The sequence below is a fragment of the Ceratotherium simum genome, chromosome 6 (assembly GCF_057802395.1).
Source record: "Ceratotherium simum simum isolate JZ-2026a chromosome 6, ASM5780239v1, whole genome shotgun sequence".
NCBI lineage: Eukaryota > Metazoa > Chordata > Mammalia > Perissodactyla > Rhinocerotidae > Ceratotherium > Ceratotherium simum.
This window is the reverse complement of record NC_141905.1, coordinates 20252268-20323571: the sequence shown is the minus strand read 5'-3', so window position 1 is coordinate 20323571 and position 71304 is coordinate 20252268. Positions and strand designations below refer to the sequence as shown.

At 46.0% G+C, this 71304-nt stretch overlaps 1 protein-coding gene across 3 annotated transcripts; it reads left to right on the top strand.

The window, feature by feature from the left end:
* Positions 1–12358: 12358 nt before the first annotated feature.
* Positions 12359–65344, top strand: TRIM67 (tripartite motif containing 67). 3 transcript variants are annotated; one of them, XM_087432949.1, is made up of 12 exons: positions 12374–12501; positions 12622–13126; positions 13190–13417; positions 50364–50459; positions 52102–52224; positions 53212–53322; positions 54415–54574; positions 56659–56804; positions 59197–59335; positions 60761–61064; positions 63828–63990; positions 65218–65344. In XM_087432949.1, the coding sequence occupies exons 1-12, from the start codon at positions 12374–12376 to the stop codon at positions 65281–65283; spliced, it is 2169 nt and encodes a 722-aa protein (XP_087289075.1). In that variant the 3' UTR covers positions 65284–65344. The 3 variants fall into 3 exon arrangements, with proteins under 3 accessions (XP_087289076.1, XP_087289075.1, XP_087289074.1); XM_087432950.1 differs by having other exon boundaries at positions 12359–13417; positions 54415–54568; XM_087432948.1 differs by having other exon boundaries at positions 12374–13417.
* The last annotated feature ends 5960 nt before the right edge of the window (positions 65345–71304 follow it).

The following is a 71304-nucleotide window of genomic DNA, read 5'->3' as shown; positions in this document are numbered from 1 at the left end:
TTTATTGTGTATGATGCAAGGTAATGGTAAGGGTTTGTTTTTTGCATATGAATATCCAATTGTTCCAGAACCACTTAGTAAAAGAGTATCCTTTCTCCATTGAATTGCCTTTGTATCTTTGTAAAAAATCACTTGACCACATATGTGTGAGTCTATTCTGTTCCATTTATCTATATATCTATTTTTAACCTATATTCTTTGTCTTTTTTACCGTAGTTTTATAAGTCCTGAAATTATGTAGTGTGAGTTTTTCAAAATTTTGTTCTTTTTCAAAATCCTTTTGGCTATTCTAAATCTTTTGCATTTCCATATTAATTTTAGAATCAGCTTGTCAATTTCTATGAAAAAAACCTCCAGAGGTTTTGACTGGGATTGCGCTGAACCTATAGACTAATTTGGGGAGAAATGATATCTTAATATTTAGTTTTCTAATCCATGAACACGGTGTATCTCTCCATTTATTTACGTCTTCTTTAATTTCTACCAATGTTTTATAGTTTTCAGTGTATAGGTCTTCCACATATTTTGCTAATATTTTCCCTAAATATTTAATTTGTTGATGCTTATATAATAGTATTTAAATTTATGTCCAATTATTCATTGTTAACATATAGAAATACAATTAATTTTTTTATCTTGACCTTTGCAACATTGCTAAACCCACTTATTAGTTCTAATAGCTTTTCAGTAGATTCCCTGGAATTTTCTATGTCAATGATCATTCACGTGCAAATAAAGAAAGTTTTACTTTTTCTTTTTAATCTGCAGTCCTTTAATTTCTTTTTCCTGTCTTATTGCACTGACTGGGACCACAAGTAAAATATTGAATGGAAGTGGTAAAAGATATTCCTTCCCTAGCTCTTGAGCTTAAGGGGAAAGCATTTAGTTTTTCACCATTAAGTATCCTGTTAGCTGTAGATTTTCCATAAATGCACCTTATCAGGTTAAGGAAGTTCCTGCTATTCTTCATTTGCTGAGAGCTTTTAATCATGTGTGGATCTTAAATTTTGTCTAATTTATTTATGTCTAGTTTATGTGTTTTAAGAAATTTATCCATTTCATCTAAGTGATAAAATTTATTGGCATAACATTTTTCATGATAATCTCTTATTATTTTTTTTTAATAAGTAGGGAACTATAGTGATGTCCCCTCTCTAATTCCTGATTTTGGTAATTTGTTTCTTCTCTCTTTTGCTGATCAGTCTTGCCAGGAGTTTATCAGTTTTATTGATCTTAACCAACTTTTGAATTTAGCAATTTCCTCTGTTATTTTTCTGTTTTCTATTTGTCTGACTTCTGCTTTGATCTTCATTATTTTCTTTTTTCTGCTTACTTAGGGTATAATTTGCTCTTCTATTTCTAGTTTCTTAAGGTGGAAGCTTAGGTCATTGATTAAGATATTTCTTCTTTGCTGATACAGCCATTTGGTGCTATAAATTTTCCTCTAATCACTGCTTTCTCTCTAAGTTGCATCCCACAGTTTTGATATGTTGTATTTTTATTTCCATTCAGTTCAAAATACTTACAAATTTCCCTTTTGATTTTTCTCTGAGCCCATGGAATTTTTATAAGTGTGTTATTTAGTTTCCAAGTGTTTGGGAATTTTCCAGAGATCTTTCTATTATTGATTTCTAAATTAATTTGATTGTGGTCAGAGAACAGTTTTTATGATGACAATTCTTTTAAATTTATTGAGTTTTTTTGTAGCCCAGAATATGGACTATTTTGGCAAACTTTTGTGGGTTTTTTTGGTGAGGACAATTGACCCTGAGCTAACATCTGTTGCCAATTTTCCTCTTTTTGCTTGAGGAAGACTGTCCCTGAGCTGACATCCGTGCCAATATTCCTCTACTTTTTCTATGTGGGATGCCACCACAGGATGGCTTGATGAGTGGTGCATAGGTCTGTGCCCGGGATCCGAAACCATGAACCCCAGGCCACTGAAGCAGAGCCTGCAAACTTAACACTATGCCACTGAGCTGGCCCCTTTTGGCAAATTTTTTATGTGCACTTGAAAAGAACGTATTCTGCTGATGTTGGAGGGAGTGTTTTATAAATGTCAATTAGATCAAGTTGGTTAATAGTGGTGTTCAAGTCATCTATATCCTTACTGATTTTTTGTCTACTTGCTTTATCTATTGGGAGGAAGTGTTGAAGTTTCCAATTACAACTGTAGATTTGACTATTTCTTTTTCAATTCTTTCCATTTTTTTTTAACTTTGTGGGTGGGGTTTTTTTTTTTTTTTTGAAGGAAGACTGTCCCTGAGCTAACATCTGTTGCCAATCTTCCTCCTTTTTTCCCTTTTTCTCCCCAAAGCCCCAGTAGATATTTGTATGTCATAGTTGTACATCCTTCTAGCTGCTCTATGTGGGACGCCGCCTCAGCATGGCTTGATGAGTGGTACACAGGTCTGCGCCCAGGATCCAAAATGGTGAACCCCAGGCTGCCGAAATGGAACATGCAAACTTAACCGCTATGCCACCAGGCCAGCCCCAATTCTTTCCATTTTTTTCTTCATTTATTTTGAAGCTTGGTTGATACATTCTGTCTACACATTTAGAATTGCTATGTTTTCTTGAATTTACCTCTTTCTAATCAAATAATATTTCTCTTTATTTCTGCTAATGTTTCTCTCTCCGAATGTACTTGGTCTGTAGCTTTCTTTTGATTAGCATTTACATAGTATATCTTTTTACGTACTTATACATTTCACCTCATTGTATGTTGTTAAATTTAAAGTAGCTTTCTTGCTTTATTTAATCCAGTCTTTGCCTTTTAATTGAAGTGATTAGAACACTGTGTTCATGTAACTGTTAGTATGATTGAGGTTAAATCTTCCAGCTTGCTATTTGTCCCATCTGCTCTTTGATCTTTTTACCTCTTTTCCTGTCTTCTTTTGAATTGAGAATTTTTAAAAGGATTCCATTTACCTCCACTATTGACTTAGCTATTCCACTTTATTTTATTTTTAGTGATTGCCCTAGTGTTTATAACATACACCTTTAAGTTAGCACAGTCTGTCCTGTTCTCTCTGTTTTCCTCCTGCAACTCCAATTACATGTATGTTAGATCATTTGACTTTGTCCCACAGCTCTTATAGCCATGTCACCCACTTCTAGACTCTTTGGTAAGCTGGACCACTTGTTCACGTGAAGATGGAGTGAATGAGAATGAGAGGAGCAGGGTTGCAGGATTTGACCCATTTTGGCAGGACAGAAGTTCAGAGTAGAAGTTCAGCCACACCAGCAAAGCACAGGTTCAAAGGACTCAACTCTTGAGTCAAACTATTAGCTCATAGTTGGAGAGAGAGTGGAGCGGGCATTTAGGAAACTCAAGAAGAGCTGGGTGTCATGTTCAATTTGACATGGATAAAGAACAGAAATGACTTGTGTTGTAGCAGATGGCCATAGTCAGAGATGACATTGAGAATGTCAGCACACTGTGAGTTCTTACAAACTCTATAAAGCAATTTGGGCTTTCAAAACATGTAGAATCACCAATTTGAGCCAAAATATTTAGATTTCAAGGGGCAAGAATGACCCAGCTGATATGTGTTATACATTTTAAATTGCTGTCTCCTCTACTTGACCTGGAAGTTCTATGAAGATAGGAATCATATCTGTCTTCTTCACTAAGGATGCCTGACAAATGGCCAGTGAGCAAACATTTTCAAATGAATGATGATAGGAAATCAGAAAATGTGGGTTAAATTTCAGTCCCACCACTTCATGGCCAAGCACACTTGAGCAGTTACTTAACGTTTCCCATCCCTTACATTCTCAGAATTTCAATAAGAGTATCTTGAGATACGGAAAAATGATTGAAAATAAAAATTTGTTGAAAGAAGTATATTATTATATATTATGTCAAAATACTATCTAGTTACATATATATATAAGATGTACAAGTATTATTTGGTCATAATTTCTTTATTTAGCATTTTTTTAATAATTTTTTATTTTTATTTTTTTGTGTGTGAGGAAGATCAGCTCCTAGCTAACATCCAGTGCCAATCCTCCTCTTTTTGCTGAGGAAGATTGGCCCTAGGCTAACATCTGTGCCCATCTTCCTCTACTTTTTATGGGATGCCACTACAGCATGGCTTGACAAGCGGCGCATCGGTGCGTGCCCGTGGTCCAAACCAGCGAACCCCAGGCCACCCCAGAGGAGTGCGCGCACTTAACCGCTGTGCCACCAGGCTGGCCCCTAGCATTGTTTTACTAAAAGCTTTAAAATCAATTCTCTTAACCCTTAATCTGTGCATAGTGTAAAGATTTAAAAGTCTCTCTTTGTTTCCTTTGTTTTTAAAAACTCTTGTTCTCTATTTTTAGCAAGTTCATTACTTCTATGTTTTCTTTGCTCTCACTATATCTGTCTTAGATATTAAGCTCCTTTGGAGCAGAAATTGTATTTTTCCTAGGTGCCACACCCATTTCCTGATAGGTTGGTTCTGATAGTTCTCCCATCTTCTCTTATCACTCACGCAAGATAAATGGCTCACTTTCCCCACTAAACTCAAATGAAGTCCAATATTTCAGCAAAAATAGTCTACTTGCAGTTTACTAATTTACTAATATCTTTTTAGAGTCAACCATATGGCATGTGTTGGGGGGGCAGAAAAATGAATGAGCAGTAATACCTACTGTTCAGTGAGCACTACATACCACCTACTTTTCTAAGTGTTTTGTATATGTTATTTCACCAAGTTGTCCCAAGTCTTTGAGGTGTATACTGCTATTATCTCTGCTTTATAGCTGAGGAATCTGAGTTTCTGAGAGGTTAAGCATCTTGCCAAGATTTTCCCAGCTGGATCCAGGAGTCCACCCCATGCAGTCCAGGTCCAAAGCCCACCTTCCTACCCTCCTTCTGCCTTAGAACCCAGGAGGTTTGTCAAATTTCTACCAAAACCTGAGGGATCCTCACCTAGAAATATGTCAAATATGATGGATGTTAAGAAACTAGAGCCCACTTAGTGTGTAGTGACTTCCGTATCATAGAATGGGTTTAGTATCAAATCTCAGATGAAGCAAATTGATTCCAATTTATAAGACTCTTTATATCCCAGGGTATCTATATAATGCATGGAAACTAATATTATTACCACAAAAGCAATTTGCACTTCAAATACTTCCCCATGGTTACAAATTTACCTACCATGTGAACATAGTATAGTTACAAGAAGAGTCTCGTGAACATGGTAAGTTACAAAAGAACCTACCATGTGAATTGGATAGTGACATGGTTTTGAGCACTTTGCCATAGAGAAGATGCCCTACCTGGTGGCCTATGTGTTCTTTCCCCTTGGTGGTATATCCTTGCAGGGGAGATGGGCAAATAAAACTATCAGAGTTTGGAAGCACCTCCACACAATATTCCACAACCTTTTCTCTGATCTCTCTTATTCCCACCAAGTAACAAACTTGTTATCTCATGTATAGCACTTTACATTTTACAAACCTTGAGGGTTTGTTTTAATATGGGAGGCTGTTGGACTTATAGGCACTACCAAGTACATTATTACATCCCGTTGATTTCCAGTCTAAGAGAATATTGAGCGGAGAGAATAAGAACATCATGGAGCCATGGCTTCTGCTGCAGTCAAGGAGAGGAAACATGGAGTCCAACAAAGGAAAGTCAATGGCCCATAAGAGGTGGTGGTTAGGATGAGCGTAAAGAGGAAGGTGAAGCTTAACAGACTGAAAAGATCAAGCTATGGGTAGAAAACAGCATTCAGGAATGAAAAGAGCAAAACTAACGAACAGTCAAGGCCAGAAACCAATAGAAACAGGTTGAGAGCAGAAAAATTTCAGCATCCAGAAAGAGAGGATAAAGTATCTAACTAAACAAGGGCATTACCTTAATTATTTGAATAGGCAGGTGGGTCAACCCAATCTTTTCTTCCTGAACTCCTTTCTGAATGCTTATCTTTTCTGAAAGGAAAATAAGGGTATCATAATATCATAAGGGTAGAGGGGTGTTTTATGGAACCCAAGGGCAGGAGTGTAGTTGAATCTCAGAAACATGCAAGGTTGTGGGACCCTCAAAAGGCCCTCTCTCTTCTCTGTCTCTGCATTTCCGCTTTATTCTTCACTCTCCATTTCTTTTGCTTTTTCTAGGACCAAGACAGTTCCCTAACTTTGGTGATAGAGGCCCATCCAGATTCTTTCTCTGGATTCCAATTCTACATTTCAGGAAGAAATTCTGATTGGCTTAGCCTGGTCAGGTGCCCACCTTTAGACTAAATAATTGTGCCTAGGTTTGGGATCAAGTTGTACCAGCATGGCTCATGAGAACCTACTATGTGGATCGGGGCCAGTCCTTCACTTTCACCATCTCCCAGTCTAGTCTGTGTTGCTGTCAGGATCACATTAGGTAATATATATACGAAAGGGTGCCATAAAAATGTAAAGAACTATTAAAATGCTCATGGCTGAAGTTTGTAACCACGGGGAAGTATTTGAAGCCCAAATTGCTTTTGTGGTAATAATATTAGTTTCCATGCATTATAAAGATACCCTGAGATATAAAGCGTCTTATAAATTGGAATCGATTTGCTTCTTCTGAGATTTGATTCTAAACCCTATTACTTGCAAAGGATGCAGTGAGAGAAGGGCAGGCTTTCCAAGCAGGTCTCCCAATCTGTGGAGAAGAAGAGTCTCAGAATTAGAGGGGACCAGTCATTATTTGGTATTCAAAAAGTTAAAACAGAAGATTGTTAAGCACCCATCAAGGCTGTTTGAAGGGGAAAGTGGCTGGATTTTAAGATTCCTTTATAGAATCTGTCTCCTGGAAAAGAAGCCAATTGTATATTCTGGAGAGGATGCTTTATGTTGCTAGTGATAATTATTCCTCATTAGCTTTGTCACAAAGAAGGCTCGGTGCACTGTGCATAGAGGTGGATGTGGTCACTTTCTTCTAGTTTAATGTAAACTACTTTAGACCATATGGTTTCTGGGCTGTAGATTTTTATTAAATTTCCTGAATCCTCCAACACTGTGAAAAACAAACAAACAAAAAAGTAACTTCAAAGGAAAATATCATAAGCTTTCATTAAAAAATTTGATTCAGAGATTCTTGTGCTTGAGATTATAGCACCTATTTTTAGCTGATAAAGCTTAAATTCCATTCTACTTCATACTTGAAATTCAAAGGACAAAGCAGATTGATTGTTTTACTTGTAATTTGCTGTGTTAGCTGGAGTAAATTATTTAGCTTATTTGTGCTCTTTTGGGAGGAGAGGTAACATTATCCTGCCTCTTGAGTGTCTCTGAGACACTTAAGCATAAAAACCATTCTAGAGCACAAAGTAACTCATGACAGAGTGTTTTTCTCTGCCTTGATGACAGTGCATTGTGGAGTTTTAATTACTGATGTACTGTTCAGATGTGTCCACATGCTTCTCCTTTAAAAGAAAAAGGGCCATGGAAAACGGAGTAACTAGGATGACACTAGAGGGACTTATATTCATGACCAGAAATTAAATATGAGGCCATCTTTCTGAGATTCATAAGTAGTTTAGAATAGAGATGGAGAGGACCGAGAGAGAGAACCAAGCAGAAATAATAAGGTTAAGCACTAAGAAGATCAAGAGTAAGTAAAGGATGTTATGAGAAGATGCATGTATGCGTGCGCACGCACACACACACACCACAAAGAACAAAACAAAATAATCTATTTGAACTTGAGAATTAAAAAGAGAAAATTTCCATGTGCAAATTGATGTCTTCTGCAGGAAAAAAAATTATTTCCACCAGAGCTATGCTTTTCAGGGCAGGCTATGGGGATGGATCATCTTGAACCTACAGCCAGTTAGTTGGTCCACAATGATGGATAACTTAGTAGGATCCAGGCAATGGTGGAGGAAACACAACATGGGGAACAAGACAGATGTGATTCCAATCTTTGAGGAGCATCTTGTCTAGAGGAGAGAGATACATAAACAAAAATGACAGACAATGATAGGGCTACAGAGGAATAACACAGGGTGCTTCCAGGAAATACATTAGAAGTGCACCCAACCGAGAAGGTGGAGGTAGCCTGAGAAAGCAGAGAGAATTGCATGTTCAACAGCCCTGGGTGAGGACAGAGAGCTGGCAAGTGTGCTTTCCTGAGCTCGCCTCTACTGTCCAGCAGTAACTCAAAGCTGGGAGTGAAGTTCCCATTGGCAACTGTGGCTTAAAGGAAAATGTTTTGAACTCAAATTCAGACCAGTTCTAGGTTCCCCACTACAAATTGCAAGACCTTGAGTTTTCTCATCTTAGTTTCCTTGTCTGTAAAATGAAAATAGTAAAATGTTTCCATGATTCTAAGTGATTGTAAAATGCACCATAGATTTAATATGAAATTTTCAAGGTAAGGGTGGGGAGAGGAGAAGTATCTGTCAATTGTAGTCTACTTCCTGATTTCAGCAACATTAAAATGTAAAAATATGTATATCAAAAGATTGAGGAAATGTGGTGGTGTGTACCTCCCAGGGTCATTGTGAGGATTAAATGAGATTATATGTGAGAATATAATTTCACACTGTGCTATGGACTGAATGTTTTATGTCCCCTCCCCCAACTCATATATTGAAATCCTAACCCTCAATGTAGTAGTTTTAGGAGAGGGCACCCTTAGGATGTAATTAGGTCATGAGGACGGAGCCCTCATGAGTGGGATTAGACCCTTATAAGACGAGACATAAGAGCTTGCTCTTCTCTCCCGCTCTCCACACAAGGATACAATGAGAAGGCAGCCATCTGCAAAGGAGGAAGGGTGCCCTCACCAGACCCTAGATCTGCCGGTGCCTTGATCATAGACTTCCCAGCCTCTAGAACTGTAAGAAGTAAATTCTGTTGTTTAAGCCACCCAGTCTATGATATTTTTGTTATAGCAGCCCAAACAGACTAGGACACACTGTCAAGTTCTACAATGCAAATATTATTACTTGCCTCACTCTCTGCATGGCCCAGCCTTTAATAATATACTAGTGACTTGAAAAGAATGAAAATTTCATTTAATCTTGGGATCGAATTTCTTCGTGAGAGTCATTTTTATTAAGTGGGATATGTCATCTGTAACAACTGATATGCAGAGCCTTTTAGAACCAAAAGAAAAGCTGAAGTTCAATGAATTCTATCCTTAAATTTTACAATAGAAAAAACCTGAAGATCAAAGAAATAAAATGACTTTTTTATATACATATGGTTCATGGCACAGTTGGGACAGAAAGAGGGCTTTTTATAGATGATGTTGACAATTGTTAGTAATTATGGTTATATACAACAAAGTATTGAAGCTGACTATGTAACCTCAGCTTATAGAAAGCAGCTGTAGGATGCCAATCCCCCAAACGAGCAATGATTTAGCAGCAGTGCAGCACAAGGCTAAGCTGATTTAGGTCATGGGATTGGGGTGGTGGGGATGGAGGGCATGGGAGAAATGCATAAGTGTAGAATTCTGATGTGTTAGATGAGCTTCCTCCCCATGGGAAACAAAATCATGCTCAGCCTGAGTGACAGAGTTGCTGGAATCGTAGGTCCTTCTGTATAGGGAAAGATCTACATACTCCTCCAGGACACCCCCCCATCCCCACCCCAAGCAACTTGCTCTGAAAATCACAAAACAGAGTGGATCTCAGGCATATGACCACCGGTCGTGGGCAAGCCTGTTCACGGTAGAACCATAAGAGGTTATTACTCTCCTTGTCACCAGGAGGCTGGCCTGGGCTGGGGTGAATGACGACACTGCTAGAATCACAAGAAATGCATCTTTAAGTGCATTCAGTCACAGACCTACCTATAACCATGCCCCAGGATTTCTGATATGGCAGTGTAGCAATACTGTAGTCACTTTCCTGAAGGCTTATCAAAGCATTGCAGGCAGGATCCAGCTCATTGTGGCTTTATCTGTAGAAGGCAGATTAGGACTGGGTTGTCACCATCTCCCACCTGGGGATACTGATGCTTGGTTAAATAATTGCTCTAAGCTCCCTGTAGCTGAGAAGTAGAGTCAGGTCTCCTAACTCTGTGTGGTGCTCTATCTGGCCCTAGGTCGGCCTGCTCTTGAACCTTACACAAACTGGAAGCAGGCTACTCAACAGTGGGCAAAACTGAACTGAGGAGTCATGGGATTTTAAAGCAGGAAGTGGGATTTGCTATCTGTATTTACTTCATTTAGTTCTCACACGTGAGTATTATTGTGATACTCCTTTGACAGAAGCAGGATCGGAGACTGGCAAAGCATAAGCAAGCTGCTTAGGGTGCGGCGACTGGTTAGCAAAGGAGCCGAGATTCCCACCCGGGAGCCCTGACCTCCAGGGTTCTGGGCGGTCCTAACTACTGTCAGGAGTGCACGGCCACGCCCCTCCCCCAGCGGTCCCCTTGCAGGCGGTCCTGTCCCTTAGGCACCACACCATAACCAGGGCTGCCGCTTTCTCCTGCCGTGACCCGCCAGCCGGCGCCGCTCCCTCACCGGTGACTGACAGACGCTGGGGCTCCACGCCTTGCGCGGCGGCGCCTCTTGTCTTTGTTTGGAGTATGAACTGGGGAACCTGAGAACAGAGGGAGGCGCGACTTCAATATTCATGTCGTTTTTAAAGGAACGATTTCCTAATTTGTATCTATTTCATGCCAGCGTGAAACTTCCGTAGGCAGAGCCCTTCCTCTGCCCATCCCCTCCCACCCACCGTGCCCTCGCCTCCCGCCGCTGTCCTTCCCTCGGCGGCGGACAGAGAAGAGCCGAGCAGACGAAACAGCCGGGGCAGCGGGTGGGAGGCTGTTCCCGCAGCTCGCGGCTGGTGTTGCAGAATGTGGAGATTTTCCCATTCATAAAACTAACATCCCTGCTCGCTGACTTCCTGCCCGCCCCGCACTGCCCATCCGCAGCAGGGTAGGGCTGGGTCCCGGGTGCTCGGTTCCGAGGGCCACGGGGCCCAAAGTGCCACATTCTCGCTTTCGCCAGGGAGTCCCATTTTATAAATCCCATCTCGTGTCCTCACTCAGTCTGCACAGACGACTGACGTCGACCGCGGATGAGCGCTCTTGGTTGAAAAGAAGAGACAAAATGGCTTGTGGTTCAATCCATAAATAAAACCTCAACCTTTGACTTCAGGCTATCCGACATTTTGTGACTTGCGTTTTTCGCTCTATCATAGATTTAGAAAGTGACTGTCAAACCATGCTACCTATCCATTTGTAAACAACCGGCTTTTAGGTCCCTGTTTTCATCCTTTTATGGTGGTGGGTGGGGGCAGGGAGTGGGCATAGGAGATGATGGCAGGGGCGGGGTGGGGCACGGCATTGTACTAATTCAAGACGCAATCTCCATCGAAATAATAGATTGTTATTAACAATGATCCTCTCTGCGAAACCCTTTAAATTGCCCCTTGACTCCGCTAGCAGTAAGAGACGAGCCGTTATTCGCTGAGCTGACGCCTCCTCTTCCCCCGCCCTCAACTACTCTCTGCTCTGGAAATTACAACTCTTCAGCTCGCCGCGCAGGGAGGAGGCGGCGGCGGCGGGAAGGAGGCGGGGAGGGGATTCCCGAGCCAGCCGGGAGCTCACCCTCCGCCTGCCGGCTGCAGCGTCGCGCGGCCAAGGTCAGAGACGCCGCAGGAGCAGCAGCTGCGAACTACAGAAGCAGGTCAATCGTGGCAGCGGACAGAAAGCCCCAGGGCGCATTCGGCCCGCAGCAGCAGCCGCCAGGGAAGGAGACGAGCGAAGGTCTCCGGGCCGGCCGGGCCCCGCCGAGATAGTCACCGGCGCAGTGACCCGGCAGGTGGCGGCCTCTCGGTCCCCGCGCAAGGAGCTCGGGCTCCACCCTCGGCTCCCGGGCGCTGTCCGCCGCCTCGTGGTGCTGAACCCAGACCCTCGGCCAAACGGCCTGCTCACCTGCCTTCTCACCTACCGATTGTCCCGATTGGGGGCGGGGCAGAAGCAAAAGGGGGCCCTTGGGCAGCTGCCCGCTGGAGCCCAGGGATTGAAACAGGAGAGCTAGAGAACCGCAGCCCGGCCGCTGGTCCTGATGTGGAGAGGAGACGCGCGCTGCAGCCGGCGGCGGCGCTAGTGCTGATTCATTACCTAGAGCGCTTCGCAGGCCACCGCGAGGGCAGCGGATCGGCTCCGGACTCTTGCCGCAGTGAAGCCACTAGTGCTGGAGCCTCGCAGGCAGGAGGTGAGGACCCCCTCTCTTCTCTTGCCCCCAATCGTCTTAAGGGCGGTGGCCCCAGGACAGAGAGAGGGGCGTGCCCCCGGGGTGTGAAGTAGTCATGCTTGTGTGATGCCCCCGCCTCCAGTCTCACCGGTGCTAACCAAGCTTGTTCTCCGCCGGTCTCCGGAGCTTGGGCCATTCCACTCCCTGCCCTGAGCATCTCGATCTGCCCGCGCCACGATGGAGGAGGAGCTGAAGTGCCCCGTGTGCGGCTCTCTCTTTCGGGAGCCCATCATCTTGCCCTGTTCCCACAACGTCTGCCTGCCTTGCGCTCGTACCATAGCGGTGCAGACCCCGGACGGTGAGCAGCACCTGCCTCAGCCGCTCCTGCACTCCCGGGGCTCGGGGCTGCCCGCGGGTGCCGCCGCCGCGCCCCCTCTGGACCATGATGGGGCGGCTGGCCCGGCCTGCAGCGGCGGGGGCGCGAGCACAGCTGGCGGCCTGGGCGGCGGTGCGGGAGGTGGTGGAGACCACGCGGACAAGCTGAGCTTATACAGTGAGACAGACAGCGGTTATGGCTCCTACACCCCGAGCCTCAAGTCCCCCAACGGAGTTCGCGTGCTGCCCATGGTGCCCGCGCCGCCCGGCTCCTCGGCTGCTGCGGCCCGGGGTGCCGCCTGCTCTTCGTTGTCCTCGTCCTCCTCAAGCTCCATCACGTGCCCGCAGTGCCACCGCAGCGCCTCCCTGGACCACCGCGGGCTGCGCGGCTTCCAGCGCAACCGGCTGCTCGAAGCCATCGTGCAGCGGTACCAGCAGGGCCGCGGGGCTGTGCAGGGGGCGTCCGCAGCTGTGGCAGTGGCCATCTGCCAGTTGTGCGACCGCACTCCGCCCGAGCCGGCCGCCACGCTCTGCGAGCAGTGCGACGTGCTCTACTGCACTGCCTGCCAGCTCAAGTGCCATCCATCCCGAGGACCCTTCGCTAAGCATCGCCTGGTGCAGCCGCCGCCGCCGCCCGCGCCCGCCGAGGCCTCCTCTGCGTCCCCAGGCGCTGCCCAGGGCGCCTCCAGCGGAGGCGGCAGCTGCAAGAGCCCGGGGGGCACCGGGGCCAGAGCGGCTGGGGGCAGCGCGGCCCGCAAGTATCCTACGTGCCCTGAGCACGAAATGGAGAATTACAGCATGTACTGCGTGACCTGCCGAACCCCGGTGTGCTATCTGTGCCTGGAGGAGGGCCGGCACGGCAAGCACGAGGTGAAGCCGCTGGGGGCCATGTGGAAACAGCACAAGGTGAGCGCCCGCTGGGCAGGGCGCAGGGGCACGGGTGCAAGGAAGAGGGTGCGAGGAGAAGGGTTCTTGACCTCTTCCCTGGAGACCTGGCAGAGGGCGGGCCAGAGTATCAAGCAGGAATTACCTCATTCATTCATTCATTCATGAGTCATTTGACAAACACTTAAATGAATTCCAGGTACTCTGAGCTGGGTGTTGGGGATGGGAAGGGTATGGTAAGACGACATAGGAGGTCCCCTCCCCTCTGAGATTTTATGATTCTACACTAACGGCACCTAGAATGCAGAAGCAGGGCTCTTTCACTCCCAAAGTTAACTAATACATTACCTTGAAGGCTCCTCCAGATTTATGGCATCCATGGTCCGCTTCCTCCCTCTAAAAAGATTTTTTTTAAGTGCAAGCATTACACCTACCTGCCTGCAGGAAAATGTCTGATGGCTTCCCACATTTCATTAATCTTCTCTGAAGGCAGAAGGATTCTATCCCAGCCCTCAGTGAAGGGATACACTATTTCCTCCAGAGCAGAACTCCTATCAGCTTCCAGAGAAAAAATTTTCCTACTCTCTCAACTAGTCTCCAGCCTTTCTACCCCTAGAATGCCTCTCAGCCTAGAGTGAAGATATGGACCTCATAGACCTTATTTGAGAATTTGGGTGTGTGCCCTTTTAAGAACAGAGCATCATTTCCCCCCAGAGACCTTCTCTTACTGGGACTCTGCCACTGTAGCAGTGGGAGTGTGGTGGGATTGCAGAGTAAGCTCTTAGTAAGACCACCAGGCACAATTTTATCTGGAGACTGCCACAAGCCTTCTTCCCTAGGGATTTGCCTGGGGGTGCCACCTCCCAAGTGGAAATGGAACAGCCTCTAAAGGCAACTGGCATGAATTTGCAGCTGCCAGTGTGTCCTAGGAGAAAGAAAGAAGTCCCCAAAATTGAGTCAGGCCCTTGATCAGGCCCCAACGCAAAAGTGGGGTCAGTTCTAACAAACATTCACCATAATTTTCTACCCAAAGTCCAAGCTGAGCAACTGGACACACTGGCGCCCTAAGTCAATGAGTCAGGCCTGACACAGTTAGAGTCCCTTGTTCAAGGACCCCAAGTGCATCTGCAAATTTAGACACCTGTCAGTCAGTGTCCTCTTTCCAATACACTCTCGCTCTGCAAAGAGGCACGAGGTCTCCAAATCACCCAAAAGGAAATATGTATTCTGATTGAGGAGGAAAGACACAGGAAAATAAAACAATTTGCTGTGGTTATCTTGTGTCATCTAGCTGGAGATGCACAAAAAGGGGAGCATAGATGAGAGGAGAAGAAAGGACCAACCATTCCATTATAGGTTTATTATATATAGTTACTATATAATTTCATCTGCTACAATGCGCATGTTATTATTGTAATTTAAGATTTACAAATAAAGAATTATAAAAGAAAACAAATGGGGAACACTTTAGAAATCCACCTTGGAGAGGGAAATTTGCATAATAGGTCAGATGAAGGGTGACCTGGAGTCAAATCTCTAATTCTAGAGCAGTGGTTCTCATTTGGGGACAATTTTTGCTCCCCCTCCAAGACATTTGGCAATGTCTGGAGATATTTTTGGTTGTCATGCCTAAGGAGTACTACTGGCATCTAGTGAGTAGAGGCCAAGGAGGCTGCTAAAGCGCACAAGACAACTCCCCAAAACAATTATCCAGCCCCAAATATCAATAGTGCCTCTGTACAGAAACCCTGCTGTACAGTTACACAGTCCTGGGTCCAAATTTCAGGGCTTGTAATTCACTCACTGTAAGCGTTGAGGCACAACTGTGAACCCACTGAACAGTAACATGTAACTCAGATAATTATTGTTAGGAGTAAGTATAATACTGTATGTTTAGCCTCTAGCTCAGTACCAGTATATGTTATTTATTGTTTTTATATTCCTGATACTTAAAACCACAAGACTTGCAGAAAGCTACAGGGCAGCAGCAAAGAGTGCTTATTTGACCTCAGTGACTTGGTTATCTGGAGGAAACATGAGCTGGTAACTTTTCCTATTGTTTATGTTGAGTCCTAAAATAGCTTTGAGCTAAATGGGAATGTCTGCCTTGAGTTAGTTATCAGTCACATGATATTTTGTGGCATGTTGCTGCACAGTAATTGTAGCTGCCTTGCTAATTTCATCTTTCAACGGAAGCGATATCATTTTACAAATAAAGAAATCTTTTGTACAGAGACTGTGATCAGTTACCAAGACAAGAGGTATTGATTCACATTCAGAGTTCATGAGCTGTTAAATTTCACAGCTAGAACGCTAGATCTAATTCTGAGTGTTGCCACCTAAATCTTTAGACTTAATGAAAAGACACAATGAGTTGAGATGAGAGTTTGTAATCTTAAAAGAGATTAGGCGTCTTAGCAGGAAAAGTGAGTTGGATAATGAGCTGTGGTTCCAAGAACTGAGATCATACTGGGAAAATGGTTGGTCATCTTTGACTTGGTGTCCATTGCAGTTTTATAACACATCTATCCTCAACCAACAATGCAAAGTTATGCTCAATATAGTAGGACAGTTATCTGTGGGAAACACAACTATGCATAATTGAGTGTCTCAATTTTATATTTAGTGCTGCTTCAGGGAACTAAGGTGTCTTCCTAAATTCAGAAGGAATGCTTTGAGATACTCTTGTGAAAACCTGTTTTCAAGAAGGAATAAAAGTTCTGCTGTTCTCTTTCAGCAGGTGCTATTTTTCTACAGAAAGGGAAATTATTGAGTGCTTATTATGAGCATTTCAATTAGGGGCTGAAGATCAAAAGAAAAGATAAGAGAGGGAGCCCTGGTCCAGCGTTGGCCTATCTTTGTGGGCAGGCTCCTAGACTATCATTGTGAGCTGTGAGGGTGGCTACTTTTGAAAGATAAACTAGAACACTCAATTTCACACTCCCATCATGGCAGTTAAGTTCTTTAGTAAAACTTAAAGTTTTTGGATTTTTTTGTTGTTATCGTCTAAGAATCCCAGAAGACATAAGGTAGCCTTGTGGCACTACCAGAACTAGCATTGGGATGGGAGCGTTTCCCTCACATTCCTGTGACTGGAGAAGCCTTCATCAAAGCCTTGCTTTAATTCCTCTCTCCAGTGACCCGAGCTTGCCATCTAATTAGTGATTCTTAGGTAAAGAGACATATAAGTGACACTGAACTCTATTTTAAAACAAGATTCATTATCACCTTTTAAAAACAGTGTAAAAATGGGGCCGGCCCCATGGCTTAGTGGTTAAGTGCTCGCGCTCCGCTACTGGTGGCCCGGGTTCGGATCCTGGGTGTGCACCGACGCACCGCTTCTCCAGCCATGCTGAGGCCACGTCCCACATACAGCAACTAAAAGGATGTGCAACTATGACATACAACTATCTAGTGGGGCTTTGGGGAAAAAAAGGAGGAGGATTGGCAGTGGATGTTAGGTTAGAGCCGGTCTTCTTCAGCAAAAAGAGGAGGATTAGCATGGATGTTAGCTCAGGGCTGATCTTCCTCACACACACACACACAAAAAAAAACAGTGTAAAAACTTTAGGTCTTGGCTAAACACACTTTTAGATGATTCTCCTGGAAGAGGATTAATTATTTCAAAGAACTTCTGATGTGAGGAAACTAAGTGTTGTGTAAGATAGGGCAGGGAAGGGAAGATTTCCACAAGAGCTTTTGTCTTTTTGCCTATTGATTATGGAATTCTAATTTTCCTGAAGCCAGGGAAACGGTGACTATGGGCTGTATCTCTTCCCTAGTGTGACATGTCACAGAATGTCAACAACGTCTGTAACTCCTGTTGGGTGCAGATAGTCGACCCTGAATTAAAATGGGTAGAAGTTGATTCCTGAACTGAGGTGTGGAATGCTGGAGAGGCCCTTCTTCAGAAGTCTTTTGAGAACCCTGGAAAATAGAAGAATATTAAAACAAAATCTCCTTGATACCCCAGGATTACTGTTTACAATGAGTCAGCACTTCAGAAGAGCAAAGGAGACGGTGAGACCTGGAAATCTCTGGAGAAATGGGACTTCGGGTTACTCCTTCGTCTAGAGGCTCTGCTAAAGGGCACTTAACTTCTTGGCACCCCGGTCCTACCTTATTTTGTAAAAGAGATAAGGAAGGACTTCTAGCCTTTAAAGGCTCAGAAGAAAGACTCTCTCCATTAAAAGAGATAACACATAAATGACAAAGGCAGAATGCATAATCATACCTGTACTAGGGTCATAAGTATACTTATTTGAATATTTGTATTACTTTATAACACAGGTAATAAATGCTCATTGTTAAGAATTGGAATTACAGATGTAGAAATTAAATATCATCCCCAAATTCCAATTTGCAGAGAAAAGGATTTCTAACATTTTAGAGTTTTTTCTTCTAGATTTCTATTGTATGTTTGTTTTGTGACTGTCTTTTTTCCTTTAATAATACAATATACATATCTTTCCTGCCAATTAATGTACATAATTTTTGATGGCTGCATGCCATTCCATCATAAGGATTTACTATTTTATTTGATCAATGCCTAATGCTGGATTGTAGGCTGTTTTCAGTCTTTTGCTGTTGTAAACATTTTTCTAGTTAAATCTATGCCTATACTCTTAATTATTTCCTTAGGTTAAATTTCTAAATATGGAGTTGCTATATCAGAGGACATCTGGCTTTAAGAAATCTCATAAATGTTGCCAAATTGCCTTCCACAAAGTTTATACCTATTTTTTCTCCCAACAGCAAAATTATGTAATTAATAAAAAATTCATGTAGGGGGCCAGCCCTGTGGCATAGTGGTTAAGTTTGTTTGCTCCACTTGGGCAGCCGGTGTTCTCAGGTTTGAATCCTTGGCGCAGACCTATGCGCACCACTCATCAAGCCATGCTGTGGCAGCATCCCATATACAAAATAGAGGCAGATGGGCACGGATGATAGCTCAGGGCTAATCTTCCTCAGCAAAAGAGGAAGATTGGGAAAGGATGTTAGCTCAGGGCTGATCTTCCTTACAAAAAAAAAAAAATTCAGGTAGACAGGGTCCGTGGGAGGAAACAATAGGTGGGTTGTCTTGTTTCTATTAATTATTGTTTGTTATTTTCATTACATTGTTGTTAGAACTATTTTTAAAAAGAGGATCACAAGTATCTCAATTTTTATGTATTTTAGCTACTAGTTAGGGATCTGCCTTCCGTTAATAATTGGTTTGATCTGCACAGTTATTGCCCAAGTATCCCCTCTTGATTTTAAGGCCCATTAAAAGACTAAGCCTTTGGGCCCATCTAAAGCACTTTTGGGTGTGTTTGGGTGGGGAAAAACAGTTAGGCAGAGAGACATGCTTGGCAGAAATCTTCTGGGAAGTCTGAAGTCTACAACCGTCTGGCTGATTGCTGCATACTAGCTGCTAATTCTAAGCCGAGTTTACTGAACTGAATTCTGCCAGGGCCCTCAGAGCACATGGCATGGGAATATGCACAATCTGAGTGAAAGCCTGGAGTTTTGAGAAGTCTTTCACCAACTCTGAAGTTCTGGAAAATGAAGTGCGTAGGCTGGCTTCTGTTCCATCTGCCCCAGGCTGGCTAGGAACCAATGGCTAATCTGCTTAGACCCCTGGGTACATGAGCTGACTCTCATCATTAGAGGCTGCATGTCTAATGTCACCACTGTCTTCAAAGCCACCTGGGCTGTAGCCCTACCTCATGCTTGGATTTAATTCCAAGCAGGTCAGTAATTCCAGAACAACCTTTGGAAAGAACTCGTATGTTATAACCTTTGAAATACATGCTTCCTTCATCACTCCACACCTCTGGAAAACAAAAAGTGGGTTTGAGCGAAGAAGGTAAGAATCCATAAACTTGAATTGCTTTTATCTTCTCTTTGAAGACTATTTGTAGAAATATAGGGGTTTTGAATTGAGGAAGACCTTAAAGATTATGAAAGGACAACCCCCCTTGTTACTATTGATGAATATATTTCATACTGTATGCTGTGGGGGTCTCTCCATGGCTAAGGATTATATTTTTAGCCTGCAGTGGGAGGGCCTTTATGTGGGTAGACATTCATGGTGATGGGACCCTACCTGTGGATGTCAACAACATAAAGTGTTCTAGAGGAGATGAATCTCCTAATCTCTGACACAGACTGGGGAAAGGATCTACAAACTGTGGCCCACCACCTGTTTCTGTAAATGAAGTTTTACTGAAACACAGCCATGCTCATTTGTTAGCATATGACCTATGGCTGCTTTTGGGTACAGTTGCTTTTGGAAGAATTGAGTAGTTGCAACAGAGATCTGTGGCCTGCAAAGCACAAAATATTTACCATCTGGTCGTTTATGAAAAAAATGTGCTAACCTCTAGACTAGGACCTTGTGACTCAAAGTGTGGTCTGCTGACCAGAAGCAGCAGCTCCTGGGAGCTTGTCAGAAATGCAGAATCTTGAGACCCTCCACAGTTTTACTGTCTCAGGGTTTGAATTGTAGCAAGATTCCTTCATTGATTTGTATGTACATTAAAGTTCCAGAAACTCTGATGGGAATGCTTTTTGGGGTCCAGGGCACTGGGCTCGTCATTCTAACTGTGCAAGTCATCTGAGAAGTAGTGGCCCCTCTGGCCCAAAGCTGATAATCGTAAGTGGACTCTAGGGGGCCTGAGAGGTTTGAACCAGACAGTCTTACTTAATCACTCTGTGCACCAAACAGAATCTTTAAGTTCAGCAAATTCTGGGTGCTGGGAGACAATATGGTGCTCAAAGACTGTTTGGGCCAGAGACAGGCAGGAATTGCTGAGGGGTGGAGGTATGTGCAAAGCTGTCTGAGCCCTCCTGGGCTAGAGCAAGTGTCTCAGGAGAAGGGAATTCCAGACAAATGCTCTTTGCTGCTTTCCTGGAATTGAACAGCAGTATTTACTGTTTGTATCAGTGGATTTCCTTTTGGTTTGTGTCTTAGTTGTTCTGTAAAGAAGCAAAGAGAGTGCTTTACTCACTCTTCAGCCGGTTTTGAAGGGCCTGCCCAGGGAGTGGTGGAGATTGGAACTATCCAAACTGTGAAACCTAAAGGAGCAGGAGAGAATATAGACAGGCACCAGGAGGGAGCTCTTGGGACTTCACTCGTTCCTGCTTAGAATTTCCTCTTGCACAGCAAAAACTGTGCGAGATTTTTTTATTTTTCCTTCCCAGGGCAGGCTGTTTCCTAACAGAGATCATAAATTCCAGCCTCCTCATTTTGCAGATGAGGAACTAGAAGTGAAGGAGCTTGCTACAGGCACACAGCAAGTTATGAAATGATTTTGTAAAAAGATGATCCTTTAAATATCCTCATTGTACATTTTGATTAACTATACAATTGTAACAGAATCCTATGGGTGTATCTGAACAAAAACAGATGCATACGGCATCATCTAAAGAGTCATTATGAATGGAAGAAATAAAGGTTAGCTGACACCTACTCTAAAAAGTAGGAACAGAGTAGGGGCACAATCCCACTTTCATCCAACTGCAACAGGGCAGCAGAAAATAGAAATAAAAGGGTGAGGAGGAGATAAAGCATCCTGTTGAGAACAAATAGGATAAAAGAGTTTGAGGGCTGGAGGGAATCTAAGATATCAAGTAGCACTGCTTCTTTATTTTCCACGTGGCTACAGAGGGGAGAAGAGGTTTGGCGGGAAGAGAGAGAAGGGAAGGATCCACAAGGGACAGAGATAGGTGAGGTGGGACTATGAGCTCAGGAGTTTGGAGGGGTCTAAATGACAGATATGTCAGACAGGAATATTGATACCTTCCAGAAGGGGCTGGGCCTTGATCACATGTCACTTGAAAAATCTGACCAGACATTGCATAGTTTACAAAAATTAGGTCAAGATTGGGTTAGGAAGTTTAGGCAATAATTGTACTTATCTAATCTCCTGATCCTTGTTTATAGTTGGATTCTGGGTGATATCTACAAAACCAGGAAACTAATAAAATATGAATGATCAGAAATGACAGGCCTCTTCAAATGGAGAACTGTGGCTTAGCGTCACTCCATAAAATATGTGTTGCCATATGGTTGGCTTACCTAGCAGATGAGCTGTGTACCCACATAACTATAAGTAATCTCTAGTACTTACCATGGATAACTTAAAAGCTGATGATGCGTCTTGACCATTAAGTCCTTTTTCTGAGCTTGTGCCTCTAATGAATATTTATTCTTCAATTCACCTAGTTACTTATTCAATCAACAAGTAAATCTTGAAAGTCTATATCATACAGGCACCATTCTAAGCACTGAGGCCACAGAAGGACGTATTCTCTTCCCTCCTGGGAGAGCATAAATCTACTCACAAAAGAAAGAAAATCAACAAGTGCACAAAACAATAATTAATTGGATAATTTCTGATAGTTATAAGTACTAAGATGGAAGTAAAATAATATCATAAAAAGTACTTGGGCAGACTTCTTTGGGGGGAAGATTGAAAAGCAAGACTTGAAGACTGGATGAGAAATAACCAGCTCTGCACTGTTCTGAAGGCAGCTTGTTTCATGAGGAAAGCAAGAACCAAGAACCAGAGATGGAAGACGCCCAACATGTATGAAGAACAGAAATGGGCCAACATATTTGGAGTGTAATGAAAAAGATGAATAAATGGCAGGAGCAGAGACATAGGCAGGTTCTGGAGAACACAAGGCTTGGCAGGCAGGGAATAGGTTGGATTTTATTGTAAATGCAGTGGGAGATGGCTAGAGGGCTTTAAACTGGGGAGCGATGTTTATCTTTTGAAAGATCATTCTTACTGCTGTTTGGAAAATATGTGGTAAGGGGTCAAGAGTGGAGGCGAGAAGACCAATTAGAGGCTACTGGAGTCATTTGCGTTATAAATATGGGGACTTGAATTAGAAGAGAGGTAGGAGAAATGGAAAGAAGTTTATACATTCGTATCCTGCTTGGGGTTCTCTGAGCATCTTGGACTTGGGGTTTGATATCTTTTATTATTTTTGGAAAAGTTTCATCTATTATTTCTTCAGATAATTCATTTGCTCTTTTCTCTCTCTCTCGTCCTTCTGGGATTCCAATTACACATATGTTAGATTGTTTGATATTGTCTCACAGTTCTTGGGTGCTCTGTTCTTTTTTGTTTAATCATTCTTCTTGTCTCTTTATGTTATAGTATCTGTAATTTCTATTGACCTCTCTTCAAGTTCATTGATTCTTTCCTAGGCTATGTTGGGTCAACTGACAAGTCCCTTTCCAGCTTTCCTCTGCATCTTCTCAGTTGTCCTGCTCCCTCCCCAGCAGTAGGAAGCCTCAAATGGTCTGGACCCATGACTGTTTTCTGCATCTCCCCTAGGAAGATAGGGTTTTTTTCTTTTTCCGTTCCTTCAGCCATGTGGGGTTGCTTGGGGTGGTGGTGGAGAGGGACAGGATTTACTGCTCATCCCTAGTGGCTTAAGGTTTTTGTCCTGGAGAGGAGAAGGGTCCCAGTGGGCTTTGTGCTTTCCTGCAGTGGCTGTCATGTCCCTTCTTCAAACCAACTTCTGGGTTGCAAAGGTTTCCCTTTTTTAATCTAATAGACACTTTAGATTGTGTAACTGGTCGGGTTTCACTTTTCTCTTTGGCTGCTAAAATGCTTAGAGCCAAATATTTGGTGCATCTGTATTAGATGTAATTGTTATAAGTTTTGAGCCTTATTTCTGGCTCCATTTTATGTCCCCATCCTTGTTTTTCTTTCTTTTAAGTTATGCACTCTTGAATTCTATAGACCCTTGCAACCCTTTTGAAATAAGTAGATTAATAAATAAGCAAACAAGTGGCCTGCTTGAATAAAACCGTAGAGAACAAGAAAGCTCTGGAAAATTGCATGAAGATAGTCCCCTACTTCTGAGCGGTGCTCAGTCACTGATATAAAAACTGAATGCTGCTTGAAAATGTTCAGATCAAGGAACAGGGACCTTCCCAGTCACTGGAACATGTGACTGCTCCCTTTCAGTCTCAGACAATAAAGAGACTCCAAAATGACTATGCCTGCTCTAGACAGCAGGATCATTCATCCTATTTCACGTCCTTCGTGGGAACATCGCCACATACCATCAGCTTGTTTGGAGGGCATGATTATTCCCTCTCAAACTGGTTTCCTTGGCAAGTAATTGCAGCTTATCACTGATGTATGTTTGTCCTCTACATAGCTCTGCCTATCCAGCAGGGTTCCACATCTATAGCTTATCGGGAATAGGAAGATCCACAGAGGGGGAAGTCAGGGCACACTAAAGGCCAGAAGACTCTGCTGGGGGTGTCAGGAACCATGAGAGGTTTGAGATTTTAGCCTATATATAAGATAGAAAATTCACCTGCCACAGTTTCATGGATGTGTGCAGAAGACCTGAGACTCCCGGGTCAGAGATGAAGAACACTGCATTACTCACAGCAATAGCAGTAGTCAGAGTGTCAGCATATTTGTGCCAGTTCCCTGAGCTCCAATTCCCATAGGGCGACATGAAGGGCAGATGACACCTGCACACACTGCAGGTTGCATTACAGGAGAGGAACCCTGAGCTTAGGGAACACAAATCTTTTACAAAGGGCAGTTAGCTTGGGGCAATTTGCTCCAGAGAGAGACAGCATCTCTAGCTTCCAAGGTTGTTGTCTATACAAACATCCTTGGAAAGATAGTCCAGAACAAAGAGCAATCAATCAGTGCCTCACTAGCGAGACTTGCAGAAATATGAGACCCATGAAAAAATATCTTCCAACAAGAGGATTAAATCAAAATTCAAATAGTTCCTCAAGTGATTTCTGCCTCGTGTACATCATGGGAACTTCTCCAGCCTCCTCTGGTTCTCAAAACTTCTTGCTTCACTCACAGTACACAGGCCTCAGGGCCATCTGGGTAAAACAAGCAGGATTTGTGCTGTCATCTGTCGGGTTTCTTGCTCCTTTGGGGTTTGCTAGGTGTCATAATGATGATGATGATGATGATGATGATGGAATGTCTATGGTGTAAAGTATGAGTAAAGTATGAGTTAAAGCTGTATAGTTAAGGTGGCTTTCATTCCTGAGTCCATTTGTGTCTACTCTGGCACATGATGAGTGAACATCATCTCATGGATCTTTGTATTATTCAAACAAAATACACCATTGGATACACATTCATTTGGCACCTACTGTAATCCACGGGCTGTGCTGGGGGCAGTGGATACATAAAAAACAGGTCCCAAGAGAGCTCACAGCTGACCAGAGGAGAAGGACAATTTTACAATCAACCTCATGTCTGTACAACTAATATAAAAAAGTGGAGTAAGGGGCCGGCCCGGTGGCGCAAGCAGTTAAGTGCGCTCGCTCCACTGCAGTGGCCCGGGGCTCGCTGGTTCGGATCCCGGGCGTGCACCGACGCACCACTTGTCAAGCCATGTGTGGCGGCGTCCCACATAAAGTGGAGGAAGATGGGCACGGATGTTAGCCCAGGGCCAGTCTTCCTCAGCAAAAAAAGAGGAGGATTGGCAGATGTTAGCACAGGGCTGACCTCCTCACAAAAAAAAAAAAAAAAAAAAGTGGAGTAAGTGCCATTTGTGGAATGTGAATAAGCTGATGAGGGAAGAGAGAGGAGAAGGCAGTTAATTCTGCCTGGAGATTTGGAAAGGGAAGGGGGAAAAGAGTAGTGAGGGGGAGTTGAAGAGAAGATGATGTTTGAGCAGAGAGCATGAATGGTGAGTACAAGTGTTATTAGTCAGGAAAGAAACAAGAAACTTAAATGTATAGTATGGGGTAAGGTGTTAAGAAAGATGTTTAAAACCTAGTTCCTACTTTCAAGCAGCTTATTGTCTGCTAGTAAAGTGCCAGGGATTAACATATATTCACATGAAGTAGAGGGACATTGAGAAATAGGACGCCATTTCTGATAAAAACAAGGGAATGTGAATTACCTATCATTTAGCATCTGAGACTTACAGAAAACATATTGGATCTGGAAAGAGTCGTGAAAGAATGATGGGATAAATGGATTCCAGAAGCCACATTTAAGGGGACATCTAGCTTGAGAGGCTAAGAAAGATTAAATTTTAGTTTCATTTAAATTTCAAGGAAGAACAGGAATAGCCTGGCTATAATCCTTTTGAAGATTCTTGTAAATTTTCATCCTTTTCCCAGGTTGTTACATTTACCCTGTTCACCAGTAAGACCTGGCAGCAAAAACCTTTTGAGCATCTCAAAAGTTTTGCTAAGCATCTCAATTTGCTTTGCTAAGTTAAGGCGATAGAGGTGGGGAGGGAAGGGGCAAAAAAGAAAGTGAGGAAGCTGCATGAGAAGAGACTCACAGGAGGAAGGTAGCAGTGAAAGAGACTTGAAAAGAGGTTGACTAAGAAGTTGACTTTAGATTGGTCATTACATGGGCAGGAGGGCTTGTCCTTCCACTTATGCACAAGAAATACAGAACAATACAGAGCACAAATAATTGGTGCTAAAAGTGTACGGCACGAACCCTAAGTGTAAATGAGCACAGAGGGCAGCGGACATTAGGGAAGGCTGCATAGAGGAGATGAGAGTTGAGTTAGATTTCAAAGGATTGGAAGGATTTGGAAAGTTGAAAAGGAAGGAGGTGTCCAAACAAAAAGACAAATGTTCTTTTCCGTAATTTGACAATGGAAAGAAAACTCAAGACCCATTCTCATCAGACATGATGAGATTGTCACAGAAACTATTCCATTATGGTTACCAGTGGCTGGAGCCTGATCCTAAATGAAGAAGCAGTTTTGGTTACCAGGTGATAAAGAACCTCACCTGGCTTTTCTCAGTGAATGGACTTTGTACATTGGCAAAGTCAGGATTCTGACCAGGGGCTTCACGCACCTGACATCTTATCCCAGGCTTGTTTGGTATCATTGGAGCATGATTTGAATTAGTCTCTGGTCTCTGGCCTTTTACTTTTTCTTTTAATTTTACTTTTTTGCCAACTGGATCTTCTCAGAGTCTCCATGGACACTCATTCTAATACTCCAGACAGATTTAAAAACAAAATCCCAGTCAATTAGACTTTTCTTATTTACAGCTATCAATGGTGTCTTGTAGCTAACAGAGACTTACAAGGTCTCTTTCTTTATTTAACTAACTTTATACATCACATGCTTATAACACTGTACTTTGAACGTCTTGGCAGCAAGGACTATGTCTTGTTTATCTTTGTAGTCCCAGTAGCCAGCAGAGCAGGTGGCACCCAGTAGGCCACAAGAAACATTTATTTAATAAATTAATGGTAATTAAACACCAAAATGTATTCTAAAATCAATGGCATAAATGTCTGTTCCAGTGTAGTACCTATTAACTTCATGGTGAATCATAGAACAGAGTGATTCATGAAGAAGGGGACATTCTAGGGAACAGTATGGAAAACAAGAGGAGGAGGAATCACACATTTTTCTAGGCCCCTTATTGAAAAGAGCCATCCACACTCATTATATGTGGTAGTGGTATCAAAAACAATCAGCTGATCTCTTGGGATAGCAGAAGCTAACTGGAAATATTGGTGTGACTAGTCCCAGATGTTAGCACTGCTACATCTTGTCCAGAGAATAGATTGAGTATAAGTTTACTAGACTGACATTACTGAAATCTTTAGTGCTACAGAGGCAGTAGAATGATGGAATAAGAAAATTTGTTTTAGAGATAACAATCCTAAAACTGCCACTTGCCATGGAGTGACCTAGTATTAAAGGAGATAATGCATTTTAAGAACTTCAGGCGGTGCGCACCACATAGCGAGTGCTCAATAAAAGAAAGCCGCTATTATCATCATCATGATTATCGCTGTGAATGTCAAGGCTGAGCACAGAGTGAAAGAAGAGGGATTGTGTCAGGGTCGGAGGTTGTGCACAAGAGCCCTCTTGTGGGAGGGTTCAGAAGCAGCATTTGCCCTAATTGTAACTGGCCCTTTGGTAAAGCCATTTCACTGCGTGCATCATATTGAATGGGTGCTAGAGAGATCTATCCCCGGACTGCCTGGACCAAGCTTCTGGTCTATCACAGGCTGATATAATGGGAAGGATGTGAATTGACATTAAAAGATCTGGATTCGGTTTGGAGCTACGTCATTGGATAACTTTCTTAGTGTCTCTCAGCCTCAGTTTCCTCACACTTGAAAGGCTGTGTGAAGTGAGATGTGAAGTAGTTAAAGGTACCTGTCACACCTGCGAGGCACTCAGTTCATTGTAGTCCCTGACTTCTTTCCTTAAGGTACAAGGAACTTGGCCCGCTTCCCCTCTTCTCCATAGAACCCAACCCCTATATTTATGATGTGGAGAAAAAGCATGTGTAATATGATTCCATTTAGGGAATATATGTGAAAGAACATGTATTAGAATAGAAAAAACGACTATACATGATGTATTAGTTTTGCTAGGACTGCCATAACAAGTTATCACAAACTGGGTGACTTAAAACAACCAAAATTTATTCTCTCACAGTTCTGGAGGCCAGAAGTCTGAGATCAAGGTGTCAGCAGGGCCACATTCCCTCTGAAGGCTCTAGGAAAGTTTCCATTCCAGACCTCTCTCTAGTTTCGGGTGGGTCCTTGGCTTGTGGCTGCATAACTCCAGTTTTCACATGGCCTTCTCCCTGTGTGTGTGTCTGTGTCCAAATTTCTCCTTTTTATAAGGACATCAGTCATATTGGATAGGGGGCCACCATACTCCACTATGACCTCATCCTAACTAATTATGTCTGCAACGCCCTATCTCCAAGTAAGTCACATTCTGAGGTACTGAGGATTAGGACCGCAACATATGAATTTTTGTGGGACACAGTTCAACTCATAGTGCACAATAACATTAATTGTTAATCTGGGTGGGGAAATGAAACAAGAAAAGAGCTGGCAATTGAAAGACAATGAAGAGTTACTAACCCAGGCAGGTTAAGCCAATTGTTTCCTCATACTCTGTGAAAATACTCAGCCAGATTGAATTGCTTTCTTCCTGACACTCGCAGACACTAGGCTCACTAAGGGATGTGGGAGTTTCAATTCCAGCTTCATTCTCCAGGGAGAATGAAGGTTTTGAGGTGGGGGAGGGGCTGTGGGCTGTTAGGTGGGCAGTGCTGGATGACTGCAGGGCCCTGGAGACTCTGGGCAAAGAGTTAGAGATGAGATGGAGGAGAGATGGGAAGTTTCAAAGGGAGTCTTTCATCCTTGTGACTTTCCGCTGAGCCCTCGTGATAATCACCACAAGTAATTGTGTTGAAAATATTAACCACCCGAGGTTACAATAAGAAATATTATTGTTGCATCCGGACATTGTTCTGCTGTTTAAATGTCCTGAGTCAGAGGGCATTTGAGGAAAGAGCAATGTGGCGGTTAGTTTTCACTTGTAAAATAGCTTAGCTGCTCAAGGATGGAGATTTCAAGATCTTAGTACATTATAAGTTTTTTTAATGAAAATAGTTTTACTGTTTCTTTCTGACTGTAAAAGAATAATGCTCAGGGGCCGGCCCCATGGCGTAGCTGTTAAGTGTGCACGCTCCTCTGGTGGCGGCCTGGGTTTGGATCCCTAGCGTGCACTGACGCACCGCTTGTCAGGCCATGCTGTGGCAGCGTCCCATATAAAGTGGAGGAAGATGGGCACAGATGTTAGTCTAGGGCCAGTCTTCCTCAGCAAAAACAGGAGGATTGGCATGGATGTTAGCTCAGGGCTGATCTTCCTCACAAAACAAAAAAAAAAAGAATAATGCTCATTGTTAAAAAAAAATGTCAGACAATACAGAGAAGATGCAAATAAAAATATGAAAAATCACCTGATCACACACATAATAAGAGTTGTAAGGGTGGTTATATATATATATTATAATATATAATTACCTCAATAGTGATTATATAATTACCTTAATGGTGGTTATATACATATATGAGCCACTTATTTAAATATATATATATAATTTTTTAATAAAGTTGTTAATGAGCTCTTCTTAGATGTGCTTTTTGGTATAATAGTTTCCTTTCCACTGAATAATCTATCATGGAGACTGTTCTATGTCAATAAATATAGAAATACGTTGCCATTTTAATGGATGCTGAGTATTCAGTTATGTGGATAAAGAATCATTTATTTAATCACTATTCCTGAACATTTAGATTCTGTACAAATTTTTACTGTTTTTAAAAATGCAATGACCATTCTTGTACATATACATCTTTGCATGCTTATCCTATTATTCCCTTAAGGATAAAGTCCTATACAAACATTAAAACACTTGAGGGATTTATTTCTTTCCTCTCCCTGAATATGTGAAGCCTGGATCTTGTCTGAGAAACGATGTGCCCGTCTTCCTTTCCTGCCCCCTCTGTCAAACATGCTCCTGCCCTAAGTCATGTTGGGGGCTCCTGTAAAATCTGTCGCGTGGATGTAGGCAGCATGGAGGGGGAGGAAGAAGGCAATCGTAGAAGGAGGGTTGGATGAGCTAGGGGAAGGAAGAAAAAAAGGCACCTGTTGTAATATGTTATTTGATTTTAATTGTCACAACTAAGAAGTAGGTACTATAATCCCCAATATATAGATTCCATAGGTGAGTCAGAACTTGCCCAAGAGCACACGGCTAGTAAAGGAAAGCCAAAGTTCACCTGACTCCAGAGACCATGCTGCTAGATTTTATTATTTGTTCAAAATATTTTCTGTTCTCCTTGTGGGAGAGTTGTACTTCTTGCCCCATTGATATAAGGCTGGACAGTGTAACTTACTTGGGCCAGTGAAATGAGAGTGGAAGTGATGTGTGCCACCTCCCAGAAGAAGCTTTAAGAGCCAGTGTGTGTTTCAGCTGTAGCTCCTTTTCCTCTGCTATGAGGCTAGGATGTCTCAAATGTGGGATGCTCCTTCACCCTGGATCCTGAAATGAAGGGGACATGAAATAGAGCTACAGGTGACCTGCAGTGGGCATTCAATGTGAACAAGAAGTAAATCTTCATTGTTGGAAGTTTCTGAGTTGTGGAGGGTGTTTGTTACTGCAGCATAAGTAGCTTAAGCTCTCTGATACAACCATGTTCTTTTCCTTTCACTATTTTGCTTCTCTCTTCTGAGCTTTGCCATGGCTATTGGTCAAAATATTTCTATCTTTTCCTTTGGTTGCAGAAGAATGAGGAAACACTTTTTAATTCTAGCAGTGTCCTCTACTAGACCCGCGTTTAGATTTCCTTTTAGACTTGATTTAAAAAATTTTTTTTAACTTTTTTGCATGATCCCCTGAATTATAGAGAGGCGTTCCCTGCCACGCATATAAGTCCTGGAATAGGGCATGCTGTCCAGAGGTGACTAAAGACTATCTTTTTGATTACTTGGGTGTCCTTTGAGCTTCTTTTCTCTATCCTGAACATTTTTCTGGATAGTTTCATTTTGCTTAAAATCCATTTATTCTGCCATCATAGAAATATAAATCTAGCACTTCCCGAGCAAGCTTAAAAGTGATAGTTTGAGATATTCAGTATACCTCACGAACATGTTCTCTTTATAATATCTCTACACGGTTAGTGACAAATGAGGGCCATATAATCCTTTTTTATAGTAAGTTCCCCTGAAGTGTAAGAAGTGGAATTGCATGACCATTCTAATCTCATATTGCATGTCAAATGCAAAGATAAAATAGAACTCTGATCTATTTTGGTTCTATTTTATTCTGATCCTTGGTTCATTTTGTAAACTTCCCTGTCATCTTGTCCAACAAAAAATTAACTAATTCACTTATTCAACAAATACTTACTGACTATACACTAGTAGCTCATACAAAAATAAAGCAAATAGGGTCTCCATCTTCTAAGACCAAGCAACTTAGCAGAAGAAAAAGTAAATGTATGATGAGAGTACAATATAATGAGGTGTGGGGTGGCACAGGGCCCAGAAAAGGAGCATCTCACCAGACTCAGGAGGGAAGAGGAGGCCAGACAGCATGAGGGAGGGATACTTGAGCTGGGTTTTGAATGATGACTGTGGGCGCTGGCCAAGCAAGGGGAAGGGCACATCAGGCAGATTAACAGCCAGTGCAAAGGCATCAAGGCGTGGAGAAACCTAACAGGTCGTGCTAAGGCAGTTTGGGTCTTGAAGGTGGTACCAGCTGCTGCCCTTGCCTGTTAACTTCGACAGGAACTGACAAACCCAAGTCTCAGGGGGCATGAATTTTCCAATTATTCTGGGTCTGGTTCCTGCACATGTTGTGCTCTTGAGGGTCATTTGGCACTAACTGACCCCCTTATCAGAATGAGAAGCAACTGTGTGCCCACGGGTATATCTAAGGATCAGAGGCCAGTTCCTGGTGAGATCGCCCATCAGGCCTGCTTCTTCCTATTTTTGACCTCAGCATTAAGTCCTTGCCAAGGAAGTTGGGTTGGTGCCTCTGACATATCAATATTGGTAGCTTGGAGACCCCTGTTGATAAGCTGCACTGCTCCCCCTGGGTGCCTGGGGGCAGGAGCTCACAGAGAACTCTTTTTTCTAAGCACTCACAGAATCGGTGGGAGATTTGAGAGCCAGGTTTGAAATTATAACAACAGTGACACACATACTGCACTGTGTGTGTGCCAGGTTCTGTCCTCAGCACATCACATGTACTAACTCACTTAATCCCACAATGACACAACAAGATCCCTACTGCCATTATCCCTCTTTTCATGGTTGAGGAAAACAGGGGCAGGGAGAGCTTAAATGATTCACCCAAAATCACAGAGTATGTGAGCCGGCATTCAAACCAGGCATTCTGGTTCCAAAGGCTCTCCCCAGTGCTAAGAAGCAGGATCTACAGGAATCATCTCATAGCAGGAGTCTGGCCAGGGAACTATGAAACTAATGCCCATATTTCTAGGTCTCTTTGTCCTTTTGCTCGATTTTAAATTCCAAGGACCTGGCCTCCCAATGGCCTAGGTCAGGGCCTATGCCTGCCCCTTGTTGGGGTGAAGGCAGTGATATTGGGCCTGTAGATTATACCCAGAGGGGAAAAGGAAATTTCTCGAAACAAAATTGGGATACCGTTATGAAGGATGACTGGATTGTCAGCAGCGGGCAAACAGCAGTCCCTGCAGCCGCCTGGAGAAGCCCTCTCTGGGGTCTTGTTACACTTAGAACCACCATCAGGAGAGGGCCGGCCTCTGAACCCAAGGCTTTCCATGCATTCTCTCATTTAAACCTTGAGACAGCCCTTTGGGGTATGTATCATTACCCCTATTTCACAGGTGAGGACACAAAGGCTCAGAGAAGGTAAGAAACTTGGTCACATAAAACTAGGGTTTGAATTCAGGCCCTGACTCCAAAGTCCAGTTCTAGGGTCACCAGGTGACCACTCGGCAGTGCTTCAGAGCACATGGCCAGCAGGTCGGGGGACAGGGGGTCAGCTGGTCTGCTCTCAGGACCCGAGTTAGTGTGAAGCTGAGCCGTGACCTGGGCTTCTAGTGAGCAGAGCACCTCAGCCACCACCTGTGGTCCACCAGTGCCTGAGTGACTGGCTCGGTGGAAAATGTCTGTCGGTGGGAAATTCTGAGTCCAGCCACCAACATGTAGTTACACTGCATCCATTCCTGGCCACTCTCCACTGTTGTCAGGATTCACACGTCCGTTATCTGAAACCTCTCTGCGAGAAAAGAGCTTCCTCATCCCCTGGGCCACCTTCCATTCGCTACCTACTTTGGAGGGGTCTGAGGAAAGAAAAGGAAGGAAAGTCAGGAGAATGTCTGGCTCTATTTTTTCTCATCCGAAGTGCGGGAGAATCTAAATCACCCAAAGGGGTGAGCTCAGGAGCTGCCACCAGGGCAGGCCCCTCTGGGATGAGTGACAGGGCAGGCTGCGGAGGTGGGGCCATGACAGGAACAAGGCGTGGGAGCCCTTAGAACCAGATGCTGTCTATGGCTGCACCCCTGGGACCCTCAGCCAAGGGGGCCAAGACTCTTCTCTGCTTTTCTGCTGCCCCAGAGCACAAGGCACTGAATTCAGTCAATTCAGGAAACACTATTGAGCACCTGCTCTGTGCAGGCACTGTGGTGGGGACACAAGGATGAACTAACTTCTCACTCTGAAAGTCCTGGTCCAGTGAGGGACACAGGCAAGTAGACAAATAGCTAGACCACAAGACAGATGGTAATAAGGGCCAGAATTGGGGGTAAGCAAGAGGCCAAGAGAGCACAGAGGAGCAAGGACCCCACACTCGTGGAGTCTGGGCAGACTTCACGGAAGAGGGGGAATGTGAGCTGAACTTGGGCAAGCTGAGCTAGCACTCCAGACGGACATTTAAGTGGAGGTGACAGCTGGGACAAAGGCTCACAAAGCAGGGGAGAAGTGAGGGGGAGTGGATCTGCTGGAAGGTAGGTGCTTGGGGTGCAGATTACCCCACAGAGGGAGAAGGTGCTCATCCTCCTGAGCACATCACATGCCTTCCTCGTCTGTCGGCAGCCAAAAGATGTTTGTTGAATGAATAAACCAGTGAATGGATGAAGGTCTTGATAGTCAGGCTGAGGAATTCCAATTTTGTTCTGCGTGAGCCACAGGAGAGATGACCTTGAGCCCCAAGGGCCAGAAGGAGAGACATTCTGGCAAAGACAAAATTTCTTTTTTTTTTTTTATTGTGAAATTTTTGTTGTACGTTATTGTTTATCAGTCACCATATGAGTGCATCCCTCCACCCCTTGTGCCCAGTCCCCACCCCCCTAGCCCCTGGTAACCACCAAACAGTTCTGTCTGTCAGTGTGTTGGTTTATCTTCTGCATATGAGTGAAATCATGCACTGTTTATCTTTTTCTTTCTGGCTTATTTCACTTAACATAATACCCTCCAGGTCCATCCATGTTGTTGCAAATGGGACGATTTTGTCTTTTTTATGGCTGAGTAGTATTCCATGGTGTATATATACCACATCTTCTTTATCCAATCATCAGTCAAGGGACACTTGGGTTGCTTCCATGTCTTGGGTATAGTGAATAATTCTGTGATGAACATAGGGGTGCATAAGCCTCTTTGGATTGTTGATTTCAGGTTCATTGCGTAGATACCCCATAGTGGGATAGCTGGATCATAAGATATTTCTATTTTTAATTTTTTGAGGAATCTCCATACTGTTTTCCATAGAGGCTGCACCGGTTTTCATTCCCACCAGCAGTGGATTAGGGTTCCCATTTCTCCACAGCCTCTCCAGCATTTGTTGCTTTTTGTCTTGGTGATTATAGCCGTTCTGACGGGTGTTAAGGTGATATCTTAGTGTGGTTTTGATTTGCATTTCCCTGATGACTAGTGATGTCGAGCATCTTTTCATGTGCCTATTAGCCATCTATATATCTTCTTTGGGAAGTGTCTGCTCATTTCCTCTGCCCATTTTTTGATTGGGTTGTTTGTTTCTTTGTTGTTTAGTTGTGTGAGTTCTTTATATATTATGGAGATTAATCCCTTGTCAGATATATGGTTTGCAAATATTTTTTCCCAGCTGGTGGGTTCCCTATTCATTTTGATCCTAGTTTCATTTGCCTTGTAGAAGCTCTTTAATCTGATGAAGTCCCACTTGTTTATTTTTTCTTAAGTTAAGTTTCCCTTGTCTGAGTAGACATGGAGTTCAAAAAGATCCCTTTATGGCTGGTGGCGAGTAGTGTACTACCTATATTTTCCTCCAGGAGTTTTATAGTTTCAAGTCTCACCTTCAGGTCTTTGATCCATTTTGAGTTAATTTTTGTGTATGGCGAAAGAAGGTGGTCTACTTTCATTCTTTTGTATGTGGCTGTTCAGTTTACCCAGAACCATTTATTGAAGAGACTTTCCTTTCTCCACTGTATGTCCTTAGCTCCTTTGTCAAAGATTAGCTACTCATAGATATGAGGTTTTATTTCTGGACTTTCAATTCTGTTCCATTGATCTGTGTGTCTGTTTTTGTACCAGTACCATGCTATTTTAATTACTATCACTTGGTAGTAGGTTTTGAAGTCAGGGATTGTGATGCCTCCAGCCTTGTTCTTCTTTTTCAGGATTGCTTTAGCTGTACGGGGTCTTTTGTTGCCCCATATGAATGTTAGTATTCTTTGTTCTATTTCTGTGAAGAATGTCCTTGGGATTCTGATTGGGATTGCATTGAATCTGTAGATTGCTTTAGGTAGTATGGACATTTTAACTATGTTTATTCTTCCAATCCAAGTGCATGGAATCTTTTTCCATTTCTTTATGTCATCATTGATTTCACTCAGTAATGTCTTATAGTTTTCATCGTATAGGTCTTTCACTTCCTTGGTTAAATTTACTCCTAGATATTTTATTCTTTTTGTTGCAATTGTAAATGGGATTGTCTCCTTGAGTTCTCTTTCCGTTAGTTCGTTGTTGATATATAGAAATGCAACTGATTTCTGTAAGTTGATTTTGTACCCTGCCACTTGGCTGTAGTTGTTGATTATTTCTAATAGTTTTCCAATGGATTCTTTAGGGTTTTCTATATATAAGATCATGTCATCTGCAAACAGTGAGAGTTTCACTTCTTTGTTGCCTATTTGGATTCCTTTTATTCCTTTTTCTTGCCTAATTGCTCTGGCCAGAACCTCCAGTACTGTGTTGAATAAGAGTGGTGAGAGTGGGCACACTTATCTTGTCCCTGTTTTCAGAGGGATGGCTTTCAGTTTTTCCCCATTGAGTATGATGTTGGCTGTGGGTTTGTCATATATGGCCTTTATTATGTTAAGGTACTTTCCTTCTATACCCATCTTGTTGCGAGTTTTTATCATAAATGGATGTTGGATCTTGTCAAAAGCCTTCTCTGCATCTATTGAGATGATCATATTGTTTTTATTCCTCGTTTTGTTAATGTGGTGTATCACATTGATTGATTTGTGGATGATAACCATCCCTGTGTCCCTGGTATAAATCCCACTTGATCATGGTGTATGATCTCTTTAATGTATTGCTGTATTCAGTTTGCCAATATTTTGTTGAGGATTTTTGCATCTATGTTCGTCAGGGATATTGGTCTGTAGTTTTCCTTCTTAGTATTGTCTTTGCCTGGCTTTGGTATCAGGGTGATGTTGGCCTCATAGAATGTGTTGGGAAGTGTTCCATCTTCCTCTATTTTTTGGAATAGTTTGAGAAGGGTAGGTATTAAGTCTTCTTTGAATGTTTGGTAAAATTCTCCAGAGAAGCCATCTGGTCCTGGACTTTTATTTTTTGGGAGGTTTTTGATTACTGTTTCAATATCTTTACTTGTGATTTGTCTATTCAGGTTCTCTATTTCTTCTTGATTCACTTTTGGGAGGTTGTATGAGTCTAGGAATTTATCCATTTCTTCTAGATTGTCCAATTTGTTGGCATACAGTTTTTTGTAGTATTCTCTTATAATCTTTTGCATTTCTGTGGTATCTGTTGTAATTTCTCCTTTTTCATTTCTAATTTTATTTATTTGAAACTTCTCTCTTTTTTTCTTGGTGAGTCTGGCTAAGGGTTTGTCAATTTTGTTTATCTTCTCAAAGAAGCAGCTCTTTGTTTCATTGATCCTTTCTACTGTTTTTTAAATTTCAATTTCATTTATTTCTGCTCTGATTTTTATTATTTCCCTCCTTCTGCTGACTTTAGGCTTTGTTTGTTCTTCTTTTTCTAATTCTTTTAGGCGTAGTTTGAGGTTGCTTATTTGGGCTTTTTCTTGTTTGTTAAGGTGGGCCTGTATTGCTATGAATTTCCCTCTCAGGACTGCTTTTGCTGCATCCCATATGAGTTGGTATGGTGTATTTTCATTTTCATTTGTCTCAAGATATGTTTTGATTTCTCCTTTAACTTCATCAATGATCCATTGGTGGTTTAGTAGCATGTTGTTGAGTCTCCACAGCTTTGTCACTTTCCCTGTTTTTTCCTTGTAGTTGATTTCTAATTTCATGGCATTATGGTCTGAAAAGATGCTTGTAATGATTTCAATCTTCTTAAATTTATATAAGCATGCCTTGTTTCCCAACATATGGTCTATTCTTGAGAATGTTCCATGAGCGCTTGAGAAGGATATGTAATCTGCTGTGTTTGGATGGAGTGCTCTGTATATGTCTATTAAGTCCATCTCATCTAGTTTTTCATTTAGGTCCATTATTTCTCTATTTATTTTCTGTCTGGACGATCTGTCCATCGATGAGAGTGGGGTGTTAAGATCCCCTACTATTATTGTGTTGTTGTTAATATCTCCTTTTAGGTTTGTTAATAGTTGCTTTATGTACCTTGGTGCTCCTGTATTGGGTGCATATATATTTAAAATTGATATGTCTTCTTAGTGGAGTGTCCCTTTTATCATTATATATTCCCCCTCTATCTCTCATTACCTGTTTTATCTTGAAGTCAACTTTGTCTGATATAAGTATGGCAAAACCTGCTTTCTTTTGTTTGCCATTAGCTTGGAGTATTGTCTTCAATCCTTTCACTCTGAGCCTGTGTTTGTCTTTAGAGTTGAGATGTGTTTCCTGGAGGAAGCATATTGTTGGGTCTTGTTTTTTAATCCATCCTACCACTCTGTGTCTCTTGATTGGAGAGTTCAGTCCATTTACATTTAGGGTAATTATTGATATATGGGGGCTTGTTGTTGTTATTTTATTGCTCTTTTTTGGTTCTTTTGCATTTCTTTTGTTTCTCATCCTGTGTGTTTCGAACTACCAATTTAGTTTGGTAGTTCTGTATGGGGGTTCTCTTAGTTTTCTCTTTCTTTATTGTGTGTGATTCTGTTCTGATTATTTGGTTAGTGGTTACCATGAGGTTTGTATAAAAAATCTCGTGGATGTGATAGTCCATTTTTTGATGGCCTCTTATTCCCTTAGACTAAGTCGATTCGATCACTTTCCTCTTCCCCTTCTAAGTTATTGTTGTCACATCTTATTCCTTCTTGTGTTGCAAGTTTGTGTTTAACGTGATGAGGTTATATTTATGCTTGGTGCTTACCTTCCCTTGATCTTTGGTTTTATAATTAAGTGTTTGCTAATCTATTTTGGTAGAGGACTGCAATTTTTCTGGTTTTGTCGACGTGTTTTCCTCCTTGTTCAAAACTTTGAATCCACTTTCTCTTTTTTTCCTCAGGGATGAGGGCCTTCTTGAGCACTTCTTGTAGTGGGGGTCTTGTGGCAATGAACTCCCTTAGCTTTTGTTTATCTAGGATAGTTATTATTTCTCCATCATATCTGAATGATATTTTTGCTAGAGAGAATATTCTCGGCTGAAAGTTTTTGTCCTTCAGAATTTTGAATATATTGTTCCACTCTCTCCTAGCCTGTAAAGTTTCTGTCGAGAAATCGGCTGAGAACCTGATAGGAAATCCTTTGTTTTTGTTTTTGTTTTTTTTTGTCTAGCTGCCCTTAATATTTTTTTTTTTTTGTCATTGGCTTTTGCCTGCTTTACTACATATGCCTTGGAGTGGGTCTTTTCATGTTGATATATTTAGGACATCTATTGATTTTATTCACTGGTATTTCCAGCTCCTTCCCCAGGTTTGGGAAGTTCTCAGATATTATTTCTTTGAACAAGTTCTCTGCTCCTTTTTCCCTCTCTTCTCCCACTGGAATACCTATAATCCTTATGTTGGATTTCCTAATTGAGTCGGATATTTCTCGGAGAGTTTCTTCATTTCTTTTTAGTCTTAGTTCTCTTTCCTCCTCCATCTGGAGCATTTCTGCATTGCTGTCCTCAATATTGCTAATTATTTCCTCTGTATTGTCAGCTCTGATGCTTAAGGCTTCCAGATTTGTCTTTGTCTCCTCTATTGTGTTTTTCATCTCTAAGATTTCTGATTGGTTTTTTTTTATAGTTTCAATCTCTTTTGTGAAGAAACTCCTGATTTCATTGAATTGTCTGTCTGTGTTTTCTTGTATTCCATTAAGCTTTTTTATGATGGCTATTTTGAATTCTCTCTCGTTAAGGTTATACATTCTGTGCTTTCCGTGTTGACTTCTGGGTGCTTGTCATTTTCCTTTTGGTCTGGAGATTTAATATATTTTTGCATGGTGCCTGTCGGTGTTGACCTACTTTTCCTCATAGTGAAAATATATGGTCGCAGTTTCCTCTTGCTGCCGCTGGGTGGGGGTCAAGGGCTGTGTATTCTGTCCCACTTCAATCTGCGGGCACTCTTGTCAGCCCCTTGCTGATCTGAAGTGTGGCTGAGCAGAGGCTGCTGGGGGGGAAGCATGGGAACAGCTAGAGCTGGAGCGTGGGAACAGCTGGGACTGGAGCACAGCTAGGCCAAAGCAGCTGGGGCTCAGGTGCGGGTGGGTTGTAGCAGCTGCCAATGAAGTGCTGCTGGGCCAAAGAAGCTGGAACTGGAGTGTGCTGAGCTGAAGAAGGAGGAACTGGAGCACCACTGGGCCAAAGAAGCTGGAACTGGAGTGTGGTGGGCCAAAGTTGCTGGTGCCATGTCAGCTGGAGCCTGCACACAGGCCAAGCAGGGGCAGCTGGAGCCGGGCGGAAGGGGACGTGGTCAAGCTGAAGGAGCTGGGGATGGGGCATGTTCCAGCCGAAAGAGCCAGGGCCATGGCACGGTGGAGCCAGGGAAGCTGGGGCCATGCCTTGGTGCAGCTGGAGCAGCTGGGGCTGTGGTGTGGTGGGGACTAAGCTGCTGCTGCCTCTGGTGCAGGGGTGCAGGCTCACCTCACTGCTGGTCAGGCCCAGGCACCTGAGGGCCACTGCCTCTGGGGACGGGGCTGAGCTGAAGCGCCAGCACAGTGGTCCAGGTGGGGGAGGGGCGCTTACTTTCGCCTCCCAGATCTCAGATGTTTCTCAACTCCATGTGGCTCTCTGCTCTCCTGATGGGCTAGCTTATTGAAACTACCCTCACAACAGTTCTGCTCCCTCTGTTGGGGATCCCCTTGGGCTGTGAGGGGTCCTGGAGAGCACCATTTTTCACGCGGCCAGCTGCCCCTCCCCTTCCTCTGAGAGCCATGTGGTCTCAGTCTCTGGGTTGCGGTCCTTGGGGAAGGAAGGGAGCTCCTCTTACCTCCTTCCACTTACTCTGGAGATTCCAGGACCTCAGTCCTCAAGTGTATGGCTGCCTGAGTGCCTCAGATGTCCCTTGTGTTGTATGAATAGCTTCTGTTGGAATATGAATGTCCTTTTTGTTGTGTCTTAGCGGGGGGAGTTCAATGGGGGAAGCTCACTCTGCCATGATGCTGACGTCACTCAAGACAAAATTTCTTGCTGAAGGAGGAGCACATTTCCAGGCAGCACAGAACAGATCAGGATTTTCCCTGGTTTCTGGCTTAAGCAGGACTTCTGTGAACCTCTGACAGGTTGTATTAGTTTGTTGGGGTTGCTGTAACGAAGTACCACAGACTGCGTGGCTTAAAACAACAGAAATTTATTTTCTCACAGTTCCAGAGGCAAGAACTCTGAGATTAAAGTGTCACAAGGCCATACTCCCTCTGAAGGCTCTAGAGAAGCATCTGTTCCAGGCCTCTCTCCTAGCTTCTGGTAGTTCCTTGGCTTGCAGCAGCATAAGTCCAATCTTAACATAGCATTTGCCCTCTGTGAGTGTCTGTCTCTGTGTCCAAATTTCCCCTTTTTATAAGGATACCAGTCATATTGCATTAGGGTCCACCCTAATGGCCTCATTTTAACTTGAGTACCTCTGTAAAGACCCGTCTCCAAATAAGGTCATGTTCTGAGGTACTAGAGTTTGGTCTCTAACATATGTTTTTGGGCAGATATGATTCAACCCATAACACTCCCCTTGAAGCTGATCCAGAGTGCAAACTTGAGTTGAGAAGGAAAAGTACCTTGACTGCATGCAAATACAAAGCAGCCTTTCCCACCTCAGTGCTCTAGAGGCTTGAGATAAAAGCTTGGATGATAAGAAGGTGTTGCTCCGGCCGTCTGGATTGCTTCTACCCTCCTACAGAGGCCTGTTCTACCAACATAGTTCCATGACATCCGTGTCTGCCTGATCAGCAAGCGGATGGGGATATAATCTTAAAGAGCATATGAATCTTGAGTGGAAAATAAACCGAAGACTGGAAAACTCAAAAGCTTCCCAGGCAAATGACAAGGCCAGGAGGTCACCACTGTGTTAGTTGTTCATGTCCCGGGTCCTCATCTCTTACATGGCAGGAGGGAGCATTTAAGAAGATGCAATGTAGGGAAGAGACCTGCCTCACTGGGCTCAGACTCCCTGCGTGGGGAGTATGATTTACCATGGGACAGTGCGGAAGCCACTCGCGTGGGTGGAAGGTGAGTGCGTCTTCATGGTGCTCCCGCCTCTCTCAAGATGATGCCTGGAAATTCGTTTCTCTGCTTATCCAGGAGTCCTTGCCTTTTAATTTTCTTAAATGAGTGCTCCACATTTCTCTTTTATTATTGCTGTTCTGTCAAAAGATTAGGACAGGGCCAGCCCTGTGGCTTAGCGGTTAAGAGTGAACGCTCCGCTACTGGCGGCCCGGGTTCAGATCCTGGGCGCGCACTGATACACCGCTTCTCCGGCCATACTGAGATGGCGTCCCACATACAGCAACTAGAAGGATGTGCAACTATGACATACAACTACCTACTGGGGCTTTGGGGAAAAAAAAAGGAGGAGGATTGGCAATAGATGTTAGCTCAGAGCTGGTCTTCCTCAGCAAAAAGAGGAGGATTAGCACGGATGTTAGCTCAGGGCTGATCTTCCTCACACACACACACACACACAAAAAAAACCATTAGGACATTTTTAACTCTTTCTAGGGATTCTCATCAGCCACGAATTTAAAAAACCAATACCTTATTACTGAGTGGAGGATGGAAAGGCAGGGGAAATCCACATGGTCCGTGTAACCCTATTTCACAACCTTCTCCTCTGTGCCTAGTGAGGATGCCAAATTCTCGGTCAATATTCAGCTCCCTTTTCAATGTGCGCACCATCTCTTCTGTCTCCTGAAGGGGGCGTTAAGCGGCACGAGGCGGTGTGGGAAAGGCATAGGGACCAGACTATGAGCAGAGGGCTCCTGGTGGTGCTTCCTGGTGGAGATGGGTGGAGGTGGGCACCTGGTTAGGCTGAGGGACAGGGAGCCTAGTTTTAGGGACAGCAGAGTGAACCGTTGGGAGTGCCCTTCATAGATAAAAGCAAGTCCTCTTTTTTGTTTTCTCTCCTAGAATGTAGCTGCCTGCGTGTTCCTCCCCCACCTCTCTATTCTTGCCTCACACACCCTCCCAGTGTAACAGTGGGATACTGTGATTTATGGTAAAATATGTACTTGGTCTTCAACCTGGTTCTTGGCACAAAGCTCCTAAAACTCTAGGAATTTCCTAAGCGAAATTCCTGCCAACACCTTGATGTTAGCCCCATAAGACTCACCTTGGACTTTTGGCCTCCAGAACTGTAAGAGAATCAACCAGTGTTGTTTTAGGCCACTACGTTTATGGTAATTTGTTACAGCAGCTGCAGGAAACCGTATACCACAAGAACCCACAACAAGGGAATTGAATGAGTCTGGGGAATCAAGGAAAGGTAGATCCTCCCTATTCTTTTATTTTGCATCCACCCTGGGTGGGGGCAGTAAGGGGTGGTGGGTCTTCACAGATCACTAATTCTTCAGTGTTGGGAGAGTCGTGGCAGCGGCCTCCATCTAGAGGTTCTGGGGTTGGAGGCAGCTTCGATGCCCAGAACAGAGCACTGGATTTGCACTGGAGAGCCCCATTCAAAGCCCACCTCTCCTCCCTATGGCTCAGTGGCCAGAAACACAGGGGGCCAGTGGGACAGGAGCTGATCCTCTGAACTGTTTTGCTTCAGAGGACCCCCCAAATCTGGGTCACATCCACTAGAGAGAGAGGCTGCCTGGGCACCTTGGATCCTAGTGCTTCTGCCAAAGCCCCTGTCTGCCTCTTGGGGGAGAGGGGTCCCCTCAGCCTGTGACCCACAGCCTAACATGGAAGAGGCCTGCCACCCAACAGTGCTCCCCTCACAGCAAATACTGATCTGATCTTTCCCTAAGTGACTTCTACCCAAGGGCCCACCCTGTCCACTTCGCCCCTTACCATCAATTCTTCATACCACGGAGCAAAGTCTCCATGACCTGGCCTCTTGGGTTGGGGCTGGATCTTGGGAACCGACATGGCAGGGGAAATCCTATGGGGTTGGGGAATCTACCTCATGGGGGTCTGTCTCAGTCGCCCTCCCAGCACCTGGCATGGGTCCTATCCTCTCCCTGCTCCCAGGACCTCTGAGCCTGTCTCGCCTGTCTCCCATCCCTGTGAGCTGTCCCTGGTGAGTGGAGTGCTGCTCTGCTTTCCAGTCTCCAGCTCTGTCACCACATCTGCTTCCACAGTAAGGGCAACCAAGGCCGACCATGCGACTCCGAGCCTCAATTTAGGCTGACCACTAGGGCAGGTTATTTATTTTCGTTACTGGGCTCTTGGAGCCTGTGGCTGGAGTTCAGAGCAGACTGGAAAACAAAGCCGCTGCCTGCCAGCTGGAGAGAGGGGCTGCTACGGGCAGGGATTTCTGGCTGTGACAGGCTGCTTAGGAAGGGAGAGTGTGAGACTGGGTGGAGGAGCCCTCTGGTCTTCCAGAGTCAGGGAGTGGGAGGACCTCAGAAGTCCCCTCTAGTATGACTACATTTGGGCCAGATCAGTGGTGGCAGTTAACTAGAAATAGTTAACATCCACTAGTCATGACAAGTGTCTCAATCCACAGGATAGGGTCTGACTGCCAGTGCCCAGTGCTATATGGGGCTCTGTGCCATAGAAACGGTGGGTTCAGGGTGGCCACATGGCCATTTTAATTACGCCCAGTGTGTGAGAGGATTGGGACTTGAATAGCTTGGTGGGGGAGGGGGGTGTTAGTCAAACAAAATCTAGAACAAAGTTGATTCACTGACATGGATATTTATGGAGCACTTTCTAGGGTGTGAGGCGCTGTGCTGCCCACACAGAGATGCACAGGACAAGCTTGCAGGGCACCAGGGGGCTGGGTTCGGCCAACAGGATAGGAAAGCTGATGTATCTCCCCTGGGCCACCTGTCCCAAAGACAGTGAGCTAGAAGGAGTTCAAAGGGCACATTCCACTTGGGGAGGGTAGCAAAAGCTTCAGGAGGAGGTAGCATTTGGGAAGGGTCTTTGCTGATGGATGGGATGTTAACAGGCAACAGCAGGCAAAGCAGGAGCGGGAGAGCATACGAGGCAGAGGGGACTGCAGGAGCCAAGGCAGGAGGAGGAAAGCCCAGAGGTGGCCAAGTCCAGTTTGACCGAAGAGTGGAAACCACGTGGACAGCGCTGGGAGGGGAGGCTGGAGAGGTGGCAGCATGGAGAGCCTTGGACGCGGAGCTATGGGGCTGGACCCTGAGTGAGTGGGGAGTGAAGCACACTGGTGAGTGGGGAAATGACCCAGTCAGAGCTGTTTGAAAGAGAATGTCAGGAGGTTATTTGGATATGCAAGAATCAATTTTCTGGAGTGACCTTTAAGTGGTGACCTTCATTGAGTAGCTCAACATTGCCCCCACCAATGCATTTGGGCAGCATTGAACCCCAAACTCTGCCCTACACTCCAATTGATGGGGGCTAAGAGTTCTACTGGGGGCCTTGTCTTTTTTTGTTTAGGAGTGGGGTCCTTAGTGCCAAAGGGAAGGATTCACTAGCTCTTGTGAAAAATGTCCCCCAAACACTAGTAGATGGTGTGAGCTACATTCAAACACTTAGATATTGTAATAACATGGATCTTATTCCTCCTCCCACTTCAAGCCTGTGGACAGTAGTTTCCTTGAGAGGAGCACCTAGTTTCTAGGCCTTTTACATTTAAACAAGAATAGCCTCTAATTAGCTATATGATCTTAAGCACTTTCACAGAAAGAAACATTTAATGACCATCTGCTGTGTGTCAGGCATGCTACCTGCACTTTTGTACATTATACCATTGAATAGTAATGTGCTAATACCTTTGTGTGCTCCTTTACAGTTAAATTTTACTGGAAGCTCAGTTTCTGGTTGTGTAAAATGAGAGGTTGGACAGAACCATGTCTAGATCCTTGGTCTCTAACCTTCTGCACTTCTGTGGGATAATTCTGATGTTAGAGAACAAGGATCAAGTTTAAAAAGAGGCAACTTAGAGGCCTCTCCACAGAGACTGTGGAGTTCTCATGCTTAATGCATTATAATGCACTATAACACCATCCAGAATGGGAGGGTAGGGCAGAAAACTGCCCTGTGCACCTAGAAGCTGCTCCTCAGGGCTACTGGTGAAGACATGATTCTGGGCCAGGCAGGCAGTTGGTTTGACTCAGCATGGAAATATTTTTAAGCTGTCTATCTAAACTCAGAGACTCTTCAGGAATGTAATTTTAACTTTAAAGGAATAGGAAGACATAAAATGCAGCTTTTTGATTCAAATTAAAAACACGTAAATTATCTCTGAGGCTGTATGAATTGAAAATATAAATAGGTCCTAGTTGGGTAATTTGGATAAATTCATGTCTTAGTGCATTCAGGCTGCTGTAACAAAATACCAAAGACTGAGTGGCTTAAACAACAGAGATTTATTTCTCCCCTTTCTGGAGGCTGGAAGTCCAAGATGAAGGTGCTGGCCAACTCAGTTCTTAGTGAGGGCTCTCTTCCTGCCTTGCAGACAGCCACCTTCTTGCAGTGTCCTCACATGGCCTTTCCTCAGTGTGTGTGCAAGGAGAGCGAGAGCAAGATCTCCCTCATGTCTCTTCTTATACGGGCCTAATGTCACTATGGGAGCTCCACCCTCATGACCTAATTACCTCCCAAAGGCCCCATCTCCAAATACCATCACATTGGTGGTTAGGGCTTCAACATATGGATTTGGGGGGGCACAAACATTCAGTCCATAACAATTTATATATGATACACCCAAAGGATTTCAAGAGTGCTTGGGTTATATGACTAAGCATAATAGTAAGAAACTCTTATGAGGGAGGGATTATTATTATCATTCCCATCCTTCAGGGAGGACGCTATAGAACAAAGAGATGAAGTATCTTCCCAAGTCACACAGCTAATGAGTGACAGGATTTGAAACATACTAGCCCAAAGTTCTCATGCTTAATGCATTATAATGCACTATAACACCATCCAGAATGGGAGGGTAGGGCAGAAAACTGCCCTGTGCACCTAGAAGCTGCTCCTCAGGGCTACTGGTGAAGACATGATTCTGGGCCAGGCAGGCAGTTGGTTTGACTCAGCATGGAAATATTTTTAAGCTGTCTATCTAAACTCAGAGACTCTTCAGGAATGTAATTTTAACTTTAAAGGAATAGGAAGACATAAAATGCAGCTTTTTGATTCAAATTAAAATCCATTTAATGATTTAAAAAAATTTTCCTTCTGCCTGGATATTTCCTTTTCTTCCAAGAGTTTGGTATAATGAACTTCCACAGAAACAAAACTATCCTTTCTCATTTCTCAGATTGCAGGTTCTTGTCTCAGATGAGAAAGGGACAATTTTCAGTGTCTTCTGCTAGCACTCCAAATAGTCCCTGTGGAAAAGAAGACTCCCATGTCTCAAAAAACTGAAGCAAAATACAATATGTTGTAAACCCCCAATACACTGCCCATAAATAAACCATTTGTCGCTTGAGAAATGATTTCCATCTTCACCCACAAACATTTGCTCCTTTTCCACTAGAATAACCAGGCCCAATTTCCACAATGCTGTCACCTGGGCAAGGAGAGGTGACTTGTGGCCGTTTCACACAGGCGGCTGCTGGAGTTGAGAAAAGTACAAATGTGTGCTTGTGGGGGACATCCCTTCATGGTGGCCAGACTCACGCCACCGTCCAGGGCTCTTCCATGGAGACCAGCAGACCAGGGCTCAGGAGCCCTCATGCAGATGAGCACACTGCTGGGCTGTGAAATGGTTTGCGCTTCGGTGGCCTCTCCAGATGGGCATTGAGAGAAGCAGAGGGAAAGATCAGGCAGCAAGTCTGGTGGGCCTTGAAGCAGTGTCTACTGAGCCGTGAGATTATTTTCCTTTCAGCCTGGTATTTGCCTAAGGTCACTGGTCTCCTTCAAAATCACTCTGTTCTTGGGCTCCTTGCCAAGCTTCTTGGTCTACTTGCCAAGCAGGAAGGAGGTCAACAGGCCCTGGGGTGGGCTGGGATGCAGCCTTGCTGGCTCTCAGTGTGGGTGGAGGGTAGAGGACCCTCACTAACGTGGCATCGCTGGTCTTCTCACAGCACAGGCTGGTGGCAGTGGTGATGGATCTACTAGGATCTGTGCTATCTTAGCATATGCCTCTAGTTGAGCAATCAATTTGCTTTTTAGTCAGCTAGCGAGTAGTTTTTGAGCCACTACTTTGTGCCAGCACCAGTGGCTAGAAATGCAGACAAAAGACAAAGTCTCCACCAACAACTGTACAGGTGAGTGGGAGGCGGGCCCCTCCCTGGGGAGGGAGCTGGTGTAGCCCTGGTGGGCCCCATGCTTTGGGGGATTGTGGTGGGAAGGAAGGTGCTACTCTTTTCTGGACACTGATAAACTTCAATTTGAAAATCCCTGTTGTTAAAGAGCTTATAAATGATGCTGACATCTCAGTCTCCTTCCACGTGCAGTTATCTGGGGGTGGGCTGAGTGATCCTAGGACCTATACCCCTCTAAGGATGGGTGCAAAAATCTGTGTTGTCCAGAACAGTAGCCACTGGCCACACGTGATGGTTAAAACTTAAACTAAATAAAATTTAAAAACCCAGCTCTTCCATTACGTTAGCCACCTTTAAGTGCTCAATAGCCACATAAGGCTAATGGCTGCCATATTGAACAGAGCAGACATAGGACACTTCTGTCATTCCCGTAAGTTCCATTGGATAGTCTCCCCACATAGATCATTGCAGTAGTGAGTGGCACACCCTGGGAGAGCTATGGAGGGGAGGGGCCTATGTCAGCTGGGGTGGGGGGATGGTGAAGCCAGCGGAGAAAGGAAAAGCTTCTCCAAGTTGCTGCATCTTAGCTGAGCCACAGTCTGAGGCTCGCGGCTCTCTCTAGGCAGGATAGAAACCAAACCTTAACTTGTCTTCACGTTGAATGTTGGTGCTCCCTGGGTCTGAGGCCTCTTCCTTCTCTTTCCACGTATCTCCCTGTGTCTTCTCCTCCACTCCATGGCTTCGTTTGCCATCTTCTTCAGAGATTTTCAGCTGAGGCTGTGTTTGTACAGTCCAGTGGATCTCAAAACTCATCAGAACCCCCTGGAGGGCTTGTTAAAAGACAGACTCCTGGGCCTCACCCCCAGTTTCTGATCAGTAGGTCTGGGGTGGGGCCAGAGAATTTTCATGTCTAACAAATTCCCAGGTGACGCTGATGCTGCTTGTCCAGGGAACACCTTTGAGAACCGTGGGTATGGTTTATAGAATCACATTCTTTGATTCATTCAATAAATATTTATTTAATGCTACCATGTGCCAGGTGCTCTTTATGTGAACAAACCGGGCAAGGTCCCTGTTCTAGGGATCTTCATTCTAGGGCAGAGAGACAGGCAGTAAAAAAGTGATGTCGGTGGGCCGGCCCGCGGCTTAGCGGTTAAGTGCACGCACTCCACTGTTGGCGGCCCAGGTTTGGATCCCGGGCACGCACCGTCACACCGCTTCTCTGGCCATGCTGAGGCCACGTCCCACATACAGCAACTAGAAGGATGTGCAGCTATGACATACAACTATCTACTGGGGCTTTGGGGGGAAAAAAAGGAGGATTGGCAATAGATGTTAGCTCAGAGCTGGTCTTCCTCAGCAAAAAAAGAGGAGGATTAGCATGGATGTTAGCTCAGGGTTGACCTTCCTCACAAAAAAAAATAAATAAATGAAACTGTTTAAAAAAAAAAAAAAGTGATGTCGGGTGGTAATGAATGTTGTGAAGAAGAATAAAGCAGGGGGAGGGGAGAGGGCTATTTTATAGGGTCATCAGGGAAGGCCTCACTGACAAGGTGACATTTGAGCAGAGACCTAAAGAAAGGGAGGGGGGCAGAGTATGACCCTGGCCTTTCTGGCCCCATTTTGCTCCATTCTCAGCTTTTTAATTTGAAAAATGAGAGTCACGTTAAAAATCAAGGTCATCAGTCTACTCAATAGCTAGGTTTTGAAGACAAACTCAATTGTGTGTATATACATGTCATTGAGAAGAAGAATGATGCTAAAGGCCATAGATTTGATCCCAGCTTGCAGTTCCACATTTGGGCCCCAGCAGCTGAGGCTCCCTCTGGGCCTCCTCTGTCCACACCCCTCTCCACAAGGTGAGGGGTCTCTAGGGCTCAGAGGAGGCTACCAGGAGCCTGTATCCCCCTTCTAGAGGATACCTTAGGATTCCCACTCCTAAATATGGCTCCAGTCTATTTCCAGAGCCTGCAGGCTTCTTCTCTGCCCATCCCCCCTAGGCCCCACTGCATAGGGGTGGGGTGGGTGGAGCTTGGCCTGGGACTTGGCATGTCCATACCTAAGTGTCTGAGGGTCCTACTGATGAGGGGTAGAACTGCAGGAGAGAGGGCCAGACTGGGCCAAGGGCTCTATTTGTCTTCTTGTCCTGGGTTCTGCAAAGATTAGAGGCAGGGCTGTCAGCCTGAACCAACTAGCTGAATGCTCCTTACCTCTATCCAGCTTTGGGGTCCAGATAGAAGAGTGTAGGTCAATCGACACTTATTAACTATTGCTGGAAAATTAAGCATATGTTGTAGGGACCATGAGTCAATAGTGGTCTCTTCATAAATAAGGACAGCTTATGGGTGGGATCCGTTCTGTCCCCTTTTATAAACACAAGCCTTGGGGCCGGCCCAGTGGCACAGCGGTTAAGTGCACGCGCTCCGCTGTGGTGGCCAGGGGTTCGCAGGTTCGGGTCCCGGGCGTGCACCAAAGCACTGCTTGTCAAGCCATGCTGTGGCAGCATGCCACATAAAGTAGAGGAAGATGGGCACAGATGTTAGCCCAGGGCCAATCTTCCTTAGCAAGAAGAGGAGGATTGGCATCGGATGTTAGCTCAGGGCTGATCTTCCTCACCAAAAAAATAAATAAATAAATAAATAAATAAACACAAGCCTTTATGATGAAGTGCAAACTGTGTGCCTTTGACATCTAATTTTCCTTTTCAATCTGTGATATCTTTTTAGGCCCAACTGTCTCAGGCCTTAAATGGAGTTTCCGATAAGGCAAAAGAAGCAAAGGAATTTCTGGTTCAGCTGAAGAACATTCTGCAGCAGATCCAGGTGAGCATAGCCCCATCGTTGGGAGGCCAGTCAGTGTAGGAAGTGTATGAGAAGTATCAAGAAGAAAGGAAAAGTCTCTTGGCAAGCTTCTTGTCCATGATGAACACGAGAAGATTTGCTTGTCCTACTGTACAGCCTCAGATGTTGCAGATACCACACACTCAAGCCATTGACACCCAGGTGACACCTGATATGGGAAAAGGATTTCACATGAACTCAGTTAGAGAGAGCTGTAGAAAGAGAGCCAGAGAGATGTACTGCAGCACTCTGCATGGCCAGGTAGTCCTATGCGGTATCTGTACATGGTGCTTTTGTTCCCGTGTAATCAATGTATCAAAATATAAATGCATTATTTCCTAAAGAAATGTATTTACTGAGCACCCATGCTGTGTCACGTACTGAGCCTGACAGATCAATAAGGCACAGTCTCTGGCCACAGGAGCTCTGTCTGTAGGGTAGGGAGAGTACACTCATGTGCTCCGTATGAGTGTGCATGCATGGAGGAACTGTTCCTCCAGAAGATGAACCTGTATGGCATTCCAGTGTCTGGATGGAGAAAAGGGACTGAGGACAATGTATTCTGAATCAGCCAATAGAAGCCATCCTTCCTAATAAGTTAAAATGCAGAATTCAGCCACAAGGCATTTTAAGTCATGTTTCTGATATTTCAGAGACACAAGATGTATTAGTTTGGTGGGGCTGTTATAACACAGTACCACAGATTGAGTGGTTTAAACCACAGAAATTTGTTTCCTCACAGTTCTGGAGGCTGGAAGTTCAAGATCAAGGTGTCGGCAGGGTTGGTTCCTTCTGAAGCCTCTCTCCTTGGCTTGTAGATGGCCGTCTTCTCCCTGTGTCCTCACATGGTCTTCCCTCCATGTGTGTCTATGTCCTAATCTCCTCTTGCAAGGACACCAGTCATATGAGATCAGGGCGCACCCTAATGACCTCATTTTAACTTAATCACCTCTTTAAAGACCCTGTATCCAAGTACAGTCACATTCTGAGGTACCGGGGTTAGGACGTCAACATAGGAATTTGGGGGATGGGAGGAGGCACAATTCAGCCCATACCACGGGTTCTGAATCCATGCTGATCTTAGAGACCTAGAAGGATTCTTTTTTAGAACTGAGAAAGATCCTACAGCAAGAGCACTGTTTCGTTTGTTTTACCGTTTTCTGATTATAAAAAGCAAAAGTATGTGTTACAGAAAATTTGGAAAGTAGAGAATAATAGACAGAACTAAGAAAAAGTTCACCAATATCTCACCATCTGAGGTGACCACCTCACCATTTTGACATGTTCCATTACTTCAGACACACACACACACACACACAATATGTATCAGATTATGCTGTACACAACTTGTAGTAGTCTGCTTTTTTTTTTTCTTTCTAGCAGTCTCATAAGCATTTCCCATGACATTAAAAATTCTTTGAACAAGGTCTGAATGACTACAGAATATTCCATCACACAGATGTGCTGTGATTCATGTACCCCTCCCCTAATTCATATTTACGCTGTTTCCAATTTAATAACTTTACGGCTAACGCCAACACGAGCTTCTCTGAAATACTTCTTTGTCTCCAGCACTTGCTAGATTTCAGCGTGTCTTTTCCCTAAAGCTCTCTGCTTCCCCCAGGAAAACGGACTGGACTATGAAGCCTGCCTGGTTGCTCAGTGTGATGCGCTGGTCGACGCTCTGACTCGGCAGAAAGCCAAGCTGCTCACCAAGGTTACTAAAGAGAGGGAGCACAAGTTGAAGGTAGGTACCCAGGTGACTGACACCCTCAGTCCCCATCACAGCCTCAGCAGCCAGCATGCAGTGGAGCACACAGTAGGCACTGGGTCAGTATTAGTTAAGTGAATGAATGAATGAGGCAAGGAAGGGATGAGCAAGCTGCCTTGGGCTTACTTACACACATGTGACTTTCCCTAAAGCCAGTCAACACCCATGCTTTCCCTCCAAAGCTAGAGTCAGATGCCCTGAATTCTGCTGTTTTCAAGTGAGAAGTCCACCCTCTCCCATCTTCTCTGAGTTCCTGTTTTCTGTCTAAGGGACTCCTCCTGTTCTCATCTTGCAGAGCAGTGACAGTGACAAGGCCTTGCTCTGCTCAGGTCTCCAGCTCTGCCCCCCTTTTCAGGGTCTCTCTGATGTCTCATGAACTCAATAGTCAGCAATAATAGTACAACCAATATCCACCATGGGCTGGGAGGGTGGTTCTCCTCACATGACACTGGGTTCCTGGTCCAGACAGGAGCCCCATGAACACTTGGCATTGAAGGACTGCTTCATTGTCCGGGGCGCTCGATCTATTTTATAGACATTTCCCACTGAATCAGAATTATTACTTTCAAAGAAAGAAGGAATGAGTATGGGAGATGGTCCATGGTTTACAAAAAGCAGGTGAGCCCATCGAGTTATCCATGACTGCCAACAAGTAACAAGGGAGACAGAAGTTGGTCACCGGTCATGTGGAGAGTTTCAGATTATGTACTTTCTCTGCTTTTCTATCCAGAGGTCAGGAAGTTTGCTCGTTGTGGCCCCGCTTGTTGGGAAGTGGGTTCATTTTATTCCCCAATAAGGAGGGCACATGGAACTCAGGAGCAGAGCAGTGAGAGGAGAGGGTGCAAGCTGGTCTAGACAGTGCTGCCTCTTCCAGGGCTTTCTCTGTGCTGTTTCTCTGACTCTCGCTGCAGCCTGGCTGCTCTTCTCTGATGAGATGGTTACTAGGGATTCTTTTCATCACAGATGGTTTGGGACCAGATCAATCACTGCACATTGAAGCTGCGCCAGTCAACAGGGCTGATGGAATACTGCCTGGAGGTGATCAAGGAGAACGACCCCTCCGGGTTCCTACAGGTGAGCCCACTCCCAGAGGACACTATGCAAGCTTGGCTTTCTTCCTCTAACTCCACCACCGCTCCTCAAACTAGCCAAAGTTTTAGGAAGGTCCCTTCCAGTGGATTGGAGTTGAGTAGGTTCTCCTTTATTCAGTGATTCCGGAAGACCTAGGTTCTTATCTTGACTTTGCCTCTCACTAGCTGTGACCCTGGCTCTGTGTCATCGTTAAATGAGGAGGGCAAATGTCATACTCTCTAGGGCCAAAATGCCATGCATTTATGCTTTGACTTCCAGAGACCCCAATTCAACATGTTCCCCACAAACGGGACATGACAGTCTTTGCCAAACAAGCTGGAAAGATTGCACTGGAAGAAGTGAGTTAGCAGAATCTACACTGTCCGTTACTTCAGTGTGCAGAGTCCTGCAGGCTTGGACAAATGACCACTGCCTGCAGAGCCAGTGCAGCATTGCTGAGGCACCCCTCCAGCAGCCAGGCTGACTGGAGGTCTCAAGCATCTCTCAGGAATATGGCAGTGATTCAGACAGGAGCTCAGTCCTCTGTCTGTGGGGAAAATGATGAATTCCCTTGATTAGTCACCAAAAAGGGTACACAGGATCACGGCTCTACAGGGACACGTGCGAATGTCTGAATGAGCAGGACTTTCCAGCAAAGGAGAGCAGAGCTGTGGGTGTGATGCAGTGAGAGTTTGGAACAGAATCTGCAGAATGACCTGAAGGACACACCCCAGGGGGAGTGAGCTTCAGAATTCTGGGGCTATGGGAAGTGCTTTTTTCAGCCCCTGGACCAAACTACTCATATGTTTCACTTTGCAAAGTAGATTTCCAAAAGAGGTATAATGAATGAAGAACGCTTTTGTATATTTTAAAAAGTATCATTGGCTTCCCAAAAGAGTTTAGCCTAATTTCTTTAAACAAGCAAGTGCTTCTTTACATTTAACATGATTGCACTATTAAAATACGATTTAAACAGTATAATGCATTTTTTACTCGCCCAGTGTCAAACTGGCAGAGGCCATTTCATCTCCTCACCACTTGCCGCACGATTTTGCCTTTGCGAATCGAAACCCTAAACTCTGTGCTCCCTTCAAGATCTCGGACGCCCTGATCAAGCGTGTCCAGGTGTCTCAGGAGCAGTGGGTCAAAGGCGCCCTGGAGCCAAAAGTGTCAGCGGAGTTTGACCTGACGTTGGACAGCGAGCCGCTGCTGCAGGCCATCCACCAGCTGGACTTCATTCAGATGAAATGTAGGGGTGAGCCGTGGTTGGCCCAGTTCAGTCAGTGCTTCTTTTGGAAGAAGCATCCGCTCTGAGGGGGCAGCTTAGCGCCATCAGAAGGCTTGTGATATGTGGCATGAGGTGGACTGGGAGGGGAGGGACGCCGAAGTCACAGCCCTGGGTTCAAGTCCCAGCTCGGCCACCCACTAGCTGGGTGACCTGTAGCACCCCAGTCAGAGCCCGAGTCTTCCCATTTGTAAAAGAGGCTCATCTGTTCCTTAGAGACACTTATTGAGTGTCAGCCATGTGCCAGGCGCCATTCTAGGTGCTCAGGACACATAAACAAGGCTACAAACTCCCTCACAAGATTGAGTTGACATTTTAGAGAAGGAAATAGACAATATACCAACAAAGCTATAACATAATGTCCAGTGGCTGGTGCTATAGGAAGGTGCTTTTCCAGAAAGGGGCAGTGGTGGACGTGTGAGGGGTATTTTGAGGCGAGGGGGAGGAGAGAGATGCAATATAGGGGAAGAACATTCCAGGCGGCAGAGGGATGGCAAGTGCCGAGGCCCTGAGGCAGGAATAAGTTTTCTGTGCTCCCAGAAGGTCAGAGGTGAGAGCAGACTGAACAAAGCAGAGGATGGTAGGAGGTGAGTTCTGAGAGCCATGAGGGACACAGGCTAAGGGTTAAGTAAAGTTTTCATAAGTTGTCCCAGGTTACAAAATTAGCAAGTGCTGGCCAGAACCAGAGACTTGTTCTAAAGGCTGCCTCTCCAGAGGCATCAAGGGTACATTCAGGAGAGGGAATAAAGCTGTTTGGTTTTTTAAACCAAAATATCTAAGGACTCAGTGCCAAACCTACAGAATATGTGAACTCAGGAAACCCTCACGTGCACAATATGTGGCCATTTTTAAACTAAAGAAGAAGCAAGTCTCTTGCACACCTCCATGCTCACTCCTACGCTCAATTTGCACCTCGGATGAGGTTTGGAAACACTGCCTGACCTGGGTGTCACTGAGAGGTGATGCTGAGGAGCAGGACGAGCCTGGCAGAATGGGGGTGGGGGAGGGCGGAAGGGGGGTGGCTCTGGAGAGTGCGGTGTGGAAGGAGGAGGCTTGGAACTGTTCCAGAAGCTGGGGGTAGTGGAACCCACGGAGGAAGCAGGAGAGAGGACTCTTACACACAGTAAACTGAGACCTGGGAATCAGGCTGCACCCAGTCAGCCCTGAGACCAGATCCGTAAGCAAGCCGGGGGCTGCACCCAACTAAACCATCAGCTGAAATCTGGGAGACAGTGCCTTAGTATTTGGAGCTAAACTGAAATCTGTAGTTTTTTGCAAAACTAATGTTGCAATTTTCCCTTTAATAAATGTTACGTGGACTCTATTTATTTCTAAAATCTCTTGAACCTGAACACAACTAGAAAATAAAAACATTCTCCCAATCTGGCCTTAATAGAACTTATGATACATTTGATTCAAATCCCTGATTCCATGGGTTGACTATATGAAACTCTGAGATTGCCTCTCCTTCCCGGATTTAGTTCCCTGGGCCTTTAAAAAGCTCCCAGCCAAAGATTTAAATGTGTCTTTGCATTTTGCACCCCCCAGTACCTCCCCAGTCCCAGGGTAAGCTGCAGGCTGGCCCCGCAGAGAAGGTCCATATAGGCTTGTGCTGTTGACTAGGAGGCACACGGAATACGGCTCTGTGGGAATTACTCATGAGTTTCTCACGGGTCTGAGGGTCAAAACCAGTGATTCTCAGTGGGTGGGTGAGGAGGGAGACAGCCCTTCCTTAGGGCTACAGACTCAGAGGGGTGGAGGCATCTGCCATGCCTCTCCCGCCTCCCCCAGATTCCAGGACACCCTCTAGGGGTGAGAAGTACACAGTCACCTCACCTCGCTTGCCCTCACCCCAGCCTGCCTTGACACTGAGACTCCCAGGGCTGAAGTGTGCATACGAGAGGCTGAGAGTGACCACAGGGTGGCCAGTGAGAAAATTCTGCCCCTTTTCCTTCCGGGGGTCAGGGGTCCCAGGGATGGGGGAGGGGGTGCAGGGGTGTGCCCGGGCCCTGCAGAGGGTGTGGTGCACTAAACCCTGCCAGTCCCTGTCACAGTGCCGCCCGGCCCCCTGCTGCAGCTAGAGAAGTGCTGCACTCGCAACAACAGTGTCACGCTGGCCTGGAGGATGCCGCCCTTCACCCACAGCCCCGTGGACGGCTACATCCTGGAGCTGGACGATGGCGACGGGGGGCAGTTCCGGGTGAGGCCCTGCTGCTTGTTTGGGGGTGTTCTAATGCGGAGGCCGGGAGTGGCTCGAGTTGCCCCGGGCTTTGGACTAGCCCGTGGGGCTGCCCGTAGCTCCGATGCCACCAGAGAGGGCATCGGCCCCAAGGACAGAGAGCTGGTGGGTCTGGGCTCGCAGGAGATGGGCCTTCCCTACCGAGGGCTCGGTGTGGCCAGGCCCAGCAGGCAGAGGTGGGGGCCACAGAGAAAATTTGAGATGACTTTTCGGTGAAGACTGACACAGGTCTGAGGCTGAGGTAGAGCTCAGAAAAGGTGTCAGCTGCACGCACCTGCTTCCCAGTTCACCCCACCAATCCAGTCATATCTATTCTTCGACATCCTCCCACACGTTCCCCCTCACGCAGCTCCCCACTCCCTGAATGTTCTGTCACACCTTGCCTTGCCTGGTTCACTAATTATTTTACCTGGCAATGTGCTCCACGTGTGGAAGACACTTGAAAAATGGCTGTTGGAATGTGGTGACCTTCTACATTCACATCCCCAGTGATGAAATATCTCGGGGACAATAAGGACTCTGAATGAGCCAGAAATGCCTCTTCCACGTCCCCATCTGGTAGAAACCCTGAGAGCCCCCCACGCCAACCCAGACCCCCTAGTAGAGTCTACACTGAGATTCAGTGAAGTGCGGGCTGCTGTCAAGTTGTTTTGTCGACATGAGCACCAGGGAGCACAAACTCTGGGTCTTCTTCGAGCTCCTCCTTTCTAGCCCCGAGAAGAATAAAGACTCATTCTAACAAATCACTGCAGTATACAATTCTGGTATTTCTTCTCCTGGGGAGTTACCCGTTTGACAGATCTTGTCCAGGGTCAATATTCCTTTTTTTAATCTCAAAGGGATTTACGCAAATATCGTTTCATTTTTTGTTTGAAAGAATACCCTACACGATATTAAGAGTGGGGAAATAACTCATGCTGTCTTGGGAATTTCTGAGTCCCTTGTGAATATGGGCAATTTAGGGAAGTGAGAAGATGAGGTAGATTTAGCCAGGAATGGTGGATCATTCACTGGGTCCAGAACCTCAGTCATTCCGGGTGTGCAAATGCACTAGGAGCTGAAAGAGCTCCTTTACCAGAAACCAGGAAGAGAGCCCATGTTTTTGAAAGGGGAAGAAAGAGAAGACTGTTTTGAGATACTAAAGGAAGCAGCCACAGAGCTCAAATAAAGATGGCTTCTCCCCTTTTAGACATGGCACTAATAAGAGCCAGATCCAATGGCTAGAATTTATGAGGAACAGTGTGTTATGGTGGGAAAAGCATTGGCTTTGAATACAGACAGGCCTGGATTCAAATCCTGGCTTCTCACTGGGTTAACTGAGATCTTGGGCAAGTTCTCTACCATCTCCGAGTCTCCTTGTGCACAAAATATGAAAAATTATAACAATGTCCCAGGGTTGTGTGGGGATTAAGATGCCTCACACAATGCCTGGCACATTGCTTTATTATTAGTAGCTTGGAAGAACAAGTGAAGTGTAACCCCCCTCAACAACCAAGCAGGAAAGATGTTTTAGACAAACCCAGCAGAATCAATGACACAGGAGAGATGTAGTGCTATGCATTCAGGGGAGTTAATAGGACAAGGGTGGTTTGAAGTGAATGGGGAACGAAGTAAACCCCTAGAAGAGGATCTTTGGAGTCCCATGCAGAAATGTCTCACCCTCTCAGCAGGCCAGGAAAAAAGCAGCTCCGGGGGGGGGGGTGCCAAGGAGTGGAAGATGCCAGCCTCAGGAGGGGAGACGCTGGGGAGGGGGTGGAGCACCCTTCTCACTCCAGAAGTGGTTTCAGCTTAAATCAACTTGAACCCCCCTGTGCTTGGTCACGCCTTTCCTCTGTCTACTTTTTCCCATCATGTGTGATGACTCTTCTTTTAAAAATATTGGTTATTTTGTTTATTTAGATACTTAGCTCATGTTCTCTAACTTAAATTCCCATTGGAAACCAACAATCTTCTATTGCTCCGAGAAGGCAGTGGGGTCTTCTGCACCTCCAACCCCCTGGAAGAGTCAGTGTCCCTGGGCTCCAGAGTCCTGTCTGACAGGACTGACCTCAGCAGGATGCTCTCAGGCAGCATCTGAGCTGGCTGCAGACCTGCGGTCCCTCCCTCCCACCCCAGGACCCCGTCATACCTCACAGCCTCGAAGGCAGAGGGGCCAGTCAGCCAATAGTGAGGGTTCCTGCCCACTGTGGACGTGGTCTGTGACCCTGCCGCTCTTCATCCAAATAGTCCTTATTCAATAACTCCATTGAGGTGACAGTGCTTTTAATGTTAACATGTTGCCCAGGAACCATTTGCTCAGAGAAATTTTCCAGATAACAGAGGCGTCTAATGAGCAGTCTTGGCTCTCTTTTAGGAAGTGTATGTCGGCAAGGAGACCCTATGCACCATTGACGGTCTTCATTTCAACAGCACCTACAACGCCAGAGTCAAGGCGTTCAACTCCTCTGGCGTCGGGCCCTATAGTAAAACTGTCGTCCTGCAGACATCTGATGGTGAGCACGGGGTCTCTCATGGGAGAGCAGGCTCAGGCTGTGGATGAGCTGCTAAAGGAGGAAAATAGGGCCCCAAGTCTAACCCACATTTCATCCCTTGGACGGGAAAAAGCTAACAGCTGCTTATGGAAGAGTGAGGGAGTGGAGGCAATGAGTCAGGCAGTGAGGCATACACACCTCCCGCCAGCCCTGCCCTGCTCTGCTCGCACCCGGCTCCTTGCCCACACCATCCTCCCCGCAAGCCACCAAAGAAAGAGACATTCCTTCGCCCCATTTGCTGGACGTGGGAAAGGAGACTAGAAGTTGAGAGGCTCAGGGAGACTAAAGTCCCACTGGGAGTGGGCAGGACAGCCCCAGAGAAGAGAAGGCTGCACGGCGGCCAGGCAGGCACACGCCGGGCCCTAGGTTGGAGACTTCCTCGCAGCGGGAACCTACCCCTCGAATACCCCGTGCAAGAGCTCAGGTCTGATGGTTTACACACCTGCCTGTGTCCTGTCAGGTTTCAGGCAACAAGAGAACACCAACAGTCCGTCAGATTTTGATTGTCTGAGCCCTCAGTGGAAAGCAATGATATAAATAAAGAACACATTCCGAAGACAGTCGGCCCTGCTGAACCGGGCACACTCCAGCCCCAGGTGCTGGGGTTCCAGGATGGTGCCAGTCCTGTGTTTACTGTCATCCTTTATCCCAGCACCTCCTCTGACTGCCCTGAGAAGAACATGACATGCCTGGATTGTCTCCCAGGGACAGAGAGGAGAGAGGACAGGAGCAGACGCTGCTGTCAATGGCACAGCTGGGGATGCTTTCCTGAAAACAGTGCAGCCTGCAGTCCTTTTATAAACCGCAAGGAGTTCACTAGCTTTCTGCCCTCAGGAGCCCTGCTGCCTGGAGACAGCCCAGTCTTGCCTCGTGCACTGTGGTCATCATTTTAGAATAAGGGCCTCATTTCCCACAACCTGAGGGCTTCAGAGAGCAAGAGGGGGTGCCACCCAGGGGGCTGTGAAACGAGAGAGTGGAGCTTTGTGACTCTGGTTACATCACTTCACTTCTCTATGTCTGAAATCTCCCACCTACGAGGTGGGGCATGGAGACCTACTTCTTCTTTAACTCACAACAGTGTGTGGAAGGGTTCAGAAACCAAGATGCCATGAAGTGCATTTAGATTTGGGGCTTTGAGGCCTGAATGTCTGTTTTCCTCAGCAAGGTTGGGTTCATGGGATAGGGAACTTGGATGGACACAGATAAGGAAATGTACATGTGCATGTGTGTGTGTGAGTGTGTGCATGTGAATCATACAGGGAAAAGCATCTGATGTGGGTGCCAACTTTCTGAGAGATGCAAGTGAGTCTGTCTCTGAGCCCGGGGAAGAGACTGCTAGCGAATTCTATCCCCTGACTCTTCTCCTCTTGCCTCCTTCCTTTCCAGTGGCCTGGTTCACATTTGACCCCAACTCTGGGCACCGGGACATCATTTTATCCAATGACAACCAGACGGCCACCTGTAGCAGCTATGACGACCGGGTGGTGCTGGGCACGGCCGCGTTCTCCAAGGGCGTGCACTACTGGGAGCTGCATGTGGACCGGTACGACAACCACCCAGACCCCGCCTTCGGCGTGGCCAGGGCCAGCGTGGTCAAGGACATGATGCTGGGCAAGGATGACAAGGCCTGGGCCATGTACGTGGACAACAACCGCAGCTGGTTCATGCACTGCAACTCCCACACCAACAGGTGCGCTGTGGGCCCCACCCCCTCGGACGTGGGGTGTTTGGGAATGAGGGTCCTGTGGGACCGTGTCCCTTCTGCTGTTCCCAAGTTCGGCCATCAGGAATGTGGGGGAGGTGTTTTCAGCCACTTTGGTGTCCAGCTTCCAGGTACAAGTGACTGTTTGCCTACAGCCAACTGAGAGTATGCAACAGAGACAGGAACAGCACCAGCGAACAATTTCCAGGTTCTCGGCAACACGGCCAGGTTTCGCCAGGCTTCTCAACTTGGGTTCTTTTCCGGGCTCTGCTCCGCTTCCTTCACACACCGTCAGCCTGAGCTTGAGTCACTGCAGGGCCAGTGCCCCCACAGCTGAGACCAGGTCTCTACAGAAGGAGCAGGTGCCATTGCCACGGCTCATCATTTAGCTGGAGTGACCCCTCCTGCTGCCCGGCCTCGCGTGGGCTTTGAGCCTAGGCGATGCCCTCCAATGGGGCTGGCCCGAGAGGGGCAGGCACTGTTGGGGTGCTCATTGCTGATGGCTCTGTCAAGGGCACCCCCAGCGCTGCTTCACCTTGGGGGTGGTGTTACAGGGTGGACACAGGAAACTCAGATCCTGGGAAAGACGCGCCCTCTAAGGCTGTCCTGGGAAGATGCTCCCACTGCCTGGGCCCCTCTAGGGACTTGTGGGCGCCTTGGTCTCTCTCCTCAGACACAGAGAAGGCAGTGGGCCCCCCACCCTCCCATCATAGCTCAGCGCTCTCTTCCTCCTCCCCCCAGGGATTCTGTGCTCACATCTGGCCTGTGTGTAGGAAGTGGCGGGCACGGAAAATCCTTGAAACCAGCACTGGCCAAGGAACCCAGAAATGGAGAGTTGTGCCCACTTGAAGCCACCTCCTCACTGTGGGGTCTCCTTTCTGGTCTGCTAAGGGCACTTTCCCCCCAGGAGCGGCAAGGAGCCAATCTCACTAGGCCCCAGCTCGGGGCAAAGTCAGCTCTGGAGGCTCTCAGTACTCTGGGTGCACCTGCAGTTCCTGCAAATGGTCCCAGAGGTCCTGGTCTGGGGCAGGGACTTGCCTGAGGATCCCCAAGGGAGCTGGAAGCTTCCGGACCTCTCCCACCTGCCTTTTCCCTGACAGTGACCCCTATCTCCAGAGGCCTGGGGGAGGGGTAGGCAGCTCTGTCCCTCTGCCCCCTCTGCCTGGGCCCTACAGGCTATCTGGGCGCTGCAGGCTGTCCAAGAGTGCTGTAGGCTGCCCAGGCCCTGCAGGCTGCCCAGGCCCTGCTCCCTGCTCACAGACTACAAAGCCACTGAGTCTGGGCCCACCAGCTCCATCTCTGCTTGCTTAAGCCAAACTGGCACCCAGATATACTGTCTGCTGGTGGGAGTAATAACAGGGAGCATTTATTAAGCGCTTACTTTGTGTCTGGGACAGTAGGAAGCACCCAGCTTATATGATCTCGCTTAGTCCTCAGAAAAGTACTATTGTTATCACCATTTTACAGATTCTGAGACTGAAGCGTAGAAACAGTGGCCCAAGTCCCAGTGCTAATTAGTGGTGCTGTCAGGGTTTAACTCAGTGTCCCAGCTCCGGTTTTGTGTGTGTGGTGGGGAGACTGGTGGTGGGGTGCAGAGGGGAGCAGAGGCCTCAGGGTGGTGCCACCAGCGCTGACCTCAGGTGGAGGCTGCGCTTGGGTGGGAATCACATTCCTGTGCCTCAGACTAGTCCCTACCGCCACCCTGTGGTCAGTGTCCAAATAGCACCAAGGGCCCTGTTCCGGTTCCCTATTCCCACCTGCGTATCCTGCTCTGGGGCCCAAACACACTCTCTGGGAAAAACACCCTTCGAATCAGCCCACTGAGTCCTCTCCACGACTTTCCCATGCACTCTGCCCCACCATCAGCCTCCAGCTCACTCCCAATCAGGAAAGGACAAAAATGGTTTTCTTATCAGAGCAAAGCAGAACAGTCTTGGTCAAGGTGAAGACCTCAACCCTCCGCTAAGGGAAAGGACAGTCTGATGGACTCAGCCCACCTGGAGAGGGCAGGTCAACCAGGGCTCCCCAGAGAGAGCTGCTCCCTTAAAGATTCTTCCCCGCCCAGTGGATATGCATTCCCACCACCACAAAACCAGTTTCACTGACACTGATCAAGAGCTTCACAATTTACATTCTCAAGGCTCCACTGTTGGTCACCTATCAAATGGTGACTCAGATAGGGGACGTGATTCCAGATTTAGTACCTGTTCTCTGCCATGTGCTGCCTTTCAAGAGTCCCTGGGATGTTTCTAGGAAGATGACTTGAAGCAGGGTTGGGCCTCTCAAAATCTCCTGGAGGCCTGGATGTCTGCCTCTTTCTCCATCTCGACATCCTCACCAGGCTAACACTATAAAGGGCACCAAAGTAGTGCTCTTCCTTGGCAGGTAAAGGAGCCTTCCCTACCCATGCTCCATGCTCCACGTTTTCAAGGGGGACCCGCTCATCAAAACCCTAACTGCCTGGGTGTCCGGGTCTCAGACATTGTCAGGAAAGAAGGGACTGAATAACCTGGTTCCTGTAGGGTGAGGGACCTTACATGAAAGGTAAGGTCTTTTTGTGTGGCCCTTGAATAGGTGAGTGCACTTCAAAAGAAGGCTCATAAGCCCAGAAGAATAGCTCCCTGCACCACCATGGGAGCTGTGTTTTTTAGGTAAGGTTGTTCCCAGCATCCTTTAAGTGATGCTCTTGAGCCATCACCTACACCCCAGGCAAGGTGTGGTGATGGGGCTTCCTGGGGCTTCTCTTCCCAGGACGGAAGGCGGTGTGTGCAAGGGGGCCACTGTCGGCGTGCTGCTGGACCTCAATAAGCACACTCTGACCTTCTTCATCAACGGGCAGCAGCAGGGCCCCACAGCCTTCAGCCATGTGGACGGGGTCTTCATGCCAGCTCTCAGCCTCAACCGCAACGTGCAGGTACAGTGCACCCGTCTGGGCCAGAGCCCCTCTGGCTGCTCCCCCCGCTGCCTAGGGCACTTGGACAAAGTGGGCTATAAAGAAGCTGACTGCAGTCCCTGCCCAGGCAGAGGACTTACCTACCAGCCCACCTGGGGTGTTCCCTGGAGACAGTCCTCTCTGGCATGATAAATTCTTACTTGTTCACTTGGAGCAAGCAGAGGCTCTAAGGTGGCAGCTTGAGGAGAGGCAATGGAAGGGAGAGGGGAAGAGGATGGAGTGGGGAAGCAAACAGTGATTCCATTCTCTAGGAAAGCTGCAATAGAGGCGTTAAGCAATCAGGGGGAAAGTCAGTACCCCCTGCCCAGCTGGGACCCTGCTGGCCAGGTATGTGCTGGGGCCTTCAGGTGGGGGAATGTCAAGCCTTCATGTGGCTTTCCCTGAGAGGAGAAATAACAAAGGAGAGCTGGGGAGAGACCAATCCTAGGGTGCTGTGAGACTTCTCTTGCTCCCTCTTACCCCTCCCTGGCTCCCACATGAAGCTGGGCCCAGTCCTAGGGGAGTACTGATGGCTCCAGAGGCCCCCAACGGACAGAGACAAAATGGGAGCCCAGTGAGAGTGAGGGATGGAGAGAAATGTGGAGGCTCCATTCTTTGTTCCTAGCAGAGTCCTCCTCCCCCTGAGGAGTATGGTGGGGGTGAGCGGAGGCAGAGTCCTGCTTTGTGGTGCCCATTGGCTCTGAATATTGATGGTTCTACACCAATCAATTATTGAATGAGTTGTACCTCCACTCATTTGCAAAAGGGCTTTGAAATAGCCTGAAATATTGGCTGTTATTCCATAAGGTTAATAGAACAAATGTATGAAAGGAAAGAGCGCCATGGAAAGAAAGCAGAAACAAATATACAACCATGAGAACCAGGACACCTACTGCAACAGAGTGTCAGCCTTGGCTGTGCTCCTGGCAGCTGGGGCAAAGTGGGAACCCCAGGCAGCTGTGTGGTTCTTACTATGAGGAAAGAGGTACAGACCAGCTCCTCGAGGCACACTCGTGGACCTCACGTTAGTGAGATTAAGCAACATAATAAACAGCAGACCCAGCAATACAGAGAAGCCCTCGCTCGGGCTGCTGCCTATGGCAACCCCTAAGCAAGCAGAGGGCGTTGCTTGTGGCTGCTTTGCTCTCTGAGCACTTGGGATTCGCGGGCGGCCTCTCCCACCCTTGCTTATCCTACCTTCTTTTCCAGGTCACTCTGCACACAGGATTGGAGGTGCCAACAAACCTGGGGCGCCCAAAGCTGTCGGGCAACTAGCCTCCCAGCTCCAGTTCTCCATGGGTGTCTGGGAAAAGCCCCACCAGCCCTCGTGTTCAAATAACCCACGAGGGCAGGACAACCACTTCTTGGGTGCACCCCAGCAGCCACTGAGTATCTTAGAGACACATTTTGTGGGGGATGGAGAATGGGTCTGCAGGCCACGCTTATGGAGGCCACTGTCGGTGGGAACACGGGTGTGTGTTTCCCCTTCATTCCACTGGGATGTTACAAATACCCATGAAGAAGGACCTTTCTCAAGGGAGTGAGAAAGAATTCGGGGTTTGTTTTGTTTCCTGCCATCTGTTTTCCAAGCTTTTCTTTTTTCAGGGGTGAAAGGAGGGCAGACTTTGAGACTGGCATCCTGAGAGCAGGAGGCAGGGGGGTGCTTGGGAATCTCGTGTCCTCAGTGTCAGCCCTTTGCCAAGACACCACTCCTTCAGAGAACCAAAGTTGCAGGTTCCCATCTTTGCCAGAAAAGTTATCCTTTAACTTTTTGGTCCTGGAATCTTCAGTATGTTATGCCGCTTGCAGACTTAGTCCAGGATCGGTGGAAAGGGGCATTAATCATTCATCCTGATCTTTGCTTCTCTCGTCACACTGCTGAGAACCTTTTAAAGTGGTTTCCTTAGGTCTTTCATTAACCAACCAATCTCTCTCTCTCTTTCTATCTCTCTCTCTCTCACACACACACCCCCGCATGCATGAGCACAGACACACATACATGACAGTCTGCTAGCATTCACTCACTTAGTTCTTAGTTCTTAAACACAAAAGAAAACACTGGAATTTGAATGACTATGTGATGCGTCTCTGCCTGGTTTTGGCTTTTTTCTGGAAACGGCTCCCCAAGAGGTTACCTGCAAACCTGTCTGAGTTGCCCTTCTGAGCTGTGCCACTCTCAGACTCCTAAGCGTGTAAGATGAGAGACGCTGGGGGAACCTCTGATACTCAGTCCACCTTTGCTTTGAGATCCATCCTACTGTCATCAGGATAGCATCATGAAAGCAAGAAGTGGGCCCCATGGCAGGGGTGGTTCTGCCATGCCAGGCAGGCAGGACCTCTGAAGAAGGCAGGAAATACAGCAATATCGTGTTCCTCGTCTCCCAGCTTCTGAGTGTGAGCCTGGGTGTGCTGAGTCCCTGTGGCCAGGGCGGGGCTTTGGAGGTGAGCCCTCCCCTGCTTGCTGGGAACACTAACCTTCTTCCTTGAGACCCATGTTGAGTCATTTCCATCTCTCGGAAGGAGCCTGTCCCCAGAGCACTTTCCCCTGCTCCTCCCTCTCTTCTTCCTTGTCACCTGCCACCTCCATCTCCATCTGGTAGTAAACCTTTCTCTCTCCTTTTTAAAAGAATATATTTTATCAAGCGTTTTATTTTTGAGGTTGAGGAGTAACTTTTTGCTGGGTTGGATTTTTATACACCTTAGCCCATAAACCGGCACCAACTGTGTTGACTCAGTTCTACCTGCTTGTTTAGACACCACACTTGCTCTCCGAGTAACCCCGGCCAATGCTGCGCAGATCCTACCCTCTATTCAGCAGATCCGACAATCCTACCTCAAAGCCCGTGCTCTTGGACTGCGAGGCTGCCTTCTCCGGCTGTGTCCACCAGTGTGGCCGGCAAGGCCAGCTGCCCAGTGTCTTCAGGAGCTGCTTGGTGCTGTGTTTAAGCCTCTGCCGCCGAGGTCCCGGCAATCGTCTTCTTAGGGGAAGTCAGGTCTTGCCTCTTCCTTCTTGTCCCTCCAAGTGGTTTCTAGGGCACATGGAGGTGCTCGGGCCAGAGCCGGCCAGGTGATGCATACGACCTAGGCTGCCCGGGGCTGCCACGTATTCCTGTCTGTGCAGCTGCCTCTCTCTCCTCTGCTTCCACTTTCCTTCAGTGTCACTCCTTAGCCATAGCTCTGGGTGGACTCAGCGTGGAGGGTGGGGAAGATTCCTAAAGATTGGAGGACGCAGAGGAGCCATGGCCTTCCTGGGGCTGAGGAAGCTGTGGCTGGCAGGTCCAGATGCATCAGCTTTGGGAAACGTCTTGTCTTTTAGAAAAGATGAGGCCAGCGCGCGGGGAGTGAGAGTGTGGCTGGGAGGGTGGGCTAGGCAGGGCCACTGGCAGAAGTGGCTTTTTACAGTGGAGTCCAGATGAAAGCCTGGGGAGCTCCCAGAATCCTTGAAGCCAGGGTCACCAGGCGGCCCTGGCTCTGCGTCTTTGGAGAGGAGCTGCTCGAGATCAGCCCGGACTGGGGATACCCTTGGGAGAGGCAGCACCTAGATCAGAGGGAGATGTGGAAAAGGGAGAAGGGAAATTCCCGCAATTTCAGGTGACCTCTTTAGGAAGAAAATTGCCTGAAGTTCTGAGAGAAGCCGCCAGGACTCCCTCCCTCCCCACCACAGTCAGCAGTCCCGGGAGGTCCTCTGAGTGCCAGGAGCAGGCGCCATTCGACCTTTTCGTACTCCTCCAGGAGCCCAGAAGCAATACAGCTGATACTGGGGACTGTGTCAGGCTGTCCTACAGCCACCTCTCTTGTCCTCAGCATAAAACACCTTTTGGGGATATTAATGGACCTAAGAGAGAAGGCGGGTCCGTGCCACACACTCGTGTTTTTGAGGGTTCAGCAAAATGAAGAGGGAACTCATCAACAACTCATGGTCTTATGTCACCATCCCAGGAAGCCCCTGGAATTCAGAGTGGAAATGACGGGTCATGGGCTTCTCATCCGCCATCGAATTCCCTGTTTCTTTACAATATGGTGACATTTTTGTACATAAAAATTATATCAAGATGATGCTTTTGTTGGACTGGCTGAGGAAAAACCAGGTGTTCATCTATCAAGCAGTTTCAGTGAGAAAGCAATTCATAGTGATCCAAAATGTCAAGTTCCACTGCATTGTAAATAATGCCTCTGTGATGTGGTTCTGCAGTTTATTCTTTGCTAGTGAGCAAGTTTGGTCCAAGTGTATGCCTTTCCTTTTAGAATTAATCTCTTCAAAAGTTTCTAATAGCATCTCACTGCATAGCCTTCTAGCCCCTAATTCAAAGCAAGATAAGACATTACACACCGCCCTGCTTTTCCCCTTTCTGTCCTGCTTGGGAAAATAATGATTCCAATTAAAGCAGACATCAGTAATCCTGACCCGCAGAGAAACTGACCCAAAACTAGAAAACCATATATAGTTCTAGCTGAATCTTCAGCCCTGTGTGTACTCTGGAGTTGCGACAATGCCCTCAGGTGCCTCGTGGCCCACCAACGTTGGGGAGGCGAGTGAACGTGGGCAAAACGGTGGACTTTACCAAGAGCAATGGGCACAGGCCCACCCTCCATACTCTTGGTACCCCCTGCCCTCTGCCTAACAGGGCACTCTCAGGAAAGGATCAGTTGCAGGATCTATGTGGACTTCTTCTAGGGATATTTGCATTTGTCTTAATTCTAATTGCAAAGGAAAGGCTTAGTCCCCTGTGAAGGTGTGTTTCAGCACAGGTCAGCAGGTGGCTTATCGATGAAGCTGCTGTGTGTTCCATGGCCACCTGCTGGCTATGAGATATTGAGGGTAGATAAAATCCTCGGGGGGACTCAACATGTGAATGCTGAAGAACACTATTACAAGACCCGTGGACGATGCCAGGGTTTCTAAACCTCAGGACTATTGACATTTGGGGATGGGTAATTCTCTGTTGTGAGGGGCTGTCCTGTGCACTGTAGGATGTTTAGCAGCATCCCTGGGATCCACCCACTAGATGCTGGTTAACAACCCCCAAGTTAGTTGTGACAACTAAAAGTGTCTACAGACATTCCAAATGTCCCCTGGGGGACACTCTTGGTTGAGAACCACTGGGTTATGCTAGTGGTTTGTCATGTGTCGATATGCAGAGTGATGTGTGGGGCGTCCACTTCAGTGTTACATGGACAACCTGTATCACAAGGCTGTGGGCCTTTGTCTTAATGGCCAAGTCTGGGATTTCCCATAGGTGTGCAGCCTTCTGCCAGCTGGGGCAGGTAGGGAAAAATGGGGTGAGCCACGAACAGAAGGTAACCTGTCAGTTCTCACTTCGTATTCACTGAAGATGCCCCCCAACTCCCACCCCCATTCCTAGACAGCGAAACCTGTTACCTTCGTTTTCCTTGGCCACTTTTGGCTGGAAGCAACAGGAACTTCTTAATGGATTTATGGCCTTTAACTGGTTAAAAAAAATCAAATCAGATATCATTAGAAGATATTCAAGGTCTATGCTGATCCTGGGAAATCTTGACTTTTCTTTTGCAAGTAAGCCAATAGCTATTTTCATTGATCACATTCCTTGACAGTTCCTCCTTGAAGAGAAAAGGATCCTGGCAGCTTTAACTTTAAATGGACTGTAAGATATAGGAGAGTAGGTTTGGGGCAGGGTATATTGATCAGATACCAAATTTAGTCCTTAGAAACTCATCTCTTTTGACCTGGCTTTGATATTGATTCATGGTATGTATGGGGGCAAATCTCTTAAATCTTTCTGTGCCTCAATATCCCCCCCTGAAAGTGGGACTAGTCATACTAACCTACCTCCTCTGATGTGTTGTGAGGATTATAGAATATCACTTTTTAAGGAAAAGAGTGTAATCTTTCATCTATTGAGTCTAGGCTAATGGTTCACATTCAGTGAATCAAGCCTGTGTGGTAACTTTCCAGAGTGTTCTCTGACCACAGTGTCTTCCATCCAAACCTCTTATGACTGGGAGCATGTATTTATTACACAGCTGCCTGGCCTTGAGGGAGTAAAATTGACATTTAAAACAGGCTTCATGTGACCATAGAAAGCAACACCCCAAATGTTCCCATTCCCAGTGAGGCCTGTTTAATGATACCCTTTGTATGAAGTGCTGTAAACAGGCTACATATCAGCATTCTCATTGTTAGTCTCAAAGACATCTGCCTGCATGGAAGATTAACCTGCCTTTCTGCCTCCTTGGTTACCTTAAGTTCTAGTATCTAAGGGGTCCCCCAACCATAGTGTGTCTCCTTTGTTTCCAAAGATCTCAGCAGAGGGAGCAGCTTTGAAAACCAATGTCGGCGAGTAAGATGAGATGCAACTGAGCTGCATCTAGAAGGCTGGTTGGGCAAAAAGGCGAAGGGGGCTGGTGGTCGTCACATCGCCGGGACTACACTTGCACTATCTGTTAAGGGGAGTTCCTGGCTTTTTCCATGAAAGATGTTGACTTCAGTCAGAAGGAGGAGTTGGGAGTTGAGACCTACAGGGAAGTCTCGTCTGGAGGCATCACTCTTCTCTCAAAGGGTGCAGCTCATTGAGGGCCAGGCTGCCTCACCTTGTCCTGGGGAAGACCCAGGGGGCTCGTGGCAAGCGAGGTGGGCGCTGCTCACCAGGCCAGACCCTCAGGAAGGCTCTGAGGAGAGTCAAAGACCAGTCTTCAGGTTTGGAAAAGTGACTGTTTGTGGCTGTGGAAACAGGAACGTGGCAGGTGCTTCCTGGGTGAGACACCAGCCTGGAGAAGGCCTTTCCGACTCTTCCCACAAAAACGGTGACTGGACGTCCCAAGCCCCGGACTTTCTCAGCACTGAGAGGAAGTGCAGAGTGAGCAAAGCAAAAAACGTTGAATGCATGATGTAGAATCGCTGCTTTCGCACTAGACTGTTGTATTACGCATGAGAGATGTTTGTTTAACGTTGGCAAAGGAATTTAACAAGTAACGAAAAGCTTTGTGTCCTTGTTTTGGCTGTTGACAGAACTTCCATTTTCCTGCCTTTCTCTACCCGTTTTCTCCCTTCCCCTCATCACATCCACTTTCTGTCACTAGTTGTTGGTATTTGGTGGCACCTCTTGGTCCCACTGGTGTTCATGTTCCACTAGAAACATGGAACAGGGGAAGGGGGGTAAGGAAAGCAACTTTTTTCTAATTTTTGTATTGGTATCCACAAGCGTTTGTATTTTTTGAATTGCAAACACTGTGTTTTCTGGTCTTTGGGGGTTGGTTGAATTTTGTGTATTGCCTTTTGGAAAACCTGAGTTTTACCACAGTCTTAAGCAGATTTGA

What these genes read in the sequence shown, in the direction of transcription:
- TRIM67 (XM_087432948.1), top strand. Translation starts at nt 12,374, where the DNA reads ATGGAGGAGGAGCTGAAGTGCCCCGTGTGCGGCTCTCTCTTTCGGGAG. An exon ending in AGAGGGAGCACAAGTTGAAG is followed by an intron (nt 52,225 to 53,211) that starts GTAGGTACCCAG and finishes TTTTCATCACAG; the next exon opens with ATGGTTTGGGACCAGATCAA. An exon ending in TGCAACTCCCACACCAACAG is followed by an intron (nt 61,065 to 63,827) that starts GTGCGCTGTGGG and finishes TTCTCTTCCCAG; the next exon opens with GACGGAAGGCGGTGTGTGCA.